This window comes from Pezoporus flaviventris, unplaced genomic scaffold (assembly GCF_033815535.1).
Source record: "Pezoporus flaviventris isolate CSIRO_AGI_PZ_B2104156 unplaced genomic scaffold, CSIRO_AGI_Pfla_v1 ptg000185l, whole genome shotgun sequence".
In the NCBI taxonomy this organism is placed as follows: domain Eukaryota; kingdom Metazoa; phylum Chordata; class Aves; order Psittaciformes; family Psittacidae; genus Pezoporus; species Pezoporus flaviventris.
The window spans coordinates 864-60,189 of record NW_026892733.1 but is presented as its reverse complement, the minus strand read 5'-3'; the positions used below and the strand labels follow the sequence as shown (position 1 = coordinate 60,189).

Sequence of the window (59,326 nt, the reverse complement as noted above, 5' to 3'; positions counted from 1 at the left end):
CAGAGGGATAGTCTAGGAGACACATAGTGCTCAGGTCTTCAGATTAGGGGCAACTAATTTAAAAAAAGGCGTGTGCATATATAGATGTATAAGGACTGCAGGAGGTTACTTCTACTAATACATGTGCAAGTTATTTTATGTGTTATAGTACCATTCAAGTGGTTTCAGTTTTGTTGATGTGTGCTATGCTAAGAGTGAAATTGCAGATATAAAGGCTCAGGACCATAAATGCCATAGTAGTTTTGAATCATTAGTATTATTATTTTGTTAGTCAGCGTACCTCTCTAGATGACCACTGTTAGTATTATTGAAAATTTTGACATTGTAAAAGCTTAGACAGTTAACTGTAGGCCTGGAAGCACATGAACATGTTGATTTATAGCATGGGGTACTATACTGCAAGGTTACAGTGTTTCATCATTTTACAGAGAAATTAATGCAATATTCAGTAATATTAAGTCTGTTATGGCCTGTCTATTGAGCAATAGTGGAGGGTTTAAAAAAACATCCAGCATCAGAGTGTAGGACAATGAATGAAAGATGGCAAACACAAAAGGTAAGTGAATTTGCCCTATATTCGAATAACAAAAGATGACAGTTGGCTGTATGTTACCATTTAAATGGTCAGGATATGACTGTTTTCATAGAGCTTAGATAAAGTCTATAGCACATGATGCCTTTATACTCTTTATAGAGAAATATAAATAGAGATCTATAAAGAGCATAAAGGCAAAAAATATTATTTTAGAGACTATATCAGTCTTCCAGATCATAGCTCTTAGGAACTTTATGAAAGGACTGTTGTGGTTTAAAACCAGCTGGCAACTACATACCAGGCAGCCACTCACTCACCCCCCATCTTCAACCCTGTCATGAAACTGAGTGTTTATGATCGCTAAAAGAATCACTGTCAGAGATATTAACAAAATATTCACAGGAATATGATGTACACTTCCTATCTATTCCTCCTCCCATGTGCAGGTAAGGGTAACACTGAAAGAAAGGACAGAAGAAGGTCTCTTAATAGTTTCTAAGTAAAAAACCCTTTAGATCTGTACATAATTCTGAGAACTTTGTTTAAGCTGCTGGCATCTTCTTACCTTTGTGTACATTCCATAAGCATTTTGATAGGTAAATCTAGCACATAGTTATTTCTCCAGCTTGAGAAAACAAGAAGTGCTACAAGGAATGTTAAATTGCTTAGTCTGATAACTCATTTCTATAAAAATCCTTTCTTAAGAAAGAATACAGACTCTCACTATGCAAAAATATAAGCCTAATAATGAATATTGAAGAGAATGATTATCCCTATCCCAAAGACTGTCAAAAGGTAGCCTAGAGATTGCTTATATAACTTCTCTACCCCTCAAAGGAATGAATAAGGTTAGTACCTGTTGCAGAGAAATCTGGGACAACATAGATGGTTTATGGAGATTCTCCTGCTTTGTCATAGGCAGAAACATTAACTTTATAATAAGCCATGGAGAGATTTAGAAGAAGTCTTCTGTCTTTTAGAATAATGCAATTTGTTAAATCCCTGCAACTGTTGGGTATTCTTACAGCATTAACATACTATCCAAATATGTTCTCACTTTGTGTTACCTAGTAAGAGGAAAAAGATTATTATTCTATAAATATTACTATGCCCTGTGCACAAAATCAAGGGGAATTAAATTATATAAACACTATGTCACCTTTAATGCTAGGGATAAAATCATACTTTTAAATAGGTTATTAGGAATCAATGAAGCAAAGCATTTCCTTAAAATTAAGATGGAAAAGGATAGCACTGCCCTATCTTATAGAATCATAGAATAGTTTGGGTTGGAAGGGATCTTCAAAGGCCATCTAGTCCAACTCACCTGTAATGATCAGGGATATATTCAACTAGATCAGGTTGCCTAGAACCACATCCAGCCTGGCCTTGAATGTCTCCAGGGATAATGCATCTACCACCTCTCTGGGAAACCTGTGCCAGTATTTTACCACCCTCATTATAAAGATTTTTTTCCTCATGTCCAGCCTGAATCTTGCCTGTTTTAGTTTAAAACCATTACCCCTCATCATATCACAACAGGCCCTGCTAAAATGTCTCTTCCCATTTTCTTATAGGCCCCTTTTGAGAACTGAAAGGCTGCAATAAGGTCTTCCTGGAGCCTTCTCCAGGCTGAACAACCCCAACTCTCTCAGCTTTTCCTCATAGGAGAGGTGCTTCATCCCTCTGATCATTTTTGTGGCCCTCCTCTGGACCCTCTCCAACAGGTCTATATCTTTCTTGTACTAAGGACTCCAGAGCTGGACGCAGTACTCCAGGTGGGGTCTTATCAGAGCAGATGGGCAGAATCATCTCCCTTGACCTGGTGGCCACGCTTCTTTGGATGCAGCCCAAGACATGATTTGCCTTCTGGGCTGCAAGAGCACATTGCTAGCTCATGTCCAATCTTTCATCCACCAGTACCCCCAAGTCCTTCTCTTCTGGGGTACTCTGAAGCCCTTCATTTCCTGGCCTGTATTGGTAACAGGGGTTGCCCTGACCTAGGTGCAGGACCCTGCACTTGGACCCTTTGAACCTCATGAGGTTTGCATAGGCCCACCTCTCGCACCTGTCCAAGTCCCCCTGGATAGCTTCCTGTCCCTTGGGCATGTCAACTGCATCACTCAGCTTGTTGTCATCTGCAAATTTGCTGATGGCACACTCAATCCCACTGTCTATGTAGTTGATGAAGATATTAGATATTATCTTCTAGAGCCCTGCAGGAGGTCCCATGTAATTTACAGCCATGAAAGCAATACACACTGCCTGGTTGCATGTTTAGAGCTGAAGCCAGCTATCTTGTGCCTGTTGAGTAAACTCTACAGAGTTTGGATCACTGAATGCTGACAAAAGCAGAGGAGCTATGGAGACACCCTAACATCTTTAAACATTTTTGTTTGTTTCAGATTGTTTTAAACAAGTATGGTAGCAGAGCTCAAGATATTTGTTTTTCCTCTCTGTTGTGGTTTAAACCTAGACGGTAGCTAAGTAGCACACAGCCGCTCACTCCCCCCTCCTCCCCCCCCTCCCCCCCCCCCCAGTTCACCCTTCCCCGAGTGGGAAGGGGTTGAAAATTGAAAGAATGTAAAACCAGTGGGTTAATATAATGTGTTAGTGACAATAGATAATGGTCCATGGTGAAACACACAAAAATAGAAAAGTACTGTTTAGCACGGGTTGTGGGAACATAACCTTGAAAATAGAGGAGTTAGTTAACACTGCTGTTAGCAAAAGGGAGTCTTATACCGGTAAACACCTGTTCACACTCTGGCCACATGTGCGCTGATGTTGCAACTGGTAATTTTCCACTCCAACCCGAGGGGGTATATAAGGATATGTGCAGGGACGGATGGGTGAGAAGGTCAGATGCGCATCTTGATTCGGGGGATGCCCTGAAGAAGCACTGCCTACCACCCCTCTGATGGGGCAACATGTTCCATCTCCTTCTCCTGCTTGGTGGTATCCCATTCAGCCAGGAGTCGGTATGTATGTAACCTGCTTCACATTAATGTATATATATATATTTGCTTTGCGTTAATAGCTCAATAAATAGACTAGAGCATTTAATTATTTATATTGTGTTTGGTGTCTAGTCTTAGTATATGGGAATCCTACTAACCTGGAACAGATAAGAACAGTTTAATAACTGAAATAATAAAGTACAATATACTACTACTACTGATAATGATACTTGTAATAATACTAGTAATAAAAATAGAAATAATAATAATGATAATAATGGAAATAACAAGTGGAATATTAAACTAAATATAAATCTAATATAAAACTAAAAGGGGAAAGGGAAAAAAAACAATAAATGTAAGTGATGCACAATACAATTGCTCACCACCCCTCGACCGATAACCAGCCTGATCCTGATCAGCAATCGGTCCCTTCTGGCTAACTCCCTCCAGTGTATATACGGAGCATGATGGGCTGTGGTATGAAATTCTTGTGAGAATAATGCTGATAACATACTGATGTTTTAGTTGTTGTTGCTCAGTAGTGCTTACACGATCAAGGATTTTAAAGTCTCATGCTCTGCCAAGGAGGAGGGGCGCAAGAAGCTGCGAGGGAGCAGAGACCGGACACCTCACCCAAACTAGCCAAAGGGATATTTCATACCACAGCACATCATGCCTGATATATAAACCGGAGGGAGATAGCTGGGAGGGGCCAATTGCTGCTCGGGTATGGGCTAGGTATCTGTCCTGGGTTCAGCTGTAACAGTTATTTTTCTCCTTCTTAGTAGGTGGTGCAGTGCTTTGTTTTTGAATTTCAGCCGGCTTTAGTCTGAGAATAATGCTGATAACACACCAATATTTTAGTTGTTGATAAGTAATGCTTACCCCAATCAAGGACTTTTCAGTCTCTCATGCTCTGCCAGTGAGGAGGGGCACAGGAAGCCAGGAGGAAGCAGAGACAGGACAACGGACCCAAACTAGCCAAAGGGGTATTCCATACCACAGCACATCACCCCCAGTATATAAACTGGGGGCAGTTACCCGGAAGGGCTAGATCACTGCTGGGGTCGGGCTGTGTATCGGTCGGCAGGTGGTGAGCATCACTTGTGTTTATTGCTGGGTTTCTTTTTCCCTTCCCTTTTTAGTTTTATGTTATCTCCCCTTGTTATTTCCCTTATTATTTTTATTATTGGTGGTAGGAGTAGTGGTTTTGTGTTATACCTTACTTACTGGACTGTTCTTATCTCAGACCATGGGACTGACATTCTTTGGATTATCCTCCCCATCCTTCCAGGAGTGGGGGGTGGAAGAAGGGGGGGAGTGAGTGAGTGAGTGGCTGTGTGGTTCTGAGTTACCACCTGCGCTTAAACTATGACAGTATCAGTCAGTAGGTGGTGAGCAATTGTATTGTGTACTGTGTATTGTGCATCACTTCTTTTTTTTCCCTTGGGTTTCATTCCTCTCTCTCTCTGTCCCCTCTCATTACTACGGTAATATAATAACAGCAACAATTCATTTTATTTCAATTATTAAACTGCTTTTATGTCAACCCAGAAATTTTATCTTTTTTTTTTTTGATTGTCCTCCACCTCTAACAGGGAAGACGGGGGAGAGATCGAGTGGCTGTGTGGTACCTAGTTGCCAGCTGGGGTTAAACCATAACAGTGCAACACTGCTGGACTACAGTTAGAGGTTTTTTCATTGTCTTTGCAAATCATACTTGCAGAGCATGGATTTGGACTTAATTTTGTTAGGTATTGTACAGACAAGAAAAAAGACAGGAACTGTCCCAGGTGGCCTACAAATAAATATACATCAAAACTTTGTGTCATGTCCCAGATTTGATGACTGAAGGGAAACATAGAAGGGAAATATAACCCCCATTTTCAAGAAGGGGAAAATGGATGACCCGGGGAATTACAGACCAGTCAGTCTCACCTCTGGACCTGGCAAAATCTTGGAGCAGATTCTCCTGGAAGGCATGCTAAGGCACATGAAAATCAACAAGGTGTTTGGTGACAGCCAGCATGGCTTCACTAAGGGGAAATCCTGCCTGACCAATTTGGTGTCCCTCAGGGATCGGTGTTGGGACCGATCTTGTTTAACATCTTTGTCGCTGTCACGGACAGTGGGATTGAGTGCGCCCTCAGCAAGTTTGCCGATGACACCAAGCTCTGTGGTTCGGTTGATACGCTGGAGGGAAGGAATGCCATCCAGAGGGACCTTGACGCTCTTGTGAGGTGGGCTGACACCAACCTTATGAAGTTTAACCATGCCAAGTGCAAGGTCCTACACCTGGGTCAGAGCAATCCCAGGCACAGCTACAGGATGGGCAGAGAAGAGATTCAGAGCAGCCCTGCGGAGAAAGACTTGGGGGTGTTGGTTGATGAGAAAATTAACATGAGGCAGCAGTGTGTGCTCGCAGCCCAGAAAACCAACCGTATCTTGGGCTGCATCTAAAGGAGCGTGTCCAGCAGGTTGAGGGAGGTGAGGTGCTCTTGTGAGACCTCACCTGGAGTTTTGTGTACAGTTCTGGTGTCCTCAACAAAGAAAGGACATGGAACTGTTGGAACACGTCCAGAGAAGGACCACGAGGATGATCAGGGGAATGGAGCACCTCCCGTATAAAGACAGGATGAGAAAGTTGGGGCTGTTCAGCCTGGAGAAGAGAAGGCTGCGTGGAGACCTCATAGCAGCCTTCCAGTATCTGAAGGGGGCCTACAGGGATGCAGGGGATTGTCTCTTCATTAGGGACTGTAGTCATGGGATAATGGATTAACGGGTTAAAACTTAAACAGGGGAAGTTTAGGTTGGATATAAGGAGGAAATTCTTTCCTGTTAGGGTGGTGAGGCACTGGAGTAGGTTGCCCAGGGAGGTTGTGAATGCTCCATCCCTGGCAGTGTTCAAGACCAGGTTGGACGAGGCCTTGGGTGATATGGTTTAGTGTGAGGTGTCCCTGCCCACGGCAGGGGGGTTGGAACTAGATGATCTTATGGTCCTTTCCAACCCTAACTATTCTATGGTTCGATGATGCTATCTTGCTTTTTCCTCCAAAGTATGTTATATTAAGTTTCGTGAAGCATCAAGTGTTGGTGTGGCCCAGCATCTAGCTAACACAGTTTTTATTGACAGAGCTTTGATAGTTGTGCCCTGTGCAGAAGGTTGGTATTTTGGACATTGTTCTGTAATGTTGGTCTTCGTCCTGTCTGCTAATTGTTTTAAGCTTCCTATGTAAGGACGTGGTGCTCTGTTATTTTATTGCTTTTTTTTAAAAAAAAAAGTCTTGAAACAAAATTGAAAATTGAATGGAGAAACCCACTTATATAAATGTAATTGATATTCAGTATTAGAAAAAAATAGTTGACCTTAATTAGGATAATTAAATTTTCCATAGTTATTACGTATTCTGGGGGAAAAGAAGGTAAAATAGTTCCCTTCAGTATGGTAAGCTTATTCCCACACAAAGTTCTCACTAAAGTCAATGGATCACTGAAGAACTGAAAAAGATTAGGCAATTTCCTGGCACTGAGAACAGTGCAGTTTGGATCTTGATGTATTGCCCTTGGTGTGTTTGTTTGGTTGTTGTTTTTTTTTTAAATTTATTATTATTATTATTTGTGTGTGAATTTTTTGTTTGTTTTATGGGGTTTGTTTATTTGGTTTTGGGGTTTGTTTTTTGTGTGTTGTTTCTTTTGGGGGTGGTGGTGTTGTGGTTGGTTGTTTGTGGTTTTGGTTTGTTTGGGGGGGGGTGTCCTACCTTTTTTTTTTTTAGAGGTATTCTGGGGTATTCCTAACAAACTCTCACAAGTCTCCAAAATTTCGTAGGCTCCGAAATGACCTACAATATACTGTCTATTCTTGTAGCCTTGTTAATATGGGCATATAAACAAGTCTTTGTGAAGCCTAGATTTTTAGTTGCTTTTATGCTTTATTTTGTGGGCTTTTTGGTTTTATTTTTAGAACTTGTTCTTAAAGCACAGAGAGGATATTCCTGTATCTACTTGAACCTTTTTTGAGGCTTCAGGTAGGCAAAATGTATCAGACCAGAGTCCTTATTATTGAAAAATTGCCCTTAAATAGTTGACTACAAATTCTTCAGGATCTTAGTATTACATTTCATTAAAAAGACCATAATACTGCCAGAAAGGGAAGATTGCCACCTAATGAATGAATAGCACTTCCTGATGTTTTTCTTGTGATGGTATCACCACCTGACGTATGATATGACAGCAGACAGATAAAGCTACAGTTTTCCTATGTCTCTTGATGGTAGTCAATGCGCTGAAGGAGAATAAAAATCAGAGTTCTAAGAAATCTTGCTTCAACCCTGTTTGTAGCTGACTTAGTAGGCATTTCTGAGAAAATGTATTGTAGGAAAATTGTCACTGTTCCAGATCATTCTGGACCCCACAGAGATTTAGGCAATAATTAGCTCAACGAGTGATTGGTTTGTGAAGTAAAAAAAAAAATATTTTGTTTTTTTACTTCAGAGTGCTATTTCCATGTAACTATTAACCAGAATCACTAATTTTAATTTGTATAGATGTGAATTGTTATAGGTTTAACTTTGTGAGAAATTTATTATGTGTTATAAGCATGGATTTTGAGACCACACTGCACCGTTTTTTATTCACTATGTTTCATTGTTAACAGAATCAGTGGAGTGTATCACAGTCTTTAAAAGTAGCAATGGTTATATTCTACTGGAAGGTTAAATGATATCCATGGCAAACAGTGCCAGAAGTAAAACATTTCATGTGTTGAATTGAATGTAGGGGGGGCAAAATGGAACTTTGAAAACTTGGTTTTAAAAAACAGAATAAAATCTGAAATTTGGAGTGTATTTAAGAAGTGTTAAATCAAGGGAGTATGAGGAGGGAACTGCTACACAATGAAAACAATGTTGGTTTTGTGACATTTAATAAGCATTTAACAAAAATATAATTTAAAATTTCAACAGCTAGTTGTCAAAATACAACTGACTTCTGTGTGTATCAGTAGGCTTTTCTTTAAATCTTATACATTGAGGACACAAAGGTTGAAAAGTAAAGATGCTGCACCAATAATATTAAATTTCATGTCCACATTATCTAGTAGATGGATTTTGACTATTAATTTGGTTTTGTATGTTTTCTCTGTGTGATATGTGTGCATTATTAGATGACTAGACTGGCCAAGGCAGACCTGTTACACTTGCCTGAGTTAGGCATTGTTTGTCATGCCACTAAACCTGCTGCCAAGTGAAACCTTCATGTGGGAAATGAGATCGAAGTCTGGCCTGCTGAAGATGGACGCCCTGTCTCCGTTTTAATTTTATTTTGCTTTCTTTCCTTTGGTTGTTTTTTTTTTTTTTCTTCTTCCTGTTAAATCTCTTTCCTTTGTACTTGTGAACTGGTAATTCAGTTCTGAAAAAAATATATTTTGTAAAGGGTTCAGAGTGTTTCTATGTTTCATTTTGATGTTGACCTGAAGCTGCTTGTGGGTGGTATACACAGAATTTAGAATATGATCACCTAAGTTCTATGCTGTGAATTATGGATAAATTTGGTTTGGAATGAATTTAAGCATCTAAATTCAATAGATGAGCACATTGTCAGACTGGAATAGTGAAAAATATATGAGTTTTAAGATGCATTCTTTTATATGTTATGCTTTATGAGCTTACCTCAGAAAAGGACAGTTGAAACTTTCTGGAGAAATTAACTTTACAAAGCAAAATCATTCTTTGCAGAGTACCTTTATTTTAGGTTGCATGGTCTGTTTAAAAGAAGGCTTTTGATTTGTATCTAATACGAAGAGTTTAAAATAATTATTTCTGAAATTGAAATTTCATTAATATTGAATGTCATGAAATATTTGTTTGCTTCAGATGAGGTCAGTGGCAGTAAGAGTTCATCCTCTTGTTTTTGTAATTTTTGGAAAAAAACTGTTTAACGCTCATCAGTACAAATGCAGCCTCAGGTTTTGGTTGGAATGTGTTATGTGAGGCACATTGTCTTTTAACACAGTTATTTGTAGGAAGATTGAGAAAGTCTCTGTGCATGTATGTATGTGTCTTGTGGTTTTACATGCTCCAGTGGTGATTATTTCAAGAAGAGCTTAAAAAAAAAAGTGTCATTTCACAATCTTGGAAGCCCCACAGTTCATGCTGGAGTGTTTGAGAAGGATCTCGTCCCTAAATGATATTCTTTCTTGTGAAACAGAAGCCCTGAAACAAGTGCTGAACTGAACCAGGTGGTGTGTCTAGTCCTCAGGCATTGCTCTTCCCAGACAGTGGTATTGGAACCAATTGGTTTCCCTCTGGTAATGCAGCAGTCTGTGGACTGCAGCTGGGAAGAGCTTTACTTTATGCCCTCTGTTGGATTTAGCTGTGCCAGTTGAAGTAATTACCGGGAATTGTAATCTCTTTAATCTCTGCTGCTAAATCCAATAAGAATCAGGAATTAGATCATATAGAAAATATTTTTATGTGTTCCATTGATTTTTAATTTTTATTTTTTTTTTTCTAAAGTAGGAAAATATTTAATCATGTTTTGAGTAGTTGTGAACAGCAGTTATTTTTAAAAGAAACATACGTGTTTACGGCTAAAGCAGTTTTGGGGGAACAGGAGGATTAACCATGTAGTTTCAGTACATAGAGTAGGGAAAGTTTCTTCTGAGCACATGGTGGGGGGGAGAGGAATACCTGCTTAATAAAGATGCTTCTGTTTGGCATTTAGCAAAATAGATTCTGGTATGGACTAGGTTGATTAGGGCTCTTAAACACTTAGATTAAAAAGTAATGATCATAACTGATATTTAGAACAACTGTACATTTCAGAAGAAGCGTAATATCTAGGCAGTGCAGAGCTAATCTACCTTTGCTTCCAGATTGCTTTGCAAAGCAAAGTATAAATAAATCCTAGAATCTCTAATTTACTAAATACTCATAAGCTTCTAAAATATTTCAAAGAATGTGGTATGGATGTGGCATATTTATTTCCCTTATTAGAAAATAAATATTTTTACATAGTTTCCATTCAGCTTTTAAATATCATGAGTTTAAAAGCCAAGGCAGTTATTCTTAAACGAAAGAGTCTGAATTTGTTATGTCATTACCAATAGGTTTTTTTGTGTCTTTGGGCTTGTATTCCTTTTATAAATAAATTCATGGAGATAGCACTCTAAAACTTAAAGGCTGTAACTCATGAGGTTATTTGGTTTCAGATATTGTTTTTTCAAAACTGTCTATAAAGAACAGGGAAGTAAATTTGCAAGATATTTCAGGTTTTCTTTTGTGCTTTTGTGGTGTGTTCTCTCCCCCCCCCCCCCCCCGGTTATTTTCTATGGAATTGTTAAAAAGTTTGAACTGATATTAAAAGCTAGAGGGGGATCTTTTCAAAAGACATTATCTCTGAAAATACAGGCAAATATTCAGGGTTCTCTCTGTAGAGATAAACCCTCATTCTTGAATAAAGTAAATAAGCAGAAATTTCTGGCATGGAACTAACCAACTAATTTTTGTATTTAAAATAAATTATTACATTGTTGAGGGACCAAAGTATTATGGAAATAATGCTGCTAACTTCATAATTTAGACACGCTATTCATTTTTTAACTGCTATATTAGTTAACTGACAGTGTTCAGTTGATTTCTTAAGTAACATTTGAGCAAATGAATAATAAAATACATACAGTTATTTCAATAAGATAACCCATACACTTAAGGCTTAGAATTTTATCTGGTTAAGTGTATACTGTATTGTCTGTAAGTGTATGCTTAAGTTTCTTTCAAAAGACATTATCTCTGAGCCATGTCTGTTGATCCTGTAGAAACCTGTATGAGTATCCAGTTAATGGCAAGATGCTGGCTGTTCAGGATAAGGTCTGGTTCATCAGTCATTTGAAAACACTTGATTTTCAGAAGAACTGATCAAAATGGTATGACTAGTTTGCACACACAGTTGCTGGAACTGTATATTTGGAATCCTGTTAGTTGGCTGCATAGTAGGCAGGATTGTGGGGCAAATTACCTGATTCTCATGAGCAGTCAGTCAAATCAGGTACACCTCTCATTGCACATCTGACTTCAAAATGAGACCTGTAAAGAGTGCTGAATATTGTGATGATAACTCAGATTCATGCATGTTTTTATAAAAGCCCTGGAAGACATCATTGCATAGTTAATTCTTAAATGCTAATAATTTTCCTATTTTTCCCCTTTAGATAGCAAAATCAAGTGTTTTGTTACGTGTTAAGGAGCAAGGTGCCTCAAAACTTAAATAAAATAAATCTAAATAGAAGGCATGAGGAAAGAAAGAGAGTACTGTTGTTTTCTATTCCACCTATGCTACATATTAATTAATTTTTATTTTGATTTGCTTTGTCCTTTGGTCATATCCAACTGCAATCTAGTCCTTGCTGCAGATCTGTAGAACAGGTTTGCAACATTTGATTCCCATGGGGTTTATTGGGACACCTATAGCTAAAATTGCAGAGTGTTTTAAAATGTATCATGTTTTGCTTTTTGACAACAATATTTATATATTAAATTTTAAATCCTGAAGTTGGGGGTTTTACAGTTTGAACCAAAGCAGTAAAAGCCACTGGCACAGTATTTGTATATACCTTGACTTTTAAAACGGTGTTTAAATAAAAGCATTTACTTTATTAAAGTGCATGGGGCAATACCAAAGGGCTCAGTTGGATGCCATATATATAGCTACCACCAGTAATTTTGAATAGATTATAGGTATCTAGTATAATTAGAACTTCCTTTCTGTAGTTTTTCAGTTCAGTGTTTAATGTCTGTACCAGTTTAAATCCCTTTGCATTTCAAATGTAATTCATACATTTAATTGTATTTGTAATTAACTATTGCATCTTTTTATTTTTGAAGATTTTTAGGGTGGGTTCATTTAGCAGAAATCTGTGTTTAGTTAAGATTAGGTAGTACTTAAACTTTTAGCATGATGGAGAACGTAATATGGTTGAAATGGTAGGAAGTAAATATTTTAGGAAAATAGCTTGCTTAGCTGTTCAGTTATGATTTTCTTAAATCTCAGTATATTTGAAGCTAATTTATCAAAGTTTCACAGTGATCTCCAATATAAACCAATACAAATCAGAATTTTTCTGCCATCCCCACCTGTACTCCCAACTTCACTTGTATGTCTTGTGTGGAGTCACAGGAGTTTTGGGTGTGTGGGGTGCGTGGGTGTGTGTGAAGGTGGTGTGGTTTTTATTTTTGTGGTTTGGGGTTATTTGTTTTTTTTTGTTTTGTTTGGTTTTTTATTTTATTTTTATTTTACTTTTCAATTTTTTTTATTTTTATGTTTTATTTTATTTTTTATTTCATTTTATTTTTATTTTGTTTTTTATTTTTATTTAATTTTATATCAAAAGTAGGTAACATCAGAGGGGGGGGAAATGCACACTAATTTCAGTTAGCCGATACTTTGTTTTCCCACCCCTTAGTTTTTTGGTTTGGGTTTTTTTGGTTGTGTTTTTTTTTTTCTTTTTTTTTTGTTGTTTTTTGTTTGTTTGTTTGTTTTTTAATCTGATTTGATTATTTGCCACTCAAATCTGGGGATTAAATTTAAAAAAAATGTTCTTCTTTTCTGTATCTGATGTTCTGTGTGCTATTAGTGATGCAGCCAACATGATCGGTTGTCATGTGTAAAACAACTTTCGATCACCGTGAAAACACCGCCCTGGGAAAACGTCCATGCTTGATATCGTTTGGTTCATGAACATTAAGTTTCCAGTACAGGTGACCCATAGCTCAAAGTGTTAAATAATTGTATACATTATTCAGTTTTTAAAATAATAAGCCGTTAATGAGACTGCTAGTCTTTGAAGTTTTGCTCACTTTTGTTTTTCCTAGTAGAGGCAGGGTAAAAGGAAATACTTAAGTTCATATTTGTTTCTTTGTAAGGGTCTGGTAGATAGATTCATTCTTATCTATTATGCCTTTTAAATGCAAGGGTAATTGTAAAATCATAGAAAGAGTAACATCTGTGTTGTGTTCCAATTCTGCATAACGCTTTCATTTGCTTATTCAGGTAAAATCCCAGATGAAGCCAAAGCCCTTTCTCTGTTGGCCCCTGCTCCTGCTATGACAAGCCTGATGCCTGGTGCAGGGTTGCTTCCTATACCTACACCAACCCCTTTGACTACAGTAAGTAAAAGTCAGTCCCTGTTTGATTTCTGAGTTTCCTCTAAAAAAAACCTGCACAAAATTCGGCATCCTTTCTGAAGCTTGTGCTCCAACAGCTGTTTTAGTCTACAACTTATATAATGAAACAGTAGGGCCCAAGACATCAGTTAGAGGGTTAGGCTGATTCTCTTAATGGTTCATAGCTGTCATTGTAGAAGAGACATTGCATGACTTTGAAAATCATTTTTAGCTCACAAGAATGTTGGCTTTTTTTGTCTTAAAATAGGAGATACTGCCCTCATTGATGTGTAAAGCAATAGTTTGCATATTTCGAAAACAAAAGAAGTGCTTACTCATGGTTCTGCTGCATAATTGTTGCTAATGAAACATGGGCATAGAATCTTTTAGGTTGGAAAAGACCATAGAGTCCAACTGTTAACACTGCCAAGTCCACCACTAAACCTTGTCCCTAAGTGCCACATCTATACAGCTTTTACATACCTCCAGGGATGGTGGCTGAACAGCTTCCCTGGGCAGCCTGTTCCAGTGCTTAAAAACCTTTTCTGTGAAGAAATGTTTCCTAATGTCCAGTCTAAACCTCCCCTGGCACAGTTTGAGGGCATTTCCTCTTCTATCATTTGTTACTTGGGAGAAGAGACCAACACCCACCTAGCTACAGCCTCCTTTCAGGTAGCTGTAGAGTGTGAGAAGGTGTCTCCCCTGAGCCTCCTTTTCTCCAGACTAAACACCCCCAGTTCCTTCAGCCGCTTCTCATCAGACTTGTGTTCCAGACCCTTCACCAACTTTGTTGCCCTTTTCTGGACCCACTCCAGCACCTCAACATCTCTCTTGTAGTGAGGAGCCCAGAACTGAATGCAGGATTCGAGGTGCGGCCTCACCAGTGCCCAGTACAGGGGGGTGATCACTTCCCTACTCCTGCTGGCCACACTATTGCTGATACAGGCTAGGATGCTGTTGACCTTCTTGGCTACCTGGGCACACTGCTGGCTCATGTTCAGCTGGCCATCAATCGGCACCCCCAGGTCCTTTTCTACCAAGCCGCTTTTCAGCCGCTCTTCCACAAGCCTGGAGCATTGCATGGGGTTGTTGCGGCCCAAATGCAGGACCCAGCACATTGCCTTGCTGAATCTCATACCTTTGGCCACAGCCCCTCAGTCCAGCCTGTCCAGATCCCTCTGCAGAGCCTTTCTACCATCCAGCAGATCAACACTCCCAGCCAACTTGGTGCCATCTGGAGACATGCTGAGGGTGCACTCAATCCTCTCATCCAGATCATCAATGAAGATACTAAATAGAAATGGTGTAATAGCAGTAGAGACATTTGTTTCTAAACTAACCTTTTAAGGTAAATTCACTTTGGCTTTATATCTGTCTTTAATAAATTATCTGTCAAGTTTAGACTGTCAAAGAGGAAGTCAAGCTGTACAACCCTCTGCATAATAATAAAAGAATGATTTCAAGTGAAGACAGTAGTTTTCACTTGTTCTATAACAAAAACCGTAATTGCTGGTGCCTTGTTGAGAATTTGTAGCACCTGTTAGAAACTTTGTTTGCTGGAAAGGCAGTTGCTTTTTTTTGGTGGAGAAAATAAAATTCAAACCAGGAACTCAGTAGCCCAATTTAGTAGGCAATTTTTTTATTTTTTTAAATATCATTCCCCAAGAGAAATTTCAATTCTCAGTTCTAAAAATGAGTTGCATTGTCCTTGTTCTCTAGGCAGTGACTGTGTTTGTAGGGAAAGGTCTTACACTTAATATCTTTCACGTTTCAGCTGTAATTAATCTTATGTGATATGTTTATTCAAAAGGTACTTTATCTGTCCCTTTGATAGACTGATGTCTGTTATGAAACAAATTGGCTCTGGTCACTGCAAATTCCCTTCTTCCTTGCTGGGCAAGGCTTCAGCAGTACATTATCCGTTTGTGGATAAGCAATTCCATATCCACTTCCTTATACTTGTAGCAAAAAAAAAAAAAAGGCTATTAACAGTGTTTGAAGGTATCTTACTTAATTGACTGTAAGCATTAGAAATTCAAGCCAGTATTTTTTTTTCTGATTTATGTACTGCATCCCTGTCCAGACCATTTTGATAAGACGGTAACTGATAGCACACAGATAATCTTAACTATAGAAGGTTATTTATGGGTCCTGCCAGCAAGTCTGCTCCACCATGAGTACCTCTCTCCCCCAGAGACACAGGTCCTGCCAGGAGCCTGCTCCAGCATGATCTCTGTGGGGTCACAGCCTCCTTCAGGGCACATCCCCCTTCACCACGGGCTGCAGGAGAGCTTCTGATCCAGTGCCTGGAGCACCTTGTCCTTTCCTTCCTCACTGACCTTAGTGTCTGCAGAGTCGTTGCTCTCGCATATTCTCGCTCCTCTCTCTAGCTGCAGTTGTGCAGCATTTTTTTCTCCTTAAATTTGTTATCCCAGAGGTGCTACCACTGTGTTGTGGTTTAAGCCCAGCTGGTAACTCAGAACTATGCAGCCACTCCCTCACTCTCCCCCCTTGCTCTCCAAGGGATGTGGAGGAGAATCGAAAGAATAAAAGTCCCACGGGTTGAGATATGAACAGTCCAGTAACTAAGGTATAACACAAAACTACTACTGCTACCACCAATAATAATAAGGGAAATAACAAGGGGAGAGAATACAGTTGCTCACCGCCCACTGACTGATACCCAGCATGACCTGAGCAGCGATCTGGGCCTTCTGGGTATCTCCCCCCAGTTTATATGCTGGGCATGACGTGCTGTGGTATGAAATATCCCTTTGTCTAGTTTGGGTCAGCTGTCTCTGCTTCCTCCCGGCTTCTTGTGCCCCTCCTTATTGGCAGAGCATGAGACTAAAACTCCTGGATCGGAGTAAAGCATTACTTAGCAACAACTAAAACCGTCGGTGTTATCAGCATTTGTCCCAGGCTGGAAGTCAAAAACACAGCACTGCACCAGCAACTAGGAAGGAGAAAAATGACTGCTACTGCTGAACCCAGGACACACTGTCCCTGGCTCAGCCTTGGCCATTAGCAGGTCCATCTTGGAGCTGGCTGGAACTGGCTCTGAGCGATGTAGGGGAAGCTTCTGGCATCTTCTCACTGAAGCCACCCCTGTAGTCCCCTTCTCTGCTACCAAAACATTGCCACATAAAACCAATGCAGTATTCAGCTGGGACCTAAAAGTCTTGCCTATATTCATTAGGTTTATTTCTACGGAAACATAGGAGGTGGACAAGTGTTAACAAGTGAAGTATCGTCCACCAGTGCTTCGCTTCTCAAAGCATATTCTATTTTTGTGTTTTTCAGCTCAGTGTTTCACTTGGCAATTTTGGGGCTATACCAGCAGCAGCATTGGACCCTAACATTGCAGCACCGGGAGAAATACCACAGCCACCGATTATGGGGAATGTGGACCCATCCAAAATTGATGAAATTAGAAGAACAGTCTACGTTGGAAACTTGAATTCACAGGTAGCTTTTTAAAATTGTTATTATTTTATTCCCAGTGCTAATAGAAGATGCAGAATTGTCATTTTTGAATTATAATCTTACATTTTATTCTGAATGCTCCTTTGTCAACCAGATAAGACCAGACTCTGGAATTCATTCTCGCAGGATACCAGAGAAATCACACTGTAGCTGAATTCAAGAAACATAGTTATGATTGTGGGGGTTGATTAAATGTCCAGCTGGGTTTGTGTTAGCTGAACAGTGCCTCAGAAGTTGTGAGGTCATGGTAGCTGTCCCCTACAGCACTGTGCAGTTGTTTAAGTACAGTAAGAAGAAATGATTAGTCCTAGTAGAAGTTGCAAGATTAGCATAGAAACCTTTGATTTTCCGTGGCAGGAAAGTTAGGTCTGTCAGAAATGTGGGTGTTTTTTTATCAGTTGATGTAATTAATTGAAAAACAAATTGCTTTTGACAGATGCAGTATTTGATTTTGGGTTTTTCCTTGTCTGCAAAATCAGCTACTACAGTGTAAAAGTACTGTTGATTGCAATAAAATAAAACAAACTGGAAGCCAGTAGGAAAACAGATAAAAGTGAAGTCTTGCAATGTTGTTTGGATTATTTTTATTTTTTTTTTCATTTTTAATTGATCAAAATTCACAGTCAATATCTTGGACATAGGTGCATCAGGAAATTCCTCATCAGTTATTTCAAATGAGCTGCCTGAAAAGTACAAAATCCTGTGCAAGTGCTTTTTTAACCTTGATTTGCTTTTTTAACCTTTAAGTTTAAGGGCTTGTGGTTGTACTATTTTAAATTATAGTATATTCTTTAAGAGAAAAAGTTTGGGTTTTTTTTTTTCTTTCTGTTTCTCTGAAGTGAACATTATCAAATTCATGTTGCCTGTGAGATGTTTTTCTAAAATCTGTAGCCCTTAGATTACCTGATATGTTGGTTAAGTGGTTTTCATTATATGTTTTAATTCATCTGAGCATTTTGACTCTTTCTAGACTACAACAGCAGATCAGCTGCTTGAATTCTTTAAGCAAGTTGGAGAAGTCAAATTTGTGCGAATGGCAGGTGATGAGACACAACCAACACGATTTGCTTTTGTGGAATTTGCAGACCAAAATTCTGTGCCTCGAGCTCTTGCCTTTAATGGAGTTATGTTTGGAGACAGGCCGCTGAAGTAAGAAATTAATTGTCCGTATGAATACTGAATGAGAGATTTCTTTAGAACCCTTACACGTTTATGACTCTGATGTGCAGAAACTGCTGTGAATATTCTTTCATAGAATCGTAGTTAGGGCTGGAAAGGACCTAAAGATCATCTAGTTCCAACCCCCCTGCCATGGGCAGGGACACCTCCCACTAAACCATGTCGCCCAAGGCTCTGTCCAGCCCGGCCTTGAACACCGCCAGGGATGGGGCATTCCTTGGGCAACCCTTTCTAGTGCCTCACCACCCTCATGAAAAAGAACTTCCTTATATCTAATCTAAACTTCCCCTGTTTAAGTTTGAACCTGCTGCCTCTTGTCCTGTCACTACAGTCCCTAATGAAGAGTCCCTCTCCAGCATCCTTATAGGCCCCCTTCAGGTACTGGAAGGCTGCTATGAGGTCTCCACGCAGCCTTCTCTTCTCCAGGCTGAACAGCCCCAACTTTCTCAGCCCGTCTTCATACGGGAGGTGCTCCAGGCCCCTGATCATCCTCGTGGCCCTCCTCTGTACTTGTTCCAACAGTTCCATGTCCTTTTTATGTTGAGGATACCAGAACTGCACGCAGTACTCCAAGTGAGGTCTCACAAGAGCAGAGTAGAGGGGCAGGATCACCTCCTTCGACTTGCTGGTCACGCTACTTTTGATGCAGCCCAGGGTACAGTTGGCTTTCTGGGCTGCAAGCACATGCTGCCGGCTCATGTTAAGTTTCTCATCGACCAACACCCCCAAGACCTTTTCCTCAGGGCTGTCCTGAATCTCTTCTCTGCCCAACCTGTAGCTGTGCCCTGACCCAGGTGTGTAGGACCTTGCACTTGGCTTGGTTGATCTTTCAATATAAGGATCTATTGTTAGTAAACTGGAACACTTTTATGAATTCCAATTTCAAGGTTGGGCCTAACTTTCTCCAAGAAGAATATGGATAGCATCAAGTAAAATATTTCTACATCTAAACTTGAGTTACTGAAAGCCATAACAGTGAGAGAATATGCAAAGTCCTGGTGCTAATTAGGGTTTAGATATGATTTGTGTGTAATTGGTAGGTCATAATGTAGAGATTTGATTTGAAATAAACAGATTTCTAGACTTCTACTAGAAATATTTTAACACAGAAATACTGTGCTGTATTGATTTGAAAGTGGTAAAAGACATTTCCGATACTTAGAACATACGAGTGTTAAGAAAAATCTAGTTTTGCTGAACTTTAATGTATTTAGTCATATGTGGAAGTTAAGGTGTTTTCTTACTTTGTTTTTCATTTTCCCTTTTCAAGAGTTTGGGAGTTAAATGTTTTATTTTTTCTTAATTTAGAATAAATCACTCCAATAATGCAATAGTGAAGCCTCCTGAAATGACACCACAAGCTGCTGCCAAGGAACTGGAAGAAGTGATGAAGAGAGTAAGGGAAGCCCAGTCTTTCATATCTGCTGCTATTGAGCCAGGTAGGTATATTATGCTCATTACCTAACAGACATGTTCTATGTGTACCTTGGCATGTGCTTTTAAGAGCACTTTCAAACACAGGAATGTGGTACTCAAAGGTGAACAACATGCTTGGGTGAAAACAAAGGAAAATAATCAGAATTGCCTTCATGCAACAAAGCAATGGAATGAAGCTGACTTTTTATTTCATCATATCTTATTTTCAGATGCATGCTCACTGAATGTTTTCTAAAGTACAAAGTCAATACTAAATTAATACTTAATGTTGGTGCTTTTAAAGGTCAACATAGGTACAAACCTAAAATTGCTCTATATTTTGTTTTGTTCTCCTCTAGCACCCATTAATGCCGTAGTTTCCTGATCAGAGGGAGCTGGCATGCTGCTGAAAGGGGCAGTGTTATGCTTCAGCGTGTTAATTTTGTCACTGTGCTATGCTCTTTTTCGTGCTGGCTCAAGACTATGTGCATTTTCATAGCAAATGGGATCAGAGAAAGAATCTGGGATAAAACTTAACGTATTGTAATGGACTTCTTTTTCATCCAGATGGGTTCCCTGATCCCTGTTAACGTTGAAGTTGCCAGGTCGAGGAGGAAGGTGTTGGGGGATTGAGTGGTTAGACAGATGTTTCAGTGCTGATTTATGCTGATTTAAAGTGATTTTAAAACCACAGCATAAAAAAAAATCTCAACTTGTTAAACTTGCAGTTGAAATCCTCTGTTTTCCTTCAGCAAGATTTTCATTCTAACTAATAAACCTAGACGTTTTCTTATGTAGTTTAGATAGTGGAGGATCTTGAGCGCTTGTTGGTCTGGGGTTTATTTTGGTTTGTTTTTTTGGGGGGAGGGGGGAGTATTTTCTGTTGGTTTTTAGGGTTGGGAGAAAAAATAGTTCTAACATTTCCTCAGTGTTAAGCAGCAGAATATTAATCTTTTAGAGTCTGAACCAAAGTCTGGTGAGGTTGCTGGTAAGCTTTCATGCTGACTTTCTGGCCTTTGGATCAAACTTTTCACCCCCTTCTCTCCATCCCTTCTTCCCCCAAAACAGTGTTTGAGGAATAGAATATCAATATTTGTACAGTGGCTGGAATATCTAAAAGTATTAAAAGTACTAATTATTTTTTGCATTTTATTCTTGTTTTCAAAATTATGCCCCCTAAATTTATTCTTCTGAGGTTACTTTAAAAAAAAAAAAAGTAGCTAAATAATATAGTGGAGGAGAACGTCTTGTAATCTTGTGCATTTTGGCAGCAACATAAATCTCATTCCTAACAGAGCTAGCTGTTTATAATTATCTGGTTTGTGTGTACTGCTGCAGGATGGCTGCACTCAACGAGTATATGCAATGAATTTCTTGGATGTTTCTGAAGGATATTTGCAAAGAAGGAAGATGTGCAAAGCGTAGGCCCCTTGCACTATATGTGTGGTACTTTCCACTTGTGCCAGATTGTTAACTGGGATGTTTAAATGTTCTGAGCTTACACTGCAAAGTGGTTTTTTCCTCTCAGAGTCTGGAAAGAGCAGTGAAAGAAAAGGTGGTCGATCTCGTTCCCATTCTCGTTCAGAATCCAGGTCTAGCTCAAAATCCCGATCTAGAAGGAAAAGATCACACTCAAAACACAGGTAGGTATGGTTTTTATTTTAGACTAAGAGATCATACTGGGGTGTTTTTGAGTGGTGGTGGTTACGGAAACTTCTTACTGAGTTATGAGATGGGTATCCCTGTAGAGAAGATTAGTAACTTATACTGACCAGATCAAAATAACTAAGAACTTTGAACAGATACTTTTTCCCTCTAAAAGCTAAATGTTTTCAGGATTACTTTCATGTAAAAAATGCTAGACGGTACTTATTGTGCCATAATTTACTTTTGTGACCTCTGATTTTAAAAAGAAAGTTATCTGTGTTTTGTGGATGCAACATTTGTCTTACTGTTAACACCCTGAACAGATAGTCTGGCTGATTTTGCTAGTAGAAAGTTCCTGCTGTCTTCTAAATGTCTAATTAACAAATGCAGTATTTTTTTTTACTGTACTGTAAATGTAAAGCTATATTTTTTTTTTTTAACAGAAGAAAAAGGCTTTAAGGGCAGTTTTTAACTCTTCAGAGTTGGTTGGCTTTGCTAATTTGTTCAGTTTAGATACAGGCTTTGAAATATAGGAGGGAATAAAATTACTAGATCACCCTTAAAGTTTACCCATTAAGGTCATTTCCAGGAATGAGACAGTCTTCCTATGTGAGACTTAAAAATGCTTCCTGAAATGGTTCAATGTCATGAATATCTTCTGATAGCTTACATAATCAATCTGAAGATATTTGGCTGCATTAAGTATCAAAAAAAGCCAAACCCAACCAAACCAACCCATCCAACAGAAAACCTCCTCAATGTATTTGATAGCTTACACTTTAAAAAGGTGAGTGTTATCTGCTGCAGCAACAGCACTGTTGCATTCTTTCATCCATTGTCTTTTAACAAGGCAGCTAGATTTCTTTTACATACAGAAAAGATGGCCTATGAGGATGCTGGATAGGGACTCTTCATTAGGGACTGTAGTGATAGGACAAGGGGTAACGGGTTAAAACTTAAACAGGAGAAGTTTAGATTGGATATAAGGAGGAGGTTCTTTACTGTGAGGGTGGTGAGGCACTGGAACGGGTTGCCCAAGGAAGTTGTGAATGCTCCATCCCTGGCGGTGTTCAAGGCCGGGTTGGACAGAGCCTTGGGTGACATGGTTTAGTGGGAGGGGTCCCTGCCCATGGCAGGGGGGTTGGAACTTGATGATCTTAAGGTCCTTTCCAAGCCTAACTATGCTATGATTCTATAAGGACGCACCGCATCAGCCATACTGCCAAACAAATATGATCCAAGTGCAGGCTTCAGTTTTATAATAGTGTTACACAGTACATGTTATGTAATGATTTTACAACATTGGATACTTTTGTCATGCAAGAAGAATAATTTGTTCATTTCCTTATTGCTTGCTTCTCTTCTGTTACTCTAGCTTAGGACATAACTGAAAAACAGGTTTGTTTTTTTTTGTTTTTCATGTAGCATTGCAGTAATCTCAGTGTTATTTTGTACTCATACAAACCAATTTGAGTTTTAGAAGATAAATTTGCTTTTTTTTTACTTGCAGAAACCTGTGCTTTAAACAGTTGTCAATAGTTATATTTCTCTTTTTAATGGTTATACCACTGCTACTGTCAGTTTTGAGAACAAGCTGAAAAAAGGCCATTCTGCTCTGTTGAGTCAACTTCATCCTTAAGAATAAACTGTCCTTACCACTTTCCTGTTTTAGTGTTTTATAAAACCCCTAAATTGCTTTCATTTCTATGATATAAAATCTATTCAAGTTCTTATTTAGACTAAATTGTAATTAATTTCCCCTGTAATTAGTTTGTATTTCTACACTAATACATGGAGCAAAGCTGTAGGTAAAAAATTATTGCCTCTTGGTATATCTTACTCTGTGTCTTGAGCCGCAGAAGACCAGTGGAGCTGGTATTTTTTTGTATCTCCCTGTTCTTCAGGATTTATTGAGTAAAAAAAACTTGAATTTCTGTCTTTGGTAAGTTCAACTTCATCATACCTTAACCTCTCAGGCAAAGTATCCAATGATGTGTTCTTTTGAAACTTAATGTTAAAATTCAGCTTTTTATTTTTCTTAGGGGGCTTCCAAATATAGGGAATATTTTGGGAAAGAGTATAGTAATTTTTAAGTCTTGTTTTCTTCATCAAATCTGGGACTATACTATATATGTCTATCAGAAGACTTCAATTGGATTTCTATTGGATTATCTGCACGTTATTCGCATTCCTTATTTATTGTGTAGTAAATGGTCATTCCTTTTCTTGAGAACTGCAATAATTCATATCCATGCTAACATATCCTTTCAACTGAAAAGGTAACTTGACTAAATGCTGAACCACAGATGTTAGGGTTCTTATTTTGGTTTGTTTTTTTGTTTGGCGCTCTTTTTTTTTTTCTTTTTTTTTGGTATAGTTTGGTTTTTTGTTTGTTTGTTTTGGTGTTTTTTTTTTGGTGTGTGTTTGTTTTTGTTGTTGGTTTGTTTTTTGTTTTTCAAGTTGAATTAAATTATAAGTCTGGAGAACAAAGAGGCCAATTAAAGCCATCTTTCTTCATTAACCAAGACTGCAGTAAGTGACTGGGCCTGGAAAAGAAGAAAAATGTGACTAATTTTTACAGCTACTAGAAATTGTCTAGTAGCTTTTATGCACTAGATTTGCTAAGGACGGTTATCCTAATATGATATGAAATTGTATTTTCCAGAATATTTATGGAAGTTATTATGAAGCCTTAGTATTACTTAAATGGTGCATTGTTTCAGTGGAGAGAATGTGCACCTGGTGAAGCTTAAAATATCCATATTTACAGAAATGTTGGTAGGCAGTATATTACTGAGGTGTAGATATAATTTTATATATATAATATATATATTATGTATATATAATTTTATGTAGTGAGACAAGGTTTATATGGAGGTTGTATTTTTTTCCCCTTGGTTGACCTAATTTTCATGAAGTTTCAATATTAAAGTATTTTTCTTCTGCTGTTGTTCGTATAGAAGTAGATCTGGCAACAGATCACTCTTAGGACACAAGGATAGACTTAGATCCAGAAGCCCCCGGAAAAAACGGTCTATGTCTAGGGAAAGGTGGAAATCAAGAAGTCATTCTCGGTGAGTTCCATTCCTAAGAAATTATACTGTTGTTCTTAGCACGCAGTACAATGGTTTTGAATAATAATAAAAAATAAATCTAACAGTCATTTTGGGTGATGGCAAAGGATAGAATTTCTAAATGCTTTAGCCTGTCCCTCAGCTTTGTTTGTGGGATGAAATAATGGAAAGTAAATTTGTATGCCAAGTGTACTGGCATTGGCTGGGAATATAGTTAATTTTCTTCATAGTAACTGGTGCCGGGGTGGGGGGAGTTAAACCACAAAACTAAGGTACTTAAAATTTGATACTAAAGTCTAGCCTACATTTTATGCCAACATGCAAGCTGATAAAAAATAAGTAACTTTAATTGTTGGACTTTAACCAATAGATTATGTATGTTCTGTGTAGCCTCCTCAATGCACAAAAAAGTGGATGCTTGCTGCTTCAACCTTCTCAACAGATATAGATTGGATTCAGGCTGAACTTGTTCCTGCATTCTGAGAACATGTCTAAAGTTTTTGTGCATGAACTTTTTTTTTTGACTTTGGCTATTTCATAATAGCCATACACTGCTGTATGCAAAAATGCATATACCTGTTATGTTAATTGATGTTGAACTTCCAAGCAGTTTAAGGCTATTTATAGAATAGAATCGTAGAATGATTAGGGTTAGAAAGGACCTTAAGATCATCTAGTTCCAACCCCCCTGCCATGGACAGGGACACCTCCCACTAGCTATATAGCCTCTCCCTCGTGATGAACAAGGGTGGAAAACTAAAATTTTGACTAATTACTTTTTTTTCTTATCAACGGAAACGCATATTTTCTCTTGAACAATTAATGTATGATAAAAAGTTACTTGTAATTTTTATTGGAAAGTTCAAAGATTAATTAATGGATTTATGTTTGACTTTTCACAGGGGCAAGCAAAGAGACAAAGAAAAGGTCAAGGGAAAAGAAAAAGCCAAAGAAAAGGCGAAAGAGAGAGACCGAGACAAAGAGAAGGAGAGAAACCAGGACAAAGAATGGGAAAGAGAGAGAAATAAAGAGAGAAACGGGGATAAGGACAAGGAGAAGGACCGGGAGAGAGAGAAGGAACAAAACAAAGACCGAGAGAGAGTCAGAGACAAGGACAGGGATAAGGACAGGGAAAAGAACAAAGATAAGAAGGAAAAAGACAGGGAAGAGGTAGACCAGAACAAGGATAAAGATGATGTTGATGAAGAGGGGGAGAAGGACAGAGAGAAGATTAAGGACAAGGAGGGAGACAAGGAAAGAGGGGACAAAGATAATGACAGAGATAAAGAAAAAGAAAAAGATGAGGATAAAGAGAAGAAGGAACACAAAAGAGAAAAAGAGAGAGATGATAAAAAGAAGAGAGATAAGAGATCCAGAACACCCCCAAGAAGCTACAGCTCTTCAAGAAGATCTCGTAGCTCCAGCAGGTTTGTTTAGAATTTTTTTTCATGCTTTTTTGGACTTGTCAGGACAGTGACATATCATGAAAATGTACATCCTAATGTTTATGTATTGATATCACCATGTCACTTACTAATTCAATTTGTATTCTTTCTGTTTTGTAGATTTCCCTATAAAGTAAAATCTATTACAAATATCTTTGTATGATGCTTGATAGAAAACAATTTCTTGCTGTCAGCTGGTGCTTGCCTTTCACATAACTGTAGTATAGTCCTTGAGGACAGTAAGTAGATGGTTCTTATGCCATTTCTCTGCATTGGAGCCATCCAAAAGTTATGCTAGAGGGACATCAAACATAATCTTTGTCCTGATGAAAGTTTGACTCACTGTTACATAGCTCCTTGGTTGGTTACATACTGTATAGTTTTGTTTAGTAAAGCAATTTGTTGAGTTTATGAACAGTCGGGTTGGTAGTATTTGCCACTTGGCCACCTTAAGGAATGGTGAGCAACGAATTTTCTTGGCTGGATGGCTGAGCAGCAGGCAGCAAGCATGTAACTTGGCTGGCTAGCCGTTTGGCAAGTGAATGTATCTCAGCTGGAAGATAAGGATACCTTGCTTAGCTGGTAAGGTGGCCAGGTGCAAGTAAAAATAAACATTCCTTAACCATACTGATAGTAAGCAGGAAAGCAGTCAAGGTTAATTCTAGCTGTTGTTTTTGCTTCTGAGGGAGAGTAAACTGGGTGGAAGTCTGAGTAAATTCAGTACAGCAAAAGGAGGCTGTGGTATTGATTATAAGTTCTGTAATTGGACTAATTCAGGCATACAAAGCAAAATGCAAGGTCTTACACCTGCGTTAGAGCAATCTCTGGCACAGCTGCAGGTTGGGCAGAGAAGTGATCCAGAGAAGCCCTGCGGAGAAGGACTTGGAGGTGTTGGTTGATGAGGAACTTAACATGACCCTGGAGTGTGTGCTTGCAGCCCAGAAAGCCAACCGTGTCCTGGGCTGCATCAAAAGAAGTGTGACCAGCAGGTTGAGGGAGGTAATCCTGCCCCTCTACTCTGGTGAGACTCCGCTTGGAGTACTATGGACGGTTCTGGTGTCCCCAGCATAAAAAGGACATGGAACTGTTGGAGCAAGTCCAGAGGAGGGCCATGAGAATGATGGCCATGAGGCTGGAGCACCTCCCATACAAAGACGGGCTAAGAAAACTGGGGCTGTTCAGCCTGGAGAAGACAAAGATGCATGGAGGCCTCATAGCAGCTTTCCAGTGTCTGAAGGGGGCTTACAAGGATGCTGTAGGGACACTTCATCAGGGACTGTAGAGAGATGACAAGGGGTAATGGGTTTAAATTTCAGCAGGAGAGATTTAGGCTGGATATAAAAGAAGAAATTCCTTACTGTGGGGGTGGTGAGGCACTGGAACAGGTTGCCCAAGGAAGTTGTGAATGCTCCATCCCTGGCAGTGTTCAAGGCTAGGTTGGACACGGCCTTGAGCAACCTATTCTAGTGTGTGGTGTCCCTGTCCATGGCAGGGGTGTTGGAACTAAGGATCTTAAGGTCCTTTCCAACCCGAACCACTGTATAATTCTATGATATTCTAAAAGTGTTGCAGCTAACTTAAGTTCAGAAGCTTTGGTGGAAAAAGTACTTTCTGAATGCCTCTGCTTCATGTGTCAAATTTAGATATCCAATTTTATCTGTTACTTTGAGACAATGAAATGCTGGATGAATCGGGCAAAGTTATACGTGTTATAGTCACTTCCCTGAATGAAAGCAAAATTTCCATAGCCCTCAAAATTCAGGAGTTCATGGTTCATATAATGCAGAAAAGGATGTAATGGTTTCTGAACATTGCCTGGGTTATATGAAATGTCCATGTTGTTTTGGAGGTTTATGGACAAAATACTGTGGCTTCATTAAACATATGAGGCTTCCTATTTTAATACATTGTTAACATTATTTCAGACTCGACTTGGGGAAATTATTTTAATTTTTTGCCAATCAAATCAGCAGGGTAATGAAAAATAAAGCCACATCCTAAAACACCTTCCCCCCACCCTTCCCTTCTTCCTAGACTCACCTTCACTCTGGATTTTCTCTGCTTCCTCCCCCCAAGCAGTGCAGGGGGATAAGGAACAGGGGTTGCAGTCAGTTCATCACAGGTCTCTGCTGCTCTGTCCCCCTCACACTCTTCCCCTGCTCCAGTGTGGGATCCCTCCCACAGGAGACAGTCCTCCACAGACTGCTCCAGCGTGGATCCTTTCCACAGGTGCAGTCCTTCAGGAACAGACTGCTCCAGCATGGGTACCCCATGGGGTCACAAGTCCTGCCAGCAAACCTGCTCCAGCGTGGGCTTCTGTCTCCATGGGGCCACAGGTCCTCCTGAGAGTCTGTTCCAGCACTGGCTTCCCATGGGGTTGCAGCCTCCCTTGGGCAAATCTTTCTGCTCTGGCGTGGGCTCTCTGTGAGGTCGCAGCCTCCTTCAGGGCACATCCCCATGCTCCGGTGTGGGGTCCCCCGTGGGCTGCAGAGGAATATCTTCACTGTGGAACTCCATGGGCTGCAGTGGCACAGCCTGCCTTACCATGGGTTGCAGGGAAACCTCTGCTCTGGTGCCTGGAGCACCTCCTCCCCTCCTTCTGCACTGACCTTGGTGTCTGCAGCGTTGTTGCTCTCACATATTCTCACTCCTCTGTCCTGCTGCAATTTCCTTCTGTTATAAAAATTTAGCCTTGGCCATGATCTGATTTAGTTATTTTATTACAATTGATTAATATCAAGAGGCAATAAGCAAGCAGCGCTGGGTGCGCGGGGAGTCTCCGCTCCGCCAACAACGCACACCGGGGTTTCTGGGGTACAGTCTCTTATACTTCTCGGTCCAGGGTTTCAGTTCCTGGTTTTGAGTTCCAGCCAATCCTGTTGTCTTCCTTGCCCGAAACTCGATGTGGCTCCTTTTCATTTGTTTCTGTCCCGTTGCTGGGGTCTTCTCTCCAGGTAAAGAAATGTGCTGAAACTTCTCGGTAATACATTAACAGAAAGATGTCTATCACAAGCTTAACCACAATCTTAGACCCATATATTTAACAGGATGTGTCTCCTTGGTTACTTAACCCCCTTAAAGCATTCAAGCAGCTAAACAAAGCTAAACGCGTTCTTTATTGTTTTAACAGTCTAAATGATTAAAGAGGGGACTAGCTTATTCCCTTCTTTCTTCTTCTTTCCCATCATTACATTGACAGCAACATTTATTATAATCAAGGTCGTTTTTATACATTCCACACATGGTACACTGGTCACAGGTGCATTGGTAACAATGATTCCTAAGTTCTTGACACGAATCTTTCTCGTATTCTTTACACTTCCATCTTAAATATGGTTCCCCAGAGGTGCTACCACCGTCACTGATGGGCTCAGCCTTGGCCAACAGCATCTCCGTCTTGGAGCTGGCTGCAACTGGCCCTATCAGACATAGGGGAAGCTTATAGCAGCTTCTCACAGAAGCCACCCCTGTGCCTCCCCCATGCTACTATAGCCTTGCCATGCACACCCAGTACAGTAATGCGTAGCTTCTCTAAGAGCCTCGGTGGAAGACCCGGTTCCTAATGTCAAATAGCAAGTGTAGTTAGCTGGATGTTGCAGAAACATTCATACTCTAGTTTGCAACTGTTACGCTTCCCTTTAAGCATCCTTCTATTTAAGAAAGCATTGCAAAAGGCTCAAATGTCATGTACTTCAGCAGCGAATTCCAGTGAAATTTAGGGCATCTATTCTAATAGACTTGCAGTACAAAGCTCTACATTGATACGAATTTTTCTTTTTGCACTGATGTCATTAAACAAAACAGGGACAGTGTTCTTTCTGAAGATGTAAGATGAGAGAAATACATTGGTTTTTATATGAGAAGGAGATATATACATGAGCAGAGGCTGAGAGGGATGGGATTGTTTAGTCTGGAGAAGAGAAGGCTGATTATCAGTGAGTATTGAATACCTGATGGGATACTGTGAAGAAGATTGAGCCCAACTCTTCTCAGTGATGGCCAGTGACAGGGCAAGAGGCAGTGGGTGTATACTGAAATATGGGAAATGTGTTTTCTAATGTTTACGTTGTGTGCTTTCTGAGCAAACTGGAGCCATTTTCCTAGAGAGTTCATGATGTCTCCATCCTTGGAGATACTAAAAGCCTGACTGGATGTGGCCCTGAGTAACCTGCTTTAGTTGATCCTGTTTTGTGAGGGTGTGGAGGGTCTGGACTAGGTGTTCTCCAGAGGACTCTTCCAACCTCAGTAATTCTGTTATTCTGAAAACTATTTGTCAATATGTTGGGGTACCAAGTCCTGGTTAGCTTGTATTTAGGGGTGTCTGTTCTCTTTAATGATTGACTTTGCCCAGTTGAAATGGTCACAAACCAGGAGGTTATACAACAACCTGGCATTTCAGCTGTCTTGATTTACACTGCAGCATTGAGTGGGGGCAGTTTTTTGAAGATGCAGATCCTTTTCCTGAAGAGTATAAAATATTGCATGAGTGGTAGTTTTCTTTTTGGAGAAGAGATGGAATAGAACATATGGGAGCTTCTAAGAACTAGGTAGCAGCTTACCTTTACTGACAAACAGCATGCAAGTACTAGAAATCAGATGGCTATATTTTATTCCCAGCTGAAAGAAGAGATACAGAGCAGAGGAAGAGGAGAATCTGGCTCCTTTTTCAAGAGATATCTACAGGCTAACAAAGGAGATAGGTAGGGACTTTGTCTAGAGAGAGGACTTCTTGATGGTTGAATTGGTATCTTTATAATCCAGTAATGGCCCAACCTGAAGGTGGTAATATCAAGGCCAGTCTGTCTTGCCCATTAAATATTGTTTGTCTGGGTTTGGTTGTTTGTTTTTTTTTTTTTTTTTTGTTGGTTGAGGTTTTTTTGTGTTGTGTTTTGTCTTTTACCTAAAGAAGGCAGAGGGACACCATACATTCCATTGTCAATTTCTGCTGGCATGAAAAAGGCTCAGATTCCATCAGGGTCAGAACCAGAATTTGTGCCTTAATTAGGGGCAAACAGAATATGAAGAGGCTGAAAGCTACCTCTCTTTAATCATGGAATGGTTTGGGTTGGAAGTGACCTTAAAGCTCATCTAGTTCCAACCCCCTGCCATGGGCAGGGACACCTTCCACTCGACCAGGTTGCTCCAAGCCCTGTCCAACCTGGACTTGAATACTGCCAGGGATGGGGCACCCACAGGCTCTCTGGGCAACCTGTGCCAGTGCCTCACCACCCTCACAGGCAAGAGTTTATTCCTAAGATTTCAGTCTCCCCTCTGTCAATTTAAAACCATTCCCTCCTGTCCTATCCCTACAGGTGCTTGTCAAAAGCCCATCTGCAGTTTCCTTGTTGGCCCCTTTAGGCACTGGAAGCTGCCCTAAGGTCTCCCCAGAGCCTTCTGTTCTTAAAGACTGAACAAGCCCAACTATCTCAGCTGGTCTCTGTAGCAGAGGTGCTCCAGCCCTCTGTGCATCTCTGTGGCCTCCTCTGGACTCACTCAAGCAGGTCCACATCCCTCCTGTGTTGGGGGCCCCACAGCTGAATGTGAGACTGCGGGGGGAGGGGGGTGTCTCAAGAGAGTGGAGTAAAGAGGGAGTTAGTTCACACTGGCAGCATTCCTCTAAGTACTGCTAGTTGGAGACAGGTATTGAGATCTTGTTCAGCATCTTTGTTGGCGATATGGACAGTGGGATTGAGTGCACCCTCAGTGAGTTTGCTGATGACACGAAGCTGTGTGGTTCGGTTGATAGGTTGGAGGGAAGGGATGCCATCCAGAGGGACCTTGACACGCTTGTGAGGTGGGCCAATGCCAACCTCATGAAGTTCAACCAAGCCAAGTGCAAGGTCCTACACCTGGGTCAGGTCAGTCCCAGGCACAGCTACATCATCACTCTTGTCTCATATCTCTATATATATAGATATACACACATCCACGCACACACAAAGAGAGAGAGACATCATTCCTTAGTGCATGGACCAATCCCTATAAAGCTACTGAGTTCATCTGGTCCATGTTGTCAGGCTCCATCTCTTGCAACAGTCTTTCAGAGCAGGAGAGACGGTGTGCAGTGTTGGATCGTTGCCTGCTGATGATACCGCAGAATGCGTCTGGTTTCACCAAAGTTCATCCTTTGTTGGGATGATGGGCGGAGGGAAGTCAGGGCCAGTTGAGGGTGACCTGAAGACATCTAGTTGGTGGGCTATAAGAATGCTACATGGCAGGCAACACATACAATTGAGTTCATTGGCTGTTTTCCCCTAAAATCAAATCCCCTTGAGGTACATATCGGGCTTCCCCATCTTCCTGCTTTGCCCACCAAGTATATCCGGGTCCCTGAGCAAAAACAATCCCAAAAAAGTGGGTTTGCCTTTACCTGAAGCAGGAATAACCCAGACTGTCTTCCCCGGCAAATTCTTTATGTGCCCCACAGGAGCTTTATCCCCTTCTACAGTATGTAAAAGTTCTGACTGGGCTGGGCCAGCCCTGTTGGCAGATCCCCTGGTGTTGACCAACCAGGTGGCTTTTGGTAAATGTGTATCCCAATGTTTGAAAGTCCCACCACCCATTGCTCTCAGTGTAGTTTTTAACAGCCCATTGTACCGTTCGATTTTCCCAGAGGCTGGTGCATGGTAGGGGATGTGATATACCCGCTCAATGCCATGCTCTGTGGCCCAAGCATCTATAAGTTTGTTCTGGAAATGAGTCTGACTCAATTCTCTCTGGGGTGCCGTGTCGCTGCAAAATCAGTTTCTCAAGGCCCAGGATAATGTTCTGAGCAGTGGTGTGGGGCACAGCGTATGTTTCCAGCCATCCGGTGGTTGCTTCCACCATGGCAAGCACATGGCGCTTGCTTTGGCGGGTTGGTGGGAGTGTGATATAGTCGATCTGCCAGGCCTCCCCATATTTGTACTTGAGCCATCGTCCTCCACATCAGAGAGGCTTTAACTGCTTGGCTTGCTTAATTGCTGCACGTTTCACAGTCGTGAATGACCCGGATAATAGTGTCCATTGTTAAGTCCACCCCTCGATCACGAGCCCATCTATATGTTGCGTCTCTGTCCTGATGGCCTGAGGTGTCATGGGCCCACCAGGCTAAAAATACTTCACCCTTATGTTGCTAATGTAAGTCCATCTGAGCCACTTCAATCTTAGCAGCTTGATCCACTTGTTGGTTGTTCTGGTGTTCCTCAGGGGCCTGACTCTTGGGTACATGGCGTACCTTTACTACCAGGTTCTGCACCCGGGCAGTGATGTCTTGCCACAGTGCAGCAGCCCAGATGGGTTTACTTCTGTGTTTCCAGTTGCTCTGCTTCCATTGCTGCAACCACCCCCACAGGACATTTGCCACCATCCAGGAGTCAGTATAAAGTACTGGCCGCTTTTCTCATTCAGCAATGTCCAAGGCCAGATGGATGGCTTTCACCTCAGCAAACTGACTGGATTCACCCTCTCCTTCAACAGTTTCTGCAACTTGTCGTCGAGGACTCCATACAGCTGCCTTCCATCTCCAATGCTTTCCCACAATACGTCAGTAACTATTCTATGATTCTGTGATTCTAAATCTCCTTGCCCCAAAGCTTCTGTGCCAGAATTAAAAGATTCTAGTAATGTTGTACCCGGTGTTGATCGAAGGCAGATCTCAGAGCCCTTCCTAGTGAACTTTATTTAAATCAAGTTTCCTCCACTCCTGAGCCTGTGGGATTTTTCCTTTGAGACAAGAATATTAGGTTTGTGTATGGTTTAGAGACATGGGATCACTGTCAGAGTTTTTAAATTGCTTTTTCTTAAATTTTAGAATCATAGAATCATAGAATATTTAGGGTTGGTGCCGCAGAATATATGGACTATTATACTGACCAAATACGGGCTATTATACTGACCAAAATGCACACTCATTCCGGCACAGGTGGCCAGCCTATGTTGGAAGAAGTGGCCAGCAATATCTATAAAGGTCTCCAAAGGTCAATAGAAACCTGGACATACTTATATTTACCAATTTCTAGTACATGAGTATCACAGAGAGACTGTATCAAATGAGTTGTATATGGGGTCCCAAGTCCACGGTCCGTCACAGTCCGCCCAATACCCCTGATAAGAGCATATGAGATACCTTCCCACCGCGGGTCTTGATCCAGCACATACACCACCAGGAAAGCACACAATGCGTCTGCATCCCCCACTGGTCTCGCTTCTCCCTTTACAGCTGTGCATTTAACGTGAGGATCTGGGGGATATAAATCAGGCTCCTTTTCCAGATGAATAGGCTCCAGGTCAAAAGGACTATCCAGGTCAGCATCAGAATTATCAGGCATCAGAACCTCAGGAGCAGCAACAGCAGTCTGATGAACGTGCACAGGCTCCTTCTCGGGGTCAGTAGGGCCTGAGTCAAAAGGATCATCTTCATCTCTGTCCTCAGTCTTTGCAGCCGTGGTGGCAACCGGCAGAGGTTCGGGGGGGGGGGGGGGTAGGGGAACGACGACTGGGCCCCACAATCTCATTTCTTGACTTTAACGTCTCTAAAATAGATCTCCAAATGACTAACAAATTTTTCACAGTGTCATTGCCTTTTGTAATAACTGCATCCCACAATTTAACTCCTGCACCATTCCACAAAGAGACCTCAAATACGGTAGACTACTCAATCTCTGGATAACGCGTCTTCAACCATTTCAACATTAAATTTAAGTCTGTCTCTTTAAAGGTTACTCCCTTCACCTTAAGAAGGACTGAAAACATTCATAAAACAGAAGCTTCTTCCTTAGCGATTTTTTCCCAAGTCCCAAGCTCAAAGGCTTCATTAACCCCCTGGATCAGCTCTTTTTCTTTACTCCAGAGCCATAGTCTTTTTTTTGACAGATTATCATCATACTCTCCCTCTCGCTGAGAGGATATGCTGGAAGAGCTTAAGGATGGCTGTTTCTTCTTTACTTAATTGATTCCCCATCCTAATCCTCTTCCAGACCCGTTGGCTGTTACCTTATTTGCACTGCGCAGTGTCTTCCGGGCTCACAAGGTTCCGTTCCGAGGCGTCTACCTCCCGATCCTGGTCCTGCTGGATCGAACCCAGCCAACATCCCTGCGGCTCCACGTTTTCCACTTTCTTCAGTGCCACGTGCTTTAATTCCTTCAGTTTCAATATGAAAAATGGGGGGGAGCCCCACGTTGGGCGCCATTTGCCGCAGAATATATGGACCCAGTCAGAGATCAATATGATCAGACAAAAGCCGCTTATTACAAAGCCTTAACTCCTTATATACTATTTTTTACATGCACTTACAGTGATTTGACATATTATGATTGGATACATGTCTTGAAGACCCTTAGTGACTAACATATAATTGGTTAAGTGCAGGTGTGAGAACTTGACCTCGAAAGCTTGCCAACAGTCCACAGTTCTCATTAACTCAGTGAATTCCAGCTTCTTCTTATCTTGCTTGCTTAAGCTTCCTTGGGCCCCTCACGGCCTTGCTGTATCTTTCAGGATTATTCAGAGTTTATGTACCAACTATCCATTCTCCTGTGAGAACACTGCCTCCACAGGTTGGAAAGGACCTAAAGATCATCTAGTTTCAATCCTCCTGCCATGGGAAGTGACATCTCACACTAAACCATGTCACCCAAGGCTCTGTCCAACCCGGCCTTGAACACTGCCAGGGATGGAGCATTCCTTGGGCAACTCATTCCAGTGCCTCCCCACCCTATCAGTAAAAAACTTCATCCTTATATCCAATTTAAACTTCCCCTGTTTAAGTTTTAACCTGTTACCCCTTGTGCTGTCGCTACAGTCCCTAATGAAGAGTCCCTCCCCAGCATCCTTGTAGGTCCCCTTCAGATATTGCAAGGCTGCTATGAGGTCTCCACGCAGCCTTCTCTTCTCCAGGCTGAACAGCCCCAACTTTCTCAGCCTGTCTTCATACGGGAGGTACCCCAGCCCCTTGATCATCCCCGTGGCCCTCCTCTGGACTCGTTCCAACAGTTCCATGTCCTTTTTATGTTGAGGACACCAGAACTGCACACAATACTCCAAGTGAGGTCTCACGAGAGCAGAGCAGAGGAGCAGGATCACCTCCTTTGACCTGCTGGTCACGCTCCTTTTGATGCAGCCCAGGATACGGTTGGCTTTCTGGGCTGTGAGCGCACACTGCCGGCTCATGTTAAGTTTCTCATCGACCAGCACCCCTCAAGTCCTTCTCCTCAGGGCTGCTCTCAATCTCTTCTCTGCCCAACCTGTAGCTGTGCCTGGGATTGCTCTGACCCAGGTGTAGGACCTTGCACTTGTCATGGTTAAAATTCATAAGGTTGTCATCGGCCCACCTCACAAGCCTGTCAAGGTCCCTCTGGATTGTATCATATCCCCGTAGACGTGTACACATCTCTTGTTTGCTCCCCATACTACGGGCGTTTGTATAGAGGCAAATTTTTCTGTATTAGTGTTGCTTAAGAGTTATAATATGAACAGGCACACAAAAATCTTTGTATAGACAAATTAATGTAGAGGTAGGAATGCTGTCAGACACAGCTGTAGTCCTTCAACTTGAAATACGAAAAACAGAAGCTGAAAATTAGATTTCACGAATAAACAGTTTCTAGTTTGAACACAATTACTAGGGCACTTAATTGCTCAGATATGTATGTAGGTGTCCTGGGTTTAGCAGTAGCAGTCGTTTTTCTCCTTCTTAGTAGCTGGTGCAGTGCTGTGTTTTTGACTTTTGGCCTGGGAACAGAACAGATAACACTGATGTTTTCAGTTACTGCTCAAATGTTTAGGCTGACCAAGGACTTTGTGAGCCTCATGCTCTGCCAGGGAGGAGGGGAAGCCGGGAGGAAGCAGAGACAGGACACTTGACCCAAACTGACCAAAGAGGTATTCCATACCACAGCACGTCATGCCCAGGATGTAACTGAGAGTTACCCGGAAGGGCTAGGACTGCAGGGTTGGATCAGGTATCGGTCAGTGCTTGGTCGGGCTGGGGGGCGAGTTATCGGTCGGCGGGTGGTGGTATTCTCTTCCCTTGTTATTTCCTTTATCATTATTATCACTGGTGGTAGCAGTAGTGATTTGTGTTATACCTTAGTTACTAAACTGTTCTTATCTCAACCCGTGGGAGTTGCATTCTTTTCGATTCTCCTCTCCGTCCCTCTGGGAGTAGGGGGAAGGAAAGAAAGAGGGAGGAAAGGGGGGGAGTGAGTGAACGAGCTGTCTGGCTGGGTTTAAACCATGACAGCAGGAAAGGAAACTAAAGGGGGGATGTACTCAATGTAGACCAAGAGGGAGCACTGTCAGAATAATATGTTCATTTCCAATATCCCTATTTGAAAAAAGATGATGATAAACGTGAAGGCGTTCAAAAGGAGGCGCATGTTAACCAGTAAACATCTGATCAATGATTGTGGGTTTTCCTTCCATGATTTTGAGGCCACTATATTTTTGTTTACCAAAGATCAAATCAAACTTAAGATCTTGCTGAACAAAATAGTTATGAGGCTTTTTTTCTGTGAAGCTTCAGGAGGTCAGGCTAGATGGTAGCGTTAGAGTATGGATCCAGATCGCAATACTAGGTATATCTTAATATATCCTTTTGTAATTTATCTAATAACTATTGTTTTCTTGGCTTTTCTAAATATTAAAGAAATTAGGTGTGAATTGCAAAAGCCGATATGTGTAAGTGTAGCTTTTGTGCTGTATCTTTAAGTGCCCTGTCAATTAGTTTTTAACTTCCCTGTCTTTCTTTGATGGTTCTTCCTGTCTGCTTTTCCTGCTCTATGAAGAGGCAATAGGAAAGAGTAATCTTTCTTTGGCAGATAGGTTCTATGTTTATGTTGAATGAAGCTTTACTTGCTCAATTTTTACTTTATTTTAACATGTGCCTCAGTATGTTTGCAACCAGTTATTTACTTTTCTGTTCTGAGATCAGACTCCATAACAGCAACTTCAGCAAATTCCATGCATCTGTGTAAAACAGCTTTTTTGTAAAATACTAAGAGCTCTTCAGTGCATTATAGAATGATACACAGGTTTGCTGAGCATGGACTGCTAGGAAAATAATAGATATTAACATTCATTTTGATTTTGACAACAGCTTGAGCTTAATTTTGCACTGTTTGCTTCTAAACCAATAGGAATGCTAGCTCATGTATTCAGGAATTAAACTTCAGTCACGCTGAACTGAAATTCTAGTGTGATCTTAAGCTTGTAATGTTAAATTTTGAAGTTTGTATTGCTCAAGTTATGCCTTTTGTCATAATGGGGCTTTTCATTCAAATGGATTCTTTTATTGACTGGAGAAACTAGTAATACAGGATTAGTGAATTCAGTGTGTTTCCTTTGTTATCAGGTATAAGTACAAGCATGTGAGGCTAAACATAAAACTACAGTCTGTTTTTTCTTTTTCTTTTTTTTTTCTACTTGCCACTTTTATTCTTCCATTTCCTATCAAACTGAAACATATGGTGGTTTTGGTTTTCTTGCTTTGTACAGTTCATATATTATTGGTGATATATAATGTTAAATTCAGGGATATTTACTTAGCGGTATCAGATAATTTTAAAAGCTTTCTGTTTTTATGCAGTTCCTGAGTTTATTATTTTTCTTCTTTGGTGATCTTGAATTTCTTGGTCCTCCAGTGAAAGGCATAAATGGAAGAGTAGAAGTTCCTCCAAGTCACCTAAAACAAGAAAAACAAAGTCTTCACAAACTCCTTCTCCAACAAGGTCAGTTTGATGTAAACATAAAAGTTAATGAGCAGTAAAGGAGGATGTGCTGAGTTCAGCTGTAACAGTTGTTATTCTTCTTAGTAGCTGGTGCAGTGCTGTGGTTTTGGCTTTAGTCTGAAAGAGTGCTGATAACGCACCGGTGTTTTATTTGCTAAGTAATGCTTACCCCAATCAAGGACTTTTCAGTCTCATGCTTTGCTAGTGCGGAGGGGCACAAGAAGCCAGGAGGAAGCAAAGACAGGACATCTGACCCAAAGTAGCCAAAGGGGCATTCCATACCACAGCATGTCATGCCCGGTACAGAAACTGGGGTCAGTTACCTGGAAGACACAGATCGCTGCTCAGGTTGGGCTGAGTATCAGTCGGCGGGTGGTGAGAAGTTGTATTGTGCTTCACTTGTGTTTATGATTTTTTTTCCTTTCCCCTTTTAGTTTTATATTCTCTCCCCTTGTTATTTCCCTTATCATTATTATTATTGGTGGTAGCAGTAGTAGTTTTGTATTATACCTTAGTTACTGGACTGTTCTTATCTCAACTCGTGGGAGTTACATTCTTTTGATTCTCCTCCCCACCCTTCCGGGAGTGGGGGAAAGAAGTGGGGGAGTGAGTGGGTGGCTGCGTGGTTCTGAGTTACCGGCTGGGCTTAAACCATGACAGAGGAAAAAGTTACAGTATTTTTATTAAATTGAAATGTGACCTGGAGATCAGTGTTATGAAAGGAGCTAACTCAATTTGTGCTTTTTCTGGATTTTTTTTTTTTTTTTTAATTCATGAAGGTTCAAAAATTCAAAGTTTTCTTTTTGGAGGAAAAGGTCTGTTTTTCAATAAACAGAACACTCAAAGGTAGATGAAGATGCATATATTGAAAACAATTTGGGAATGATGTTTATAGATTTACTGCCTTTTCACTAACCATCTCCAATAATTTAAGTTGGTCAGCACGATTCAGTTCTAATTTAAAATGAACCAAGAAAGCCCTTCATGGATTTGATCTTTGGTATGCTTTCAACTGGAGAGTTTTAAATCTGTTAGCGATGCAAATTTGCTTCAAATCAATAAAAGCCTTTCATTGGGTGCAGATTAATTTGATTTTCTCTTTGCAAATGCCATATATATATATTTTCTGGTCGCTCGCAGTCCAGAAAGCCAACCGTATCCTGGGCTGCATTAAAAGGAGCGTGACCAGGAGGTGGAAGGAGGTGATCCTGCCCCTCTACTCTGCTCTTGTGAGACCTCACTTGGAGTGCTGTGTACAGGTCTGGTGTCCTCAACATAAAAAGGACATGGAACTGTTGGAACGAGTCCAGAGGAGGGCCACGAGGATGATCAGGGGGCTGGAGCACCACCTGTATAAAGACAAGGGGTCTGAGAAAGTTGGGGCTGTTCAGCCTGGAGAAGAGAAGGCTGCGTGGAGACCTCATAGCAGCCTTGCAGTATCTGAAGGGGGGCTATAGGGATGCTGGGGATGGACTATTCATTAGGGACTGTAATGATAGGACAAGGGGTAACGGGTTAAAACTTAAACAGGGGAAGTTTAGATTGGCTATAAGGAGGAAGTTTTTTACTGTAAGGGTGGTGAGGCACTGGAATGGGCTGCCCAGGGAGGTAGTGAATGCTCCATCCCTGGCAGTGTTCAAGGCTGGGTTGGACGAAGCCTTGGGTGACATGGTTTAGTGGGAGGTGTCCCTGCCCACGGCAGGGGGGTTGGAACTAGATGATCTTAAGGTCCTTTCCAACCCTAACTATTCTATGATTCTATGATATACTGAACACATGCATTCTTTAGCTCTCTTCTCTTGTCTTTAGGAAGGGGGTTTTGTATGTGGTTTGGGTTTTCTGTTTGTGGGTTCTTTTTATTTATATGAGTTTAGTTTGCAGTTAAATGGTTTGAACGTGTCTCAGTCTTTCTGCATTGGTAATACACTTTTTGATGTTGGATCAATTTCTGATTTGAGTGAAAATTTTCTTAAACAGAAACAAGAAAGAAAAAAAAAGAGAAAAGGATACAAATAATGAAAGAAGAGAAAGGGAGCACTCCACCTCCAAGAAAAAAAGTAGCAAGGAAAAAGAAGGAAAGGAAAAATCTGACAATAACACCACTACTTTGAAGGTAAGCTGCGTGACCAAGTGAAAAGCTGAGTGGAGTGATGCGAGTGGAATGATTATTTGAATTCCCTCCCTTTTTCTTCACCCTTCTTTTTTCCCCATTTTCCTTAACAAATTATTCCTGCTTGAGTTTAGGTTTTGCCAGTCAGAGACATGGAAGTGATTCTTCGGTTGATCTCAGTAGGCCAGTTTGAAGTCTGTGTGTTTCAACTTCACTGCAGCTTGTGTGAATAGGTTACAGAAACGCTTTGTTTTGTTCTCACTCCTTGATCTGTGCTGTATGTTAGGAGTTGGCTGACTGCCTAGCTGTATGAGCAGGCAAAAAAAGCAGATTGTGTAACTAAGTAGCAGAGTTCATGGTTAGTTGAGCTGTGGTGTGGTTTAACCCCAGCTGGCAACTAAGTACCACACAGCCACTTGCTCACCTCCCCCCCAATGGGATGTGTCGTGGTTTAAACCCAGTCAGGCAACTTGTTCACTCACTCCCAGTGAGCGGTGCCGGGCTGACAGCAGTCGAGGGCCCCCTCCCCCCCCAGGGCTCTCCCCTTCCCCGCTCCCGGAGGAACGGGGAGGAGGATCGAAAGAGTGCAACTCCCATGGGTTGAGACAAGAACAGTCCAGCAAACAATGTACAACACAAATCACCAACGACAACAATGATAAGAGAAAATAACAAGGGAAGAGAATACAATACCACCGGCCAAGAAATGAGTCCCACCTGGAAGCCCGTGTCCTTCCGGGTAACTCCCAGTTACCCCCCACCCCGGGCATGATGTGCTGTGGTATGGAATACCTCTTTGGCTAGCCTGGGTCAGGCACACCGTCTCTGCTTCCTCACGGCTTCCCTTCTCCCTGGCAGAGCATGAACCTCACAAAGTCCTTGGTCAGGGTAAACATCACTTAGCAACAACCGAAAACATCGGTTTCACCAACACTGTTCCCAGGCTAGAAGTCAAAACACAGCACTGCACCAGGTACCACGAAGGAGAAACATGACTGCTACTGCTGAACCCAGGACATTATCACCCCTTATTCCATACCATTCACGTTTTCAATACACCATCGCTCTCCCACATATATACATCCATATACATACAGACCAAGAGAAAAAGATCATTTTCTTAGTGCATGGGCCAATCCCTATAATGCTGCCGAGTCCATTCAGTCCATGATGTCAGGTTCCATCTCTTGTAACAATCTTTCAGGGCAGGAAAGACTGTGTGCAGTATTGAATCGTTGCCTGCTGATGCTGGTCGTTCCTTTACTGCAGAACTCATCCGGTTCTATCAAAGTTCATTCTCTGTTGGGATGATGGTTGGAGGGAAGTCAGAGCTAGTCGCTGGTGACCTGGAGACATCTAGTTGATGAGCTATAAAAGTATTACACAGCAGGCAACAGCATACAATTGAGTTCACGGGCTGTTTTCCCCTAAAATCAAATCCCCTTGAGGTATACATCGGACTTCCCCATCTTCCCGCATTACCCACCAAGTATATCCAGGTCCCTGGGCAAAAGCAATCCCACAAGTGGGTTTGGCTTTACCTGAAGCAGGAATAACCCAGACTGTCTTCCCCAGCAAATTTTTCATATGCACCACGGGAACTTTGTCCCCCTCTACAATATGTAAAAGTTCTGACTGGGCTGGGCCAGCCCTGTTGGCAGATCCTCTGGTGTTGACCAACCAGGTGGCCTTTGGGAAGTGTGTATCCCAATGCTTGAAAGTTCCCCCACCCATTGCTCTCAGTGTAGTTTTTAACAGCCCATTGTACCGTTCGTTTTTCCCAGAGGCTCGTGCATGGTAGGGGATGTGATATATCCACTCAATGCCATGTTCTTTGGCCCAAATATCTATAAGGTTATTCCGGAAATGAGTCCCATTGTCTGACTCACTTCTCTCTGGGGTGCCGTGTCGCCACAAAGTCTGTTTCTCAAGGCCTAGGATAGTGTTCCGGGCAGTGGCATGGGGCACAGCGTATGTTTCCAGCCACCCGGTGGTTGCTTCCACCATGGTAAGCACATGGCGCTTGCCTTGGCGTGATGTCGGCAGTGTGATATAGTCAATCTGCCAGGCCTCCCCATATTTATACTTCAACCATCGTCCTCCATTCCAAAGAGGCTTTAAGCGCTTGTCTTGTTTAATTGCAGCACATGTTTCACACTCATGAATAACCTGGGCAATAGTGTCCATTGTTAAGTCCACCCCTCGATCACGAGCCCATCTATATGTTGCATCTCTGCCCTGATGGCCTGAGGTGTCATGGGCCCACCAGGCTAAAAATACTTCACGGATCAGCTGATGGATGGGAATCAGGGAGTCTCGGTTGGTGCGATATTGCCGCCGGTGCACTGTTGTGGTCGCAACTGGCACTTGTTGCTCTTCGACTTTCAGCAACCCCACAGCAGAGGGATCTTCTGAGAGACCAGGCAAGGTGGACAGCTGCTCAATTTCCTCAGTCTCCAAAGCAGCAATACCAAAAGCCCACCGGTACCCTTTTGGGTCTTTGAAGTACCCTCTCTTGAGGTAGTCTATGCCGAGGATGCATGGAGCCTCTGGACCAGTCACAATAGGGTGCTTTTGCCATTCCCTCCCAGTCAGGCTGATTTCAGCCTCCAGCACAGTCAACTCTTGGGATCCTCCTGTCACTCCATAAATATAGATGGGCTCCACCCCCTGACATCTTGATGGCATCAGGGTACACTGTGCACCGGTATCTACTAGAGCCTTATACTTCTGTGGGACTGATGTGCCAGGCCATCTGATCCACACAGTCCAGTAAATCCGATTGTCCCCTACCTCCACCTGGCTGGAGGCAGGGCCCCTCTAATGGTCATCACAGTGTTGGACACTTAAGTCGTGGTAAAAGGGATTCTTCGTTATCACAGGAGCTGGAGTAAAATCAGCTCTTCCATTCCATCTGGGAAACTGCTCACCAGAGACTGAAGCCGTAGCTCTCATGGGACGATCAGTCTTGGCCCTTGCTGCCCTCTTCAGTTCACTCACCCGTTCCTCCAAAGCTGAAGTAGGTTTTCCATCCCACTTTGTCATGTCTTCTCCGTGATCCTGCAGGTAAAACCATAGGGTACCCCGTGGTGTATACCTCCTGTATCTCCTCTCTTGAACAATAGGACGCCTTTTGTTAATAGCTGAGACGTGTGTTGGTACACGTGAGGAGCTGGATAAATCAGATAGATCGTCCCTCAATTGTTTGAGGTCCTGGGACAGTTTTTCCACAGCTGAGATGATGGAAGGGGTGAGATTGTCTTCGAACTCTCGGAGTTTATGAACCATTTCATCCGCTGTTAGTGGTACTATGTCATTCCAGGTTACTGTTGCCAATGAGTGGGCATATGATGACGGTGCATTCCGTGTAAGTTTTCGCCACATGGGTCGTGTACATTCAACTTCATCTGGATCTATGGGTGTATCCCCGTTATTCGGCTTGATGTGATAGATCATCTCTACGATGGCTGATTCCCTCAGAGACTGGATGCCTTTGTCTATAGTAGTCCACTTGGCCAAACGACTCATAACATCGTCCTTGTATGGAAACCTTTCTTTCACAGCTGCCAAGAGCCGCCTCCAAAGGCTGAGGGACTTTTTCTCTCTTGCAATTGCTTTGTCAATTCCCCCTCCTCTAGCAAGTGATCCCAGCTGCTTGGCTTCTGTACCTTCTAGTTCGTGACCATCGGCCCCATTGTCCCAGCATCGGAGTAACCAGGTGATGATGTGTTCCCCTGGTTGACGGGTAAAATCTTTTCGCATATTCCGCATCTCGGTTGAGGTCCGAGGTCGAGAAGTTACCTCTTCTTCTTCTTCTTCTTCGTCATGTGATGATGACTCCTGATCAGATTCTGGACCGGGTGGTGAATTCATTGTTTCTTCATCTCGCTTCACCCTTCTTGCCTCTTTTTTGCTTGTTCTCTTGCGTACAGGGGCAACCGATATTGGTACGAATTGGTCCTCTGGTTTGGCTGCAGTAATTATCACTGTGGTTTGAGTAACAGCTGTACTTGTTGCTGGGGGTGGTGCAGCTGCTGTGCTTGGAGCTGGGGTAACCGCGCTGTCTGTTGCAGTCGAAGTTTGAGTAGCTGCTGTACTTGCCACTGGGGTAGCTGCGCTGTTCATTGCAGCCAAAGTTTGAGTAGCGACTGTACTTGTCGCTGGGGGTGGTGAAGCTGCTGTGCCTGGAGCTGGAGTAGCTGCGCTGACTGTTGCTTTGCCCTCAGATCCACCGACATTCTTTTCCTTTTGAAGGTGCTGGATAGTGTTGAACAAGGCCCTGTAAGCATAGGCCAAGCCCCAGCACGTTGCCATGATTTGTCCATCTCTGGTATGGCCAGAATGACCACACACCTCATTTAAGTGTTTTACTAATTCTTCTGGATTTTGCAGTTGTTCGGTAGTGAAATTCCAAAGTACTGGAGGGGCCCACTGACCTAGATACTTGCCCATACTATCCCACACACCCTGCCACTCATGGCTGTCCAGCCTCAAGGAAAATCTCTTGGTCCTCCTACATCACCGTTTGACCCCAGACAAGACCCAAACCTGACTCTGCCTAACTCTTGAAATCAGTCGTGGGCAAAACACACTCTGTATGCGTGCTAGCATGGTGATTCCCATCACCATCAGCAAACAAGTCTCAACAGCATTAAAAGGCCATTCAAAAAATTCAAAACTCTCAAATGTAAATGGTCTGGGGGGACGACTGGGAGGGTAAAAGGATGTCTCCTTCACAGGTTGAGCACCCGAGAAGAAGAAAAAAGATGTGTAATTGCTAAGCGCTTCTATTATATACCACCCAAAGTATAAAGGTGGTGACCACACTGGGAACATAAGCCAGATCAGTTTCATGATCAATGATTCTATTGTATTGCAAGTCATTACCATAAAGTACAATGAGACAAAAACCTTAGCCCAAGCCCCACACTTGAAAAACACTAATACAGCAAATACCGGATGGAAGTAAGATATGATATACTGAAACTGTGAGATCAAGAGGAACAACCTTGAGAGCCAATAAATCAGCATTGTGACGAGTGACTATTAATCCGGTCAGATCTGTTCTTATCTCAACCCCTCGTGCCCCACGTTGGGCTCCAAAAAGAACTGTCATGGTTTAAACCCAGGCAGGTAACTTGTTCACTCACTCCCAGTGAGTGGTGCTGGGCTGACAGCAATCGAGGGCCCCCCTCCCCCCCCCCGGGGCTCTCCCCTTCCCCGCTCCTGGAGGAATGGGGAGGAGGATCGAAAGAGTGCAACTCCTACGGGCTGAGACAAGAACAGTCCAGCAACCAATGTACAACACAAATCACCACCGCTACTACCAACGACAACAATGATAAGAGAAAATAACAAGGGAAGAGAATACAATACCACCGGCCAAGAAACGAGTCCCACCCGGAAGCCCGTGTCCTTCTGGGTAACTCCCAGTTACCCCCCACCCTGGGAGGTGGAAAAGAGAATTGCAAGAGTGAGAAAACTTATTGGTTGAGATGAAGGTAAATAAGTTAAACCGTAGACTCATGGAATGGTTTAGGGTTGGAAGGGACCCTAAAGCATACCTAGTTCCAACCCTCTGCCATGGGCAGGGACACCTTCCACTAGACTAGGTTGCTCCAAGCCCTGTCCAACCTGGCCTTGAACACTGCCAGGGATGGGTCAGCCGCAGGTTCTCTGGGCAACCTGTGCCAGTGCCTCACCACCCTCACAGGGAAGAACGTCTTCCTAAGATCTACTCTAAATCTCCCCTCTGTCAGTTTAAAGCCATTGTCCCTTGTCCTGTCCCTGCAGGTTCTTGTAAAAAGCCCTTCTCCAGCTTTCTTGTTGGCCCCTTTAGGCATTGGAAGCTGCTCTAAGGTCTCCCCAGAGCCTTCTGTTCTCCAGGATGAACAAACCCAACTCTCAGCTTGTCTCCATAGCAGAGGTGCTCCAGCCCTCTGAGCATCTCTGTGGCCTCCTCTGGACTCGCTCAAGCAGGTCCACATTCTTCTTGTATTGGGGCCACCAGAGCTCAACGCAGTACTCCAGGGTGGTTTCACTAGAGCAGCGTAGAGGGAGAACACCGCTTGTCCCTGGTCACCACTTGGATATCAAGCCATCAACCCCAAGTCTTTGAATGCGACTGTCCAACCAATTCCTTATCCACCAAGTGGTCCATCTGTCAAATCCATCCCTCTCCAGTTTAGAGATGAGGATGCCATGCGGAAGGGTGTCAAATGCCTTGCAGAAGTCCAGGTAGATGACATTGGTTGTTTGGTCTTCCCAAGTAACCATTTATGTGTGATGGAGTCCTGCTTTCCTGGAGATGGCTGAACTGCCTGCAAATAGAAAGCGATGAATTCATTTCTTGTTTTGCTTTACTTGCATGTATGGGTTTTGCTTTATGTTTTTGCAACATGAAGAAGGCCAAGGTACTCAATGCCTTTTTTGCCTCGGTCTTCAGTGGCAAGAGCTGCAGCCACACTGCCCAAGTTGCAGAAGGCAAAGGCAGGGACTGGGAGAATGAAGAACAGCCTGCTGTAGGAGAAGAACGGGTTCAAGGTCATCTGAGGTATCTGAAGGTTCACAAGTCTATGTGACCTGTCAAGATGAATCCGTGGGTGAGGAAACTGGCAGATGAATTTGCCAAGCCATTATCCATCATATTTGAAAAATCGTGGCAGCCTGGTGAAGTTCCTGCTGACTGGAAAAAGGGAACTATAACCCCCATTTTTTAAAAGGGAAAAAAGGAAGGCCTGGGTAACTACAGACCAGTCAGTCTCACCTTGGAGCCCCGCAAGATCATGGAGCAGATCCTCCTGGAATCTGTGCTAAGTCACATGAACAATAGGAGGGTGACTGGTGACAGCCAGAATGGCTTCCCTAAGGGCAAATTGTGCCTGACAAATTTGGTGGCCTCCCATGATGGGGCAACAGCATTGGTGGATAAGGGAAGAGCAGCTGACATCATCTACTTGGACTTGTGCAAGGCACTTGACACTGTCCTACATGGCATCCTTGTCTCTAAAATGGAGAGACATGAATTTGATGGATGGACCACTCATTCAATTAGGAATTGGCCGGATGGCTGCACTCAGAGTGTTGTGGTCAGCAACTCGATGTTCAAGTGGCAGGCAGTGACTAGTGGTGTTCCTCAGGGGTCAGTATTGGCACCAATCCTTTTCATCATCTTTGTTGGTGACATGCACAGTGGGATCAAGGGCACCCTCAGCAAGTTTGCTGATGACACCAAGCTGTGTGGTCTGGTTGACACACTGGAGGGAAGGGATGGGATCCAGAGGGACCTTGACAGGCTGGAGAGGTGGGCCAGCGCAAACCTCATGAAGTTCCGCAAGGCCAAATATAAGGTCCTACATGTGGGCCGGGGCAATCCCAAGCACAACTACAGTCTGGGCAGAGACTAGAGAGAGCAGCCCTGCGGAGAAGGACTTGAGGGTGTTGGTCAATAAGAAACTTAACATGAGCCGGCAGTGTGCACTTGCAGCCCAGAAAGGCAACCCTGTGCTGGGCTGCTTCACCAGCAGCATGACCAGCAGGTTGAGGGGGGGGATTCTTCCCCTCTACTCCGTGCTCGTGAAACCCCATTTGGAGTACTGCATCCAGCCCCTGGGCCCCCAACATAAGAAGGACATGGAGCTGTTGGAGCAAGTCCAGAGGGTAGCCACGGAGATGCTCAGAGGGCTGGAGCACTTCTATGAAGACAGGCTGAGAGAGCTGGGCTTGTTCAGCCTGGATAAGAGAAGGCTCCGGGGAGACCTTAGAGCAGCTTTCCTGTACCTATAAAGGGGCCGACAAGAAAGCTGAAGAGGGGCTTTTGACAAGCACCTGTAGGGACAGGACAAGGGGAACTTCCTTTAAACCAACAGAGGGGAGATTTAAAGTAGATCTTAGGAAGTTCTTCCCTGTGAGGGTGGTGAGGCACTGCACAGGTTGCCCAGAGAAGCTGTGGCTGCCCCGTCCCTGGCAGTGTTCAAGGCCATCGAGGATGGGGCTTCATCCTAGTGGAAGGTGTCCCTGCCCATGGCAGGGGGTTGGAACTAGATGAGCTTTAAGGTCTTTTCCAACCCAAACCAGTCTGTAATTCTATGATGGTTCTATAATAAGCAGTACATCAAGCAGCAAAAGCAGAAGGTAGCCAATAACAAGCACTAGCCTCTAATATACAGTAAAGCAAGCAAGCTACATGGCAAGCACAGAAGCCTGCCAGTTAATAGCTAAATAGAAGCTGTAAATTCCATGTGGCACATTTCATTTAAATCTGTTGTTATCTTGAACCCTTCAAGCCCCCCACTGGGTGCTAAAAAGGAGTGTTGTGGTTTAACCCCAGTTGGCAACTAAGCCCCACACAGTCACTCGCTCATTTCTTTTCCGCCGGTGGGATGGAGGAGAGAATAAGAAAGATAAAAGTGAGAAAAATCATGGGTTGAGATAAAAACATTTTAATAGGTAAAGCAAAAGCTGCACATGAAAGTAAAACAAGGAATTCACTCACCGCTTCCCGTGGTTAGGCAAGTGTTCTGCCATCTCCAGGAAAGCAGGGTTTCATCACGCATAATGGTTACTTGGGAAGGCAAATGCCATTGCTCTGAACATTCCCCTTTCCCCTCTTCCTTCTCCCAGCTTTTACTGCTGATCATTATTATTATTGGTGGTACTAGTAGTAGTTTTGTATGATACTTTAGTTACTGGGCTGCTTTTATCTCAACCCGTGGGATTTGCATTCTTTCGATTCTCCTCCCCATCCCTCCCAGAGCAGGGGAGGAAGAAGAGGGGGGAGTGAGTGAGTGAGTGAGCGGCTGTGTGGTTTTGAGTTACCATCTGGGCTTAAACCATGACAGTGTGACATCATATGGTATGGAACATCCCTTAGGTCAGTTGGGGTCAGCTGTCTCAGCTGTGTCCCCTCCCAACTCCTTGTCCACCCACAACCTCCTCGCTGGTGGAGTGGGGTGAGAAGCAGAAAAGGCCTTGGCTCTGTGTTAGCACTGCTCAGCAGTAACTAAAACATCCTGTGTTATCACCACTGTTTTTACCACATATCCAAAACATAGCCCGATAATAGGTACTGTGAAGAAAAGTAACTATCCCAGCCAAAACCAGCACAGGCTTTCAAGCTGGAATGACTCTTTATAAACTTTAACTCTGCAATTCACCGTCTCCCTGCTTGCTTTGGTCCTGGGCTGCATACTGGGATATTGGAATCTGCAGGAGTAAAGTTGAAGATTTGAGGAAGAGTAGTATGAAATTTTTCTATTGCAAAATAGGAGATGTGATTAAGAAAAGAAATATCTTCAAATTGTTTAATCTTACTGAATCCTAGAATAGTTAGGGTTGGAAAGGACCTAAAGATCATCTAGTTCCAACCCCCCCGCCATGGGCAGGGACACTGTCCAACGCGGCCTTGAACACCGCCAGGGATGGAGCATTCACAACTTCCTTGGGCAACCCATTCCAGTGCCTCACCACCCTTACAGTAAAGAACTTCTTCCTTATATCTAATCTAAACTTCCCCTGTTTAAGTTTGAACCCGTTACCCCTTGTCCTATCACTACAGTCCTTAATGAAGAGTCCCTCCCCAGCTAAATCAAGTCACCTAAATCAAGGTGACTCTTTTCACACGCTTAAGTAATTGTCTTACCCAAGAACTCAGTTACCTGACAAAAAATATGGAAAAATAAAAAAATTGTTTTTATTTAAAAAATATGGTGAAGTCTTAATTTCTGAAACTGTTTCTCATAGGTCCCATGATGCTGCTTGTTCTGTTTTACCTGAATATTGATCTTTAAGATAGATGACTATGACAGTGATTTCTTGGGTGACAGGTTGTTATAACTGCCTAATTTCAGCCTATTGCCTTTTTCTTTTTACTGTTTTGTGGTTGTTTGTGGGTTTTTTTTAGTTTTGTGTTTTGTTTGTTTGGGGTTTTTTTGTTGGTTGTTTGGTTGGTTTGGTTTTGTTTGGTTTGGTTTGTTTTTTTTGAGCTGACACCTATGTTCTGAAAATTGCTGAGATAAGATAGGCATGTAAAAATTGAGGCAATCAAAATACCAAGAAGTGGTTGGAAGTCATATCCTGTAATGCTAAGAATATGATTATTTTCTTTATTTTCTTTTTTTAATAATTTTATCTTTGGTAGGACAAAGACCACACTAAAGAGGATCTGAATTCAGAAACTGACAAGGAAGTAGGCAATAGAGATACACGAATGACAGATGAAGCCAAACTACAACAGAATGGGAACTGTCAACCAAATGATGAAAACCTGTCAATTAAAATGGAAGAGGTTCAAAGCAAAGAATGGACCTCTGACTCAACTAAGAAATGAAATCCAAAGCTTTTAATTTCCCAGTATGAGGAAGAAAATGTCAAAGTAATCAACCTGAACATGGTGACGGTGCTAGTAGCTCTTCCAATTCTTGTGATAGCTTTGTCAATTTCTTACTGAAAGGACAAATACCATCAGAACTATTAATCTCTGAAAATCCGTGCATTTCCATGATGGCTGTACTTATTCATAAAATGATTTGTGTTAAGTTTTGCCATAAGCTGTTACAAATAAGTAGAAACTGAAAGATGTAAACCTGTACTATCAAAAAAAACTGGATATGCATTGAAGGTTATTTAATATACTGCTTATTGATGAGTTTTGTGTTGTTTTACTTTGTGGGTTAAAAAAATCCACAAAGTTTTCAATGTATGCTGTTTGTGCTTGGAAATGGTGCATAAATATATGCGCTTTCTTTTGTTGTAAATTAAAACTATAGAAAAAGGGGTTTTAAACATAAGCATAGTTTTACAGTTCTTATGTTAAATGCGCACTGACTAGTTTGTTTTCCATGTGCTCGCTGCTTGAAGTTCTTGGGTTTTATTTAAAACTATTTCTTATTAATAACCTTAAAATGAATATTTCTTTTGAACAATGCATGCTACTTTTCCGTTCGTAGAAGAAACATCACCATGTTATAGGTAATAGGCTAGTTTACTGGGTTATTTTGGGGTTGTTTTGTTGTTTAATTTTGTCCTTCCAGAAGTGAGCATGTCTGTATGATATTAGAACTTACAGCTTTGTTTTGAGCTGTACTGCAGTGTGTCTGTTCAACTGAAAATAGTACAAGTGTCATTATGAAAATAATTTTTTTCCCATTTGTTGAAAAAAAATATGGGAGCACAAGCAGAAGCTTTAGTGCCTTCTTAAAATAATGTGTCATTTTCTAGAAATGTATATGTGCTATTACTCATTTTCAGCTAAATCTTAGAATCATAGAATAGTTAGGGTTCGAAAGGACCTTAAGATCATCTAGTTCCAACCCCCCTGCCATGGGCAGGGACACCTCCCACTAAACCATGTCACCCAAGGCTTCGTCCAACCCAGCCTTGAACACTGCCAGGGATGGAGCATTCACAACCTCCCTGGGCAGCCCATTCCAGTGCCTCACCACCCTTACAGTAAAAAGCTTCCTCCTTATAGCCAATCTAAACTTCTCCTGTTTAAGTTTTAACCCGTTACCCCTTGTCCTATCATTACAGTCCCTAATGAATAGTCCATCCTCAGCATCCCTATAGCCCCCCTTCAGATACTGCAAGGCTGCTATGAGGTCTCCACGCAGCCTTCTCTTCTCCAGGCTGAACAGCCCCAACTTTCTCAGACCCCTTGTCTTTATACAGGTGGTGCTCCAGCCCCCTGATCATCCTCGTGGCCCTCCTCTGGACTCGTTCCAACAGTTCCATGTCCTTTTTATGTTGAGGACACCAGAACTGCACACAGTACTCCAAGTGAGGTCTCACAAAAGCAGAGCAGAGGGGCAGGATCACCTCCTTCGACCTGTTGGTCATGCTCCTTTAGATGCAGCCCAGTATACGGTTGGCTTTCTGGGCTGCGAGCATACACTGCCGGCTCATGTTAAGTTTCTCATCGACCAACACCCCAAGTCCTTCTCCTCAAGGCTGCTCTCAATCTCTTCTCTGCCCAACCTGTAGCTGTGCCTGGGATTGCTCCGACCCAGGGGTAGGACCTTGTACTTGGGTGTAGTACCCTGCGCTTGTAAATCTTACATGAACTCTGTTGCTCTTTTGACACCACTGTACTGTAGACAAGAATGCAAGTTATTTCTCAGAATGATTGTTTGATTCACTTGTTAAATACTGAAGCTCCATTTTTACTTTTATTTTTAGAAGTGATTTATAGGTGAAAGCAAAGATGCATTTTTGGGGACCACCACTGTACAAAAGTAGTAGCTGAATGCAAAACATTTTCTGATCACCTGCATCAAAGACAGCCCTTAAGACATTTAATCGATGTTTGGATGGCCTTAATTTTTACTTCTCCATCATCATTTCTGATACCTCTTGGGTGATATAAAAGGAGTTGCATGCAAAGCTGAGGGGATAAATATTTGGGGGAAATAATTTCTAATTTACACAGGAGTTATATGGTAGAGATTCTTTTTTCATACCCTAAAGAGAAAGCAGTTTTGTCAAGGTAAAACATGGCTTCTGTTCTCCAAACTAATTTAATCAGTTTCATCATTGAGAGATTCCTTAAGTCGCAACTTTAGAATTTATACTTAAAATCAAGTAGATTACTTTTAGTACTACTTAATACAGTTAAATTATTTCATTGCCTTACCTCAGGGAAAGAATTACTTTTCAGTTAAAAAAAAACCCCACCTGAATAGCATATTAGCCATTCACTTTCAATTTGTTTCTTTTCCTTTGTATAGTTAATTCTTACAAAAAAAAAATAAATATAAGCTTATTACAGGGAATGAAAAATTTGCCCAGTTCCTAAGGTAATGAAACACAATTTGATTGTGAAGCTGCTTAATCACTCTTTTTCTTTTTTTCAATATGATTTTATGTTCTTGCCACTTTGTGCATTTAAGACTACAAAATGCTTTACTATGTAAAGTATAAACAGTCATTTCTGTGATGCTTAAACCACATGCTGTTGACTGGTAGGCAGCTTATTCTGATAGAAGAATGACAAATCCGTATGCTTATAGAAAGACCGTGAAGGATTATGTCTCACAACAACAGCCTTCATTTATGATGTGTAAGTAGCATAGAGCAAAGAGGTTCTTTGTATACTTGTTATCTTTGGTACCATCTCACTAATAAAAGTAAGTATTTTAGAGGGAAGCTTCTGCTGTTATATACTTTTAGTTGATCTGGTCTTCTTCAAGCAGTTTCTTTGATTTGAAATGAAAATATGCATGTATTGTTTATGATATCTTTGAAAAGCTAAGTTTCTCCTTTGGGAGAAATTAGAATTCTTGTATCATGTTTCATCTGAGATTAACCCCATGTAATGAAATTACATAGCTCTATTATGCAACAGTTATGGAATATGTAAAGGGTTGTATACAGTTAGCTAAGAAACATGCCTTTGAAAATTAATAGTTAAAGATAGCAACATTACGAGCTGACTTAGCACATGTCTAAGTCCATATGCAGCACGTTGTTATATTGTATGTGAATTAATCTGGGAGGCCAGGTCTACTGGAGGCTGGTGAAGCCAATTAAGAGCTTCTTTGGTAGGAGACTTGCCAGGCTGGTCAAGGCAGCTTTAAACTAGATGTGTTGTAGGAGGGGGGGCATCAATCCATCCCAACACTCCCAGTCAGTTGTCATCACCCGTAGTACATGCTTGGAGCGATGCAGAGCTGCTTCAGCTGCTCCAGCCAATGAGTCGGCTTTATTTGGAGCTAGGCTCAGATGCTGCTATACAAATGGTCGTAGCATGGGGAATAAACAAGAGGAATTAGACATGTGTACATGTCTACGGGGATATGACATTGTTGGATTTACAGAAACATGGTGGGATGGTTCCTATGACTAGAGTGTTGGAATGGAAGGTTATAGGCTCTTTAGGAAAGACAGGCCAGGCAGAAGGGGAGGGAGTGTAGCTATTTATGTCAATGATAGGCTGGAGAGTACAGATCTCTCAGCCTGGGGATGGGTGATGAGCCAACAGAGAGCCTGTGGGTCAGGGTCAAAGGGAGAACTGTGATGGGGGACATTACTGTGGGGATCTATTACAGGCTGCCCAAACAGGAGGACTCTGGATGAACCTCTCTGTAGACAGATAGGAGCAGCCTCATGCTCACAGGCCCTTGTCCTCATGGGGGACTTCAACCACCCTGATATCTATTGGAAGGACGGTACTGCCTGGCACAAGCAATCCAGAAGGTTCCTCGATTGTGTGAAAGACAACTTCCTCTTGCAAATGATAGAGGAGCCAACAAGGAGAGGTGCCATGCTTGACCTCGTGCTCACCAACAGGGTGGAATGTGACTCTCCAAGGCAGCCTTGGCTGCAGTGATTATGAGACGGTGGAGTTTGAGATCTTCAGGACAGTGAGAAGGGCACTCAGCAAGCTCACTGCCCTGGACTTCAAGAGAGCAGACTTTGGCCTCTTTGGAAACCTGCTCAGTAAGGTTCCATGGGATAAAGCTTTAGAGGGCAAGGGGGCCCAAGACTGCTGGTTGATATTCAAGGATCACCTGCACCAAGATCAGGAGATTTGCATCCTGACTAGAAGGAAATGGGACAGGAGGGCCAGAAGGTCTCCATGGATGGATAAGGAACTGCTGAGGAAATATAGAGGGGAAAAAAAAAAACTTATAAAAGGTGTCTTATGTGGAAGACACCAGAACCGTACACAGTACTCTAAATCAGGTCTTGGTCGGAACAATCCCAGGCACAGCTACAGGTTGGGCGGAGAAGAGATTCAGAGAAGCCCCGAGGAGAAGGCTGCGTGGAGACCTCATATCAGTCTTCCAGTATCTGAAGGGGACCTACAAGGATGATGGAGATTGACTCTTCATTAGGGACTGTAATGACAGGACAAGGGGGAAGGCTGCTATGAGGTCTTCGTGCAGCCTTTTCTTGTCCAGGCTGAGAGATCTGTACTCTCCAGCCTATCATTGACATAAATAGCTACACTCCCTCCCCTTCTGCCTGGCCTGTCTTTCCTAAAGAGCCTATAACCTTCCATTCCAACACTCTAGTCATAGGAACCATCCCACCATGTTTCTGTAAATCCAACAATGTCATATCCCCGTAGACATGTACACATGTCTAATTCCTCTTGTTTATTCCCCATGCTACGACCATTTGTATAGCAGCATCTGAGCCTAGCTCCAAATAAAGCCGACTCATTGGCTGGAGCAGCTGAAGCAGCTCTGCATCGCTCCAAGCATGTACTACGGGTGATGACAACTGACTGGGAGTGTTGGGATGGATTGATGCCCCCCCTCCTACAACACATCTAGTTTAAAGCTGCCTTGACCAGCCTGGCAAGTCTCCTACCAAAGAAGCTCTTAATTGGCTTCACCAGCCTCCAGTAGACCTGGCCTCCCAGATTAATTCACATACAATATAACAACGTGCTGCATATGGACTTAGACATGTGCTAAGTCAGCTCGTAATGTTGCTATCTTTAACTATTAATTTTCAAAGGCATGTTTCTTAGCTAACTGTATACAACCCTTTACATATTCCATAACTGTTGCATAATAGAGCTATGTAATTTCATTACATGGGGTTAATCTCAGATGAAACATGATACAAGAATTCTAATTTCTCCCAAAGGAGAAACTTAGCTTTTCAAAGATATCATAAACAATACATGCATATTTTCATTTCAAATCAAAGAAACTGCTTGAAGAAGACCAGATCAACTAAAAGTATATAACAGCAGAAGCTTCCCTCTAAAATACTTACTTTTATTAGTGAGATGGTACCAAAGATAACAAGTATACAAAGAACCTCTTTGCTCTATGCTACTTACACATCATAAATGAAGGCTGTTGTTGTGAGACATAATCCTTCACGGTCTTTCTATAAGCATACGGATTTGTCATTCTTCTATCAGAATAAGCTGCCTACCAGTCAACAGCATGTGGTTTAAGCATCACAGAAATGACTGTTTATACTTTACATAGTAAAGCATTTTGTAGTCTTAAATGCACAAAGTGGCAAGAACATAAAATCATATTGAAAAAAAGAAAAAGAGTGATTAAGCAGCTTCACAATCAAATTGTGTTTCATTACCTTAGGAACTGGGCAAATTTTTCATTCCCTGTAATAAGCTTATATTTATTTTTTTTTTGTAAGAATTAACTATACAAAGGAAAAGAAACAAATTGAAAGTGAATGGCTAATATGCTATTCAGGTGGGGTTTTTTTTTAACTGAAAAGTAATTCTTTCCCTGAGGTAAGGCAATGAAATAATTTAACTGTATTAAGTAGTACTAAAAGTAATCTACTTGATTTTAAGTATAAATTCTAAAGTTGCGACTTAAGGAATCTCTCAATGATGAAACTGATTAAATTAGTTTGGAGAACAGAAGCCATGTTTTACCTTGACAAAACTGCTTTCTCTTTAGGGTATGAAAAAAGAATCTCTACCATATAACTCCTGTGTAAATTAGAAATTATTTCCCCCAAATATTTATCCCCTCAGCTTTGCATGCAACTCCTTTTATATCACCCAAGAGGTATCAGAAATGATGATGGAGAAGTAAAAATTAAGGCCATCCAAACATCGATTAAATGTCTTAAGGGCTGTCTTTGATGCAGGTGATCAGAAAATGTTTTGCATTCAGCTACTACTTTTGTACAGTGGTGGTCCCCAAAAATGCATCTTTGCTTTCACCTATAAATCACTTCTAAAAATAAAAGTAAAAATGGAGCTTCAGTATTTAACAAGTGAATCAAACAATCATTCTGAGAAATAACTTGCATTCTTGTCTACAGTACAGTGGTGTCAAAAGAGCAACAGAGTTCATGTAAGATTTACAAGCGCAGGGTACTACACCCAAGTACAAGGTCCTACCCCTGGGTCGGAGCAATCCCAGGCACAGCTACAGGTTGGGCAGAGAAGAGATTGAGAGCAGCCTTGAGGAGAAGGACTTGGGGTGTTGGTCGATGAGAAACTTAACATGAGCCGGCAGTGTATGCTCGCAGCCCAGAAAGCCAACCGTATACTGGGCTGCATCTAAAGGAGCATGACCAACAGGTCGAAGGAGGTGATCCTGCCCCTCTGCTCTGCTTTTGTGAGACCTCACTTGGAGTACTGTGTGCAGTTCTGGTGTCCTCAACATAAAAAGGACATGGAACTGTTGGAACGAGTCCAGAGGAGGGCCACGAGGATGATCAGGGGGCTGGAGCACCACCTGTATAAAGACAAGGGGTCTGAGAAAGTTGGGGCTGTTCAGCCTGGAGAAGAGAAGGCTGCGTGGAGACCTCATAGCAGCCTTGCAGTATCTGAAGGGGGGCTATAGGGATGCTGAGGATGGACTATTCATTAGGGACTGTAATGATAGGACAAGGGGTAACGGGTTAAAACTTAAACAGGAGAAGTTTAGATTGGCTATAAGGAGGAAGCTTTTACTGTAAGGGTGGTGAGGCACTGGAATGGGCTGCCCAGGAGGTTGTGAATGCTCCATCCCTGGCAGTGTTCAAGGCTGGGTTGGACGAAGCCTTGGGTGACATGGTTTAGTGGGAGGTGTCCCTGCCCATGGCAGGGGGGTTGGAACTAGATGATCTTAAGGTCCTTTCGAACCCTAACTATTCTATGATTCTAAGATTTAGCTGAAAATGAGTAATAGCACATATACATTTCTAGAAAATGACACATTATTTTAAGAAGGCACTAAAGCTTCTGCTTGTGCTCCCATATTTTTTTTCAACAAATGGGAAAAAAAATTATTTTCATAATGACACTTGTACTATTTTCAGTTGAACAGACACACTGCAATACAGCTCAAAACAAAGCTGTAAGTTCTAATATCAGACAGACATGCTCACTTCTGGAAGGACAAAATTAAAACAACAAAACAACCCCAAAATAACCCAGTAAACTAGCCTATTACCTATAACATGGTGATGTTTCTTCTACGAACGGAAAAGTAGCATGCATTGTTCAAAAGAAATATTCATTTTAAGGTTATTAATAAGAAATAGTTTAAATAAAACCCAAGAACTTCAAGCAGCGAGCACATGGAAAACAAACTAGTCAGTGCGCATTTAACATAAGAACTGTAAAACTATGCTTATGTTTAAAACCCCTTTTTCTATAGTTTTAATTTACAACAAAAGAAAGGCGCATATATTTATGCACCATTTCCAAGCACAAACAGCATACATTGAATACTTTGTGGATTTTTTTAACCCACAAAGTAAAACAACACAAAACTCATCAATAAGCAGTATATTAAATAACCTTCAATGCATATCCAGTTTTTTTTGATAGTACAGGTTTACATCTTTCAGTTTCTACTTATTTGTAACAGCTTATGGCAAAACTTAACACAAATCATTTTATGAATAAGTACAGCCATCATGGAAATGCACGGATTTTCAGAGATTAATAGTTCTGATGGTATTTGTCCTTTCAGTAAGAAATTGACAAAGCTATCACAAGAATTGGAAGAGCTACTAGCACCGTCACCATGTTCAGGTTGATTACTTTGACATTTTCTTCCTCATACTGGGAAATTAAAAGCTTTGGATTTCATTTCTTAGTTGAGTCAGAGGTCCATTCTTTGCTTTGAACCTCTTCCATTTTAATTGACAGGTTTTCATCATTTGGTTGACAGT

At 41.8% G+C, this 59,326-nt stretch overlaps 1 protein-coding gene across 4 annotated transcripts; it reads left to right on the top strand.

The window, feature by feature from the left end:
• The first annotated feature begins 6,597 nt into the window (after positions 1 to 6,597).
• LOC133262055 (splicing regulatory glutamine/lysine-rich protein 1-like) lies at positions 6,598 to 51,644 on the top strand. Of its 4 annotated transcripts, none has more exons than XM_061440944.1 (11): positions 6,598 to 6,660; positions 13,543 to 13,658; positions 16,959 to 17,123; positions 18,112 to 18,290; positions 19,629 to 19,759; positions 21,265 to 21,379; positions 24,344 to 24,457; positions 25,360 to 25,884; positions 38,524 to 38,610; positions 40,588 to 40,723; positions 50,859 to 51,644. In XM_061440944.1, the coding sequence occupies exons 2-11, from the start codon at positions 13,596 to 13,598 to the stop codon at positions 51,045 to 51,047; spliced, it is 1,704 nt and encodes a 567-aa protein (XP_061296928.1). In that variant the 5' UTR covers positions 6,598 to 6,660; positions 13,543 to 13,595; the 3' UTR covers positions 51,048 to 51,644. The 4 variants fall into 4 exon arrangements, with proteins under 4 accessions (XP_061296928.1, XP_061296925.1, XP_061296926.1 ...); XM_061440941.1 differs by lacking the exon at positions 6,598 to 6,660 and adding an exon at positions 13,143 to 13,250; XM_061440942.1 differs by lacking the exons at positions 6,598 to 6,660; positions 38,524 to 38,610 and adding an exon at positions 13,143 to 13,250.
• Positions 51,645 to 59,326: the final 7,682 nt, after the last annotated feature.

Excerpts from the sequence above, each read along its gene's own strand:
- LOC133262055 (XM_061440944.1), top strand. The coding sequence starts at position 13,596 with ATGACAAGCCTGATGCCTGGTGCAGGGTTGCTTCCTATACCTACACCA. Across the intron at positions 19,760-21,264 it reads ATCTGCTGCTATTGAGCCAG|AGTCTGGAAAGAGCAGTGAA; the intron begins GTAGGTATATTA and ends TTTTCCTCTCAG. Across the intron at positions 38,611-40,587 it reads CAAACTCCTTCTCCAACAAG|AAACAAGAAAGAAAAAAAAA; the intron begins GTCAGTTTGATG and ends TTTCTTAAACAG.